Genomic DNA, 64,806 nt, shown 5'->3' on the forward strand with positions numbered 1-64,806 from the left:
GGGGGGGGGCGGGCATCCTCAGCTCACACACCTGCTCCTGGGGGACCTCCGGGAAGTCAGCCCACCTCCCTGAGCCGAGTCCACGTCTGCAAGGTTGGAATCCCACCACAGCCACCTTCGAGGGCTTCCCACTAGGATCTCGGGAGCGAAGTGTGCGAAACGTTTAACACCACGGAGTTCGGCACACGAATAACAAACGCTCGATGTTTTTGTTAAAACGAGAGATCATGCGCCCCGTGCTCTTTTCATGCCTCACCTCCCTGACACTGTCTCCCGGAAGGTCTGACATCCTCAGACATGAGGATACTAGTGGGGACAGAAATCTCTGCGTTCAGACCTCAGCTGCTCTGTCCACACTCCACAACCCCTGGCGTTCATTCTCCTCCAGGCCTCGGCTTTCCCTCCTGTAGAATGGGCGACAGCCTCCGGCTGGCCACCTGGTCAGCTCGGCAGCTGGCTCGCAGGGAGCCTTTGGGTCCTAGGGAGTGTTTCCTTCCTCTCTTCCAAAGAGCCTCCTCTTCGTCCGATGATGCCGCCTCTTCTCCCCCCTCCTCCTCCTCCTCATCCTCCTGGTCCTCCTTTTCCTGGTCCTCTGCCTCAGGCTCCTCCTCCAATATACACGCAAGGCCCCCGGGTCATGCACCCAGGTGAGTACCCCTGTCCCTTCCCCTTTGGTCTTCCTGGGGACCAGCCCTCAAACTGCCCCAACAGCACATCCCCTGGAAGTCCTTCTCCGCTGCCCCCCAGGGCCATGTGACCCCCATGGCTGGACGGTCCCTCCTCCCCTCCAGCATGAAATCGGGTGCAGGGAGCTGGTCCGCAGTGGGCCCTCAGGGCAGGCCTACGGGGCCACCGCCCTCCAACTCCGAAGCCAGAGAAGGGGAAGATGGCCCCGCCCAGGGTAAGGCCTGGGCTTGGGGATCTTTACACACAAGCCTGTCGTCAAGGAGTGGAGAATTCTTGAAAGGTCTCGAAGGGTCAGAGCTGCAGGGCTGTTGGCACATTCCCAGAGGACAGAATGGGAAAGGCCCGTACGGATCCCCATTCTAGCCACACGGTGCTTTTCTCGGCTCTGAGCCAAACCGGGAATTCCGCACCCCGCACTTCGGGGCTCTGAACCCCAGCACCCCTCACCCAGGACGGCAGAGGGCTCAAGGCCAGCGAGGCCCCTGAGCCCCTCCTGGCTGCAGGAGACCAGACCCTGAGCCTTCAGCCAGGGCACTAAAGCCCGAGGGAATTGTTTTGTTCACAACAAACTCAGCCACCACTCCAGCCCCTCCCCCTCCCCCTCCCCCCACACCCGACACTGGACGTGGCTGCACTGGTTAAATGGCCAAGCCACGTTTTCCGGCCCCGCTGCACAAACTACAAGACAAGACGCCGCCTGGTAGGTCTCACTCTGCCGTCTTCACCAGCACGGCAGAGCTTCTAGCCGAGAGCAGGTGTCAGCGACCCTAACAGACACCCCTAAAAGGGGCTGGATGAGCGTGCTATCCTGGGGGGCTCGCTGAACTTAAACCAGCTTAAACCCAGAGATGCTTGCAAATTCCCTGGGTCCCCTGGCCAGGGGGGTCGCAGGGTGTCTTGAAGGAGGTGAGCCCTGCAGGCCAGCAGGGGGTGAGGGGAGCGGGGTGGGGAGGGGGACTGGGGCCCACCCTGGCGGCCTGGGGCGCCCAGGGGGGCACAGAGAGGCGGCGAGTGCCAGCAGGGGGCCAGGGTCTGAGCTGCGCCCACCCCTCCCCACCCCAGCACTACTCACCTTAACGCCTAGTATGGGCTCTGCCGTCCCCATGCGGACCCTGTGTCCCTACTGTGGGCACCACATCATCACAGAGACCACCCCCGTCCCAGGGGGCCTCACCTGGCTGCTGTGCACGAGCCTCTTTGTGTTAGGGTGAGTGGCCTCCACAGGGGCCCTGGGCAGCGGTGGGGGGGGGGCGGGGCCTGCTGGGGGGAGGGGCGCTGGCCCACACCCCGCTGCTCCTGGGGCTGCAGGTGCTTCCTGGGCTGCTGCTTCTTCCCCTTCTGCGTGAGCAGCCTGATGGACGTGAAGCACTCGTGCCCCGTGTGCCGGCAAGAGCTCTTCCGCTATCACCGCCTGTGAACATCCTCCGAATAAACGGCCGCTGGGGGACTTCACCGGCCCACGTCTGTCCTGCGGGGCCCCTCCTGACACTCAGCGCTTGCGGGGGGGGGGGGGGGGGGGGGGGGGGGGGCGGGTGCTGGCGCACAGCAGGTGCTCGGAGCAGCACTGGGCAAACAAACAAATCGTGGAGAGTGGGGTCCCCCTCCACCAGCTTCTCAGGCTCCCTGCCGTTCTGACCCCTTAGGGACAGCAGCACAGTACCTAGTACCTCCCCCCTCCTGGCCCCTTCCCCTCACTCTAAACCGTTGCCACACCTCCAGCTGGGGGCGGGGCGAGGGCCCCTCCCTCCCCACCATCCGCAGCCTCAAGTATCCATGGGAATTTGGCAAACGCGAGGGACATTCAAAGCCCCCAAGCTGGCAAGGAGCAGGATGCCCCCAGGGTTAACATGGGGTCTGCTGGGGAGGAGGAGGTGGGGAGCCCTGCAGGGGGGAGGGCGGGAAACTAAGGGGGTTTTGTTTTTAAGATTTTTAAGTAATCTTCTCCATGGACTCCCTGAGAGATTTTTTATTTTGCAGAATAGTATGAATGTGATTCAACTATCTTTTCAATTAAAATAAATTTCCTACAGAAGGGGGGAAAACCATAGGAGAATTAGAAGACAGAAGAGAAAGGGAACCAGGGGCCTGGGTGGCCCAGTCAGAAGAGTGCACTACTCCTGATCTCAGGGCCATGAGTTCGAGTCCCACGATGGGTGTAGAGATTGCTTAAGTAGACACATAGGCACTAAATTTGCTGTGATGCTCACCATCCCTGGGGAGGGCAGCGGGCCCCCTCTGGCCCCTATCCTATAGATGTGGAAGCCCAGCCAGGGGGCCCCCCACTGCTCCAGGAACTGGAGAGGGGTGTGTGTGTAGCAGTTTAACTGGAGGGTGTGTGTGTGTAGCAGTTTACCAAGCGGCCATAAGCAGGGAGAGGTCCTGGAAACCTCACAAGGTCAGGGGAGAGCCCCTCTGCACCCAGCCCACTGGGACAGATTTCTCTGGACCTGAAGACACTGGGGCAGCCGGTCCTCCACCCGCACCCCAGATGCCCCCCAGAACCAGGAGAGCACCGGCCTCCGACTCTGTGCTGGCTATCTGGCCGAGAGACTCCATTTCAGCACCTCGATGGAACCATCTTTGCAAAGTGCTGAGGGTTAGAAGCTGAAGCGTTCAGGGCGCCCAGGGGCTCAGTCGGGTTAGCGTCCAGCTTTGGCTCAGGTCATGATCTCGTAGTTCATGAGTTCCAGCCCCGCATCAGGCTCTGTGCTGACAGCTAGCTCAGAGCCTGGAGCCTGTCTTCCGATTCTGTTTCCCCTCTCTCTACCCACACCCACTTGTGTTCTGCGTCCTCTCTCTCAAAAATAAATAAAATAATAATAATAATAAAAGGCAGCAGCTGAAACATCTGGCCCACGATAGGCACTGGGCACCCAGGAGCCAGTGTCTTATCTGTGATCTAGCAGGACAGGTGGGGGAGCCAGGGGGGCCCGGGAACACAGAGACCACCTGGGTTGTGCACCCACCTGGGCTCCACACCTGAAGGAGACCGTGCCACCTCAGACACAGCAGGACACTGTCACCGCGAGGCCGGGGCACACCCGCGGGCTGCTGGAACCCAGGGGCGGTCTCCACGGAGAAGGAGCCAGCCTCCAGTTCCGGGGAGCTCAGGCCCTGTGTGGGGGCACCCAGGCCACGTGGGACCATCCCTGGTGCGCCTGGTCTGCTGAGGAAGCCAAGACTGATCTTGAGGCGGAACCAGACGCATCTGGCAAAGTGGCCTTGAGACTCTTGACCTGAGGCCACGCTTACCAGGGCCCTGGCTGTTTCGATGGGGACCCCAGCTGGGTCCCGGCAGGGGCATCCCGCTCAGGAGAGGTACCTCTGGAGGCAGGGATACAGGGTGCGGGGGTGCGGGGCCTCCTCCATCGGCCTGGCTCAGCCCCCACCATACTCGTTTTTAAAGGCGGTGGGTCCCCAGGATGCCCTCGAGCTCCAGCACGGCCCGGCCGGCTCCGACCGTGAGCTCTCGGATCAGGCCCTGGACCTTTCTGACTCAGACTGCCTGCCCGGGGAAAAAAAGGTCATTGTGGACTTAAAAGCTGGCAGACTTGCAATGAAAATCCAGACGTCCCAATTTCTACAAGTTAGGACACTGCTTGGGCAACCCTTGGGCTGAGTGAGTGGGGTCTGTGGCCAAGCCGGGCCTCTCCTGGGGCCCCATGGCCCCAGGACCTCTGCACTCACTGCCTTAACGGGAGCCCTCACGCACACACTGCCCCCAGAGCTCCATGGAGGTCAGGCTGGGCTGTGGGGGCCACGGCCCACGCTCCCAGAGCTCAGAGGGCACCCCGACCCGGGACCCCACAGCCCTGCTCCTCCCACCCAGGATGGCGGCCGGGCGGGCCTAGGAGCAGGGAGTCTGGGTCAGGGGGCCAGCTCTCCAGAGGGTGAGCCCAGAGCCCAGCCAGGGCGCACAACCAGTCCAAGTCCCCTGCTTACTCAGGGTGGCCCAGAGGCAGCAGGGTGCACTGGAAGGTGATGGTCATAAGAACGGCCAACAGTTTGCTTAGCTCCTTTCACCCCCAAGCTTGGCCAGAGCCCAGATGGGGCGAGGCCCATCCGCCGTATCCCCAGACCAGGCGGACCAGGCCGCGGGGGCGTGGGGCAGGCATCGCCCCGGGAAGCAGTGGGCACCCAGGCCAAGCCGCACCGAGTCATGCGTGCAGGGGCGAGGAGGGGCGAGGGGCGGCGGTTGTGTGGAGAGCCCACAGGCCAGGGGCTCAAAGCGGTCTAGAATGCAGCCCCGAGTGCGTCTCCACCGGCAGACTCCGCAAAGTGAGCCTGAAGGGACAGGTTCTTCAGTGCTGCCCCTTGGGGTCTGGGTGTGGCTTTCCCTCTGGACATCTAGTCACATGTGTGAACATAAACCGACTCCTCTGTGCCCGCACACCGCTTCTGGCTCCATCGGTGTGTCCGTCCATAGGCGGGTCCGAGCATCTTGCTGTGACTGCTCTTAACCCCTGTGGCAGGGCTTCAAAGCCTTGAAGACACAGGCGGGAAGAAGAAGGTCTGCACGGGCTCCCTTCCCGGGGCACAAGGCAAAGGCCTCAGGCAGCTTCATCTTTAACTTTGGTCCCGTCCAGGAAGAGGAGGTCAGGAAAACCTGCTAGTGTTTTCCAGGTCGAGGCTCCGGGAGAGCGAGTTACGGTAGAAGACCCTTAACGTGACGAACGTCAGCTTGGAGCGGTTTCCTCCAGCACGGGAGACTTTGGCCACACATGGCAGGTGCGGTGAGAGGTCAAATCCGTGACAAATGCACTTCCTCGGCCGCTGCGGCGCATCACGGTGCGCGTGGCTGAGGCGATCCTCTGGGCCGCGCAGACAGAACCTTCCACCGCGGCTCCGGGGCCACGACAGAAAAGGCCAGGTGGAGGGAAAGGCCGGGGCCCCGCACAGAAGTCGGGGGGCCCGTGGTCGCAGCGAGCAGACGCGTGAAGGCTTGTCCGCGTTCTTGGCGTGTTTTCAGGCAAGGCCTGGCCCCGGTGGTGCTCAGGCAGCCTCTCCCCCGACGGCTCCTTTCCCCTCTGGGGGTCGGTGACTCGTGCCTGGGATGCGGCCGCATCCAGCTGCTCACGCACGATGCGGGGCTGCCTCCAGGCTCTGGCAGCAGAGCCAGCCACCCGGGCGAGCTGTGTTCTCCTCTGGCTGCTGGGATGGTGGCATGACATGCCCCCGTCCCTGTCCCCAACACCGAGCAAACCACGACCGAGTGCCCACGAACAAGCTGAGAGGCGCAGGGAGAGCCCAGAGGAGGACGCACCACGTGCCCAGAGCTCAGGTTGGGGTCACCCACCCCAAGGGACCCCCTGCTGCAGGGTGCCTCATCCCAGCCCTCCGTTGAGCATCCCAGATGCACCTCCCAGCGCTGTGCACACAGTCTGCGTTTTACAGCTATGACCACACGAAGCAGGAGACTGCTTCCTGCTGGAGGCGGTGGTGCCCAAGGTGGCCGGCCACCGGTCCCCCAGTGGGAAGGGGACTCCTGCCTCCGAGGAACTGCCGTTACGGAAAACGGCAGGCCCCGGTTTCTCCCTGCACATGGCTCCCGGGGGGTGACCGTGCCCCTAAGTCATGTTACATTATGGTTCCCAAGGGACTCATCCTTCTGGGGACTCTGATGGTGTCAACAGATGGGCATGTCTTTGGGGCTGAGAGTGAGCTTGGTTCCAGCCCAGGCCCCACGATCAGTGTTAGAGCCAAACCCCATGGCAGGGAGGACAGGGGGAGGTAAACGTGCATGTCCGCAACTTCAGTCTTTGCTACAGTCACTGGATCACTTAAGGGAGCACTGGTCCAGCTACCCGAGGGCCAACCCGCGGCCAACCTGGAAACACAAGGCCAACCCTCAGGCTCATAGTCACACACACAGTGAAAGGTCTTCACTGGCCTGCCCAGACCTACTCTCAGGGCGCGAGGGGACAGGTCTTGAGGGGGGGGGGGCAGGTTGAGGAAGGGGGGGTTGAAAACACGCTTGGGGCTGCGGAAACCTGCAGACAAAGTCATCCTGAGGCAGAGACCTGTCTGGAGTCTGGGAGCGCCACCCGGGGCGGGGGGAGGGGCGGCGCGGCCGGGCCAGCATGGGGATGGCCGCATCTACAACTGGCAGCACTGCCGTATCGTGGCCCTCGGGCTTGTGGCTGGTTTCCTCCAGGGGAAACCTGCTGTCCAGGCTTAACCGTGACCGGGAAGAGGCGGAACCCAACCCCCCCCAAGCCCCCCAACCAGGACTGAGGGCGAGCAAACCCGCCAGCAGGGGGCACACACCTCCAGGGGGCGCACAGGCCTCCCGCGACCTCATGCCACTCACCGACTGCGAGTTTTTATAGAAAATTTTATTCAACATACAACATTTTCCAGCAAAAAGGCAATATACAGGAAGGGGGGGGTGTACACTGCGGCTACAGAAACGAAGGAAATCCCCGGGAGGATGGAAAGGAAGTGTGGTCTGCTGATTCTATTTTACTGCACTCGAAACTAGACACGCAGCCGGCATGAGCTCCGAAACGAAGAAGGAACGAGGCTGGGACCGAAGGAGAACTACACACAACGAGCATCACCATCAGCGAGTCACTCAGATGCACCCGGCCAGAAGCCACCTCCTCCTGCGGCGACTTACACACGGTCACTCGTTAAATATACAATTTCATTTGTGTTTTTTTCTTTTTCCTTTGTTTTTTGTACAGAGTCAACAGCGCGCTGGGCACGCGTGAGCGAGCCCACTCTGCGGGAAGGCCCTCCTCTCCTCGCTCCGACCGTCCGTCCCCGGGGCCATTCTACGGAGAACCTTTCCCGCCTGCTCCTACGGACCGTAGAGACCGTGGGGCCGGCCTGCCGCGACGGGCAGCACACGTGACACCTTAATCGTGTCGAGCGGCGTGTCGGAGCGAGCGGAAGGCGCGGCTGACGGACGGAGACGCGTGTCCCGAGCCCCCGGGCGGGGGCGGGGGCCGAGGAAGGGGCCAGCACACGCAGTGAAGGAAAGAGCTCTATTTATTAGGTTGTGAGTTTCTCGGTCTTGCCTTTACAGATGCACAAAAGGTCATGGAAAGTGGAACTGGGGGGGAACGTCGGACGAGCCTAACCCGAGGCCGGCTGCGGGGCTGCTGCCCACGACCCCCGGCCTCTGCCTACGGACAGGGGCCCCGAGCCGAGCCGCATGGCCCTCGCCTCCGCGCCCCCGGGACACTGACGGGTGCCTTGCGCTGTGGTTACCATAAAATAACTCTCATTGGCATCCAAGCTTTATAAAAACACCTTCATTTTGCTCAAAAAGGGCAGTCAATAGATACAGAGAAGCCAAACGGAACAGCCTCAACAAAATAAAATTAACATCAGCAGCAAATCCTCTTGCTGAAGACTTCGGAGGGTGCGCGGTACCAAAGTTCTCGGCTGTTAAAAAGGGGCGCACGCCCACGCACGGCCCCTCGCCCCGCACGCGCCGGGAGAGAGGTCAGTTGTGGATTTTAATGGCCTTTTCCAGGTAGGTGTAGCGACTCCTCTTCGGGGCTTTGTTGAAGTGGTCGAGCCCGAGCCAAGGCCGAGGGTGAGACATGTTGCCTGGGAGGGGGAGAGGGGCCGCGGCTGAGGCCCTGGAGCGGCGGGTCGCGCACCCCAGCCTCCCTCCCCAGCACGCCCACACGGCAGCCCCGGAGCACGAGCTGGGCCGCAGAGGGAGCTGGAACCCAGGGCCCCGGGGTGGGGTGGGGTGTCTTACCAGGCTGGGGCTCGAAGTCTTTCAAGTTCACCTCGTACTCATCCTCATTGATGTACTGGTGTCGGCCCATCATCACGATGGCAAACTTGAACTGAAAGACAGACGGCAGACAGCCGTCCCCCTGAGCCCTGGGCGCCCGTGAACCCCCACCGCCGGCCCGGGTCTGGCTACCGTGGGAGCCGGGCTTGGGGCGTGCTGCCCCCGCCCCCGCCCCCCGCCGTGCTACCTTCTCAAACTCCTTCTCCTGGATGTCCAGCAGGCTCTGGATCCGCTTCATGACTTCTCGGAAATGCTCGCCCTGCGGACGGGAAAGGACAAGTGTGCACACACACCCCCTGCAGCGCCCCCCACTCCAGGCGCTGCCAACCCAGCCAGTCCCCCGGCCTCACCTGGTGGATCCGCAGCAAGAACGGAATCCCGAAGGTCCCGAACACCTCCTTGTGGAAGTGCGCCACAGTGACGAGCATCTCACTCTCCTTGTCTATGTCCACCTGGTCCAGAGGGATTTCCTGGGGGGGGTGGGGAGAGGTGCTGAGCCCGGCGGCATGGTCTACGCGGACACACACCGTGTCTGCCCAACGCTATGTGCCGGTCTCACTAGAATATTCTAGAGGGGAGCTCAGAACTGGAAGGGATCACACGCCAGAAGGGGACTCGGGGTTTCCAGAGACCCAAGTCTGTGCTACTGTGGTCACTGTGGAGACTCAGGCCGCTCCCCTGGAGGTCACAGCAGCCAGGGCCTATGAGCAGGGCTCCCATCCAGGGGACCCTCCGTGTGCGGGCATCCAGGGCGCAGCCCCCAAGGGGAGGGCAGGCAGGCAGCTAGCCGCACATGAAGGGACAAGGTCTCAGCAGCTGGGCCACCCGGCGGGGCGGCCGCTCAGCGCACCCACAGGCTTCACAAAGCTGAGCCGTACACACCTCCCGTAGGTCACCATGGAAAATGTACATTCCATGTATTTTACCACAGTGCAAGGTGAACTTCTCGACAGCAGGAAGGTCAAGTTAACTGCAGGCCTGGCTCACTTGTTCCGACGCATACAAAACTGCAGCGGCGTCTGCCCACCGCTGTCCCCCCGCCCAGCATACGACCCAGCGGGCCGGTTACCTCTATTCGAAACGTTCTACTCGTGGCTGGAGATAAGCATTCTAACAGCTCGTCTTCTTGGTGCACGCCAATAATCTTGTAGCTTACGATTTCTAGCAGCCTGCACAGAACGGGGTGGGGGGGGGCGGGGTGAGCCACAACACTCCACGGCCAGCAAGGCAGGGCCGATGGGCAGTTTTCCTAGAGGGAAACTTTATGTTTTTTAATTTGTTTTTAAGAGACAGAGAGACAGTACGAGCAGGGGAGGGTCACAGAGAGAGGGAGACACAGAATTCGAAGCAGGCTCCAGGCTCTGAGCTGTCAGCACAAAGCCTGAAACGGGGCTCGAACCCACAAACTGTGAGTTCATGACCTGAGCCAAAGTCAGACACTCAACCGACTAAGCCCCCCAGGTGCCCTAGCTAGAGGGAAACTTTTTACTGTGAAGCTGTCCACATTTGCTTATGGTTTTCCTCGTTAGAGATTAGAAGTGTCCAAAGTAGGTGTCCCCACGGAGCACAGGGGACAGAATGCTGGTCAGTGACCCCCCTGGAGCGTGTGGTTCACAAACAGGCCAAGGGCGCTCCTCCGTAGGGAGATGTGGCTTCATGTGGGCACAGAGAAAGCGGAGAATTAAGTCTCCCAGAACTGGGCACATCTTCCCTGCAATGGCTCCAAACGGGGCTGGGCTTGTGCTGTTTGTCTCTCTTACTCTTGAGAGAATAAAATCTCATTCCTTTATGAATATCCCAGAGCAAACATTCTGGAACCAAGCCCCAAGGGCTGTTTTGTCCTGTGAGGGCCGATCAGGCCCTGTGGAAGGAGCGGTCACCTCTGAGATAAGAACGGCCTGTCAGTTGGGGGCTCCCGTCTCGGGCCTGAGCCCCGCCGTGCCCTGCCTCTGGACGCACGGCCAAGCGTAGCTTCGGCTCAAGTTCTGCCTGTGGCCTCCCTTTCCCGGGCGGCTTTTCTACCGAATCTCACTTTTTTACTGCAGCCCAATAATCATCAGGAGCCAGGGAAGCAAGAAAACGTGGCTCAGTTGTTAATCATCTGACTTTGGCTCAGGTCACGATCTCAGGGTTTGTGAGTGTGAGTCCCACAGAGGCTGAGCACAGTCCCGTGCTCTCTGCCTGTCAGTCACTTGAACTCTCTCTGTTGCTCCCCAAAGAAAAAAGCGGGGGGAGGGGGCAGCTCCATTACGAAGGATTCAGGAACTGCCACGGGAGACGGGCTGCAGCCCCGCGCGAGGGTCCCAGGGTCCCGGGGCGCCCGCGGCCCGCCGGCGGCTTCAGGGGACACTTGCCTGAGTTTCCCTGACGCCTTCTCCCCGAGCTCGACAGCCTTTTTACATTCTTCCAGCAGGTCCCGGACACAGCCGTGCTTGTCGGGGTATAGTGTTATTTCCTAGGGGAGGCCGGGCGAAAGAAGTGCTTTGAAGAAAACGTAAGGGGTCGGCTAGAACACGTCCGTTTTGCTTGAGGAACGAAAAAATGGCAAGAGAGGTTCCGTCGTCTCTGCCCTTCCCCCACATCGCCCATGCCCCACCCAAGGGCCCCAGATGCGTGCATTCTGCCCACCGCCCAAACCTGGGGACCCCTCCCTCCGACCCCAGGACCGGAGAGGACGCTGGTACAGAAAAGTCCCATTGATGGGCCAGCTCCTCAGGAACCCCTCCCCACCAGAAGCCACCCCAGCCGTCCAGACCCCACATGGTGACGAATCCCACACGGTGACAGCCCAGGCACCACCCAGAGGCGGAGATACAAAGGCAAAACACTTGGGGTCCAAGCAGGGCCAGGCTTTCTAGAAGCACCACCTGCAAGTGGGCCGGGCCTGCCTTCTGCGCGGGACCATGCTCGGTAATGGCGGACTCAGGCCCCCGCCCCACCTGAAGAGGCCCAGAGGCAAACAGGGTTCCAGAAAGCTACGGCCTCGGGCCAGGCAGCATGTGCCCCGCCATGAGAGGCTCCAGCCGTGGCAGCAGGAGGGGACTGAGGGCCTCTGACACCTTGCCTTTCCTGTTTGTGTTCAAGGGCTAGGCAGAAACATTAAACAAACGCCAATAAAAGTGCAACTTCACGCCATTAAAAAAACGTACCTCTTCCCTAAATTGGCTGTTCAACCAAATACACTTAAAACTCCGTCTGTTTTCAAAGTCTGTGATCTTCATCTTCAGCTGGTTCGGAAAGAGAGACTGTCAGACGCGTCTCCACAAAACCCAAGCCTTCCCGCACGACCCGGTTACATGGATTTGGACTCATACTTGCTGATAGTAAAGTTTCTTGGGTTGTCTCGGCTTGAAGAACTGGAGGAGATCTCGTAAAGTCCCCTCGTAATTATGTCTAAGAGGGTTCCCCGGGCCGTCCCTGTAGCTGCACAAGAAACAGCATGTCAACAAGCGCCTCTCGGTCGGTTTGCCTGAACCAAGACCCGGGGCTGGGGGAGGGGCCGACGAGGGCTCTGCGGGGGTCTGGCTTCGGAGGGGGCCGCCGGGGACTGGTAAGGTGCGTCTTACCCTTGGGACTTGAAAAACTGGAGCAGCATGGGGTCGGTGTTGAGCCTCTGGGCCACTGTCTTTGCAACCTGGGAGGAGGGACGGGACCCAAGACAGAAAGGAAGTCTCAGTGTGGGGAATGAACTGAGGACTGCTGGCCACTGACACTATTTACCTCACGTTCCTAAATATGCAATCGACAACCTTAAAACTCTGCCCCCACCGGGAACGACCTGTCCCCCCAGGTGCACCCCCGCAGGGCAGACACTGAAGGGCCTTTCACCTTTTTCAAGTTTACATATTGGAGTAAACTCTACACCCGATACGGGGCTCACATGCCCGACCCCGAGACCAAGAACCACTCATTCTTCCAACTGAGCCAGCCGGGCACCCCAGGGCTCCTCACTGTGAAGAGCGAGGTGGACGGGTCGGGTTTGTTTTCCAAGGGCGCGTTGTAATCGAGCCAAAGTTGCTGTTACAACTATTGTCTCCGAAACACACTGCGCTGAGGTGGATGTGGGGCGGGTGTGGGGGGACGGGGAGGGATGGTGTGGGGGTGGGTGTAGGGGGTGTGAATGTGGGGGGACCAGGGAGGGGTGGTGCGGTGGGAGCAGGGCAGGGTGGGCAGCAACTTAAGGACAGGGGCCAATCCCCTCAGTCAGGAACCTCCTCGGGCAGCGGGCTCCCTCCCTCCAGAACCAAGCCCGCTGGCCTCCTCGGCAAGCCCCATGTGGACAAGAACTTGATCTCCCTGCAGCAGGATACGAAGGGAAAGAGCCCTGATCAAATACCTGAAAATAATTCATTCGATTTGATAACGTCACCACAAATCCAGGGTCGTTGGGGATGGTTTTATCACAGAAAATGACATCAACACGGTGGTAGAGGTCTCTGAAATACTCTTTTGCGGTGGGTAACTCACTGTTATCATTTTCGGGGTCATCCCTAGTGGGAGAGGAAAACGCAGGGGGGAGACTGAATCAAAGCCCAGGCCAAAGGTGTTGGTCAAAAATAAAAAAGGCATCATCTCCCAGCCCACAGTGGCATGAACAGGTGCCGCAACCAGGACAGAGGGTGCCCAGCACCTGCTCGCTGCCCCGCATCTCAGGACAGAAGGGAGGGGGGGTCCTCTGATTTCCCCACGAGTCTCAAGGCCTCCTCTCTCACCATAGCGGACAGGCGCCCACTCTCCTGCTCCGGCAGCAGGGCCTAGAATAGTCACTGCCTGGTCCTCCTGAGGCTGCCTTCAGAAAAGGGGCCACAAGAGCAGCCCCGCGGGCTTGAACACACCCCGAACTAAAGGGTCTAAGGGAAGGAAAAGCCGTCCCGCCGTCCCGTCAAGCCAGCTGGCACCTCGCCGAGTTACCGGGCTCAACACGGTCTCCCCGGAAATAAGAGCACTCGCCAGACGAGGAAGAGGCTCGCGGCCCGTCGTCCCGGCCCCACCAATGCCCTCAGAGACCTCCGCAGAATGTAACTCGGGGTCTAGAGACAATCTCGCTTCTGGTTCTAGGCCTTGTGGGAAAACCGCGGCCACGACGCTCATGCAGTGATGAACCGCTTCACAGAGCACGTACCTCTGAAACACTATGATGTCGCCGTCCATTAGTTCATCGAGGGCTTTATCAAGAGACACATCATAGTCCTGAATTCTCTCTGTTAAATTCGGTTTAACTTCCTAGGGGAAAAAGAAGGTTACAATCCCACGTCTGCCTCGCGAGTAACGCGGCCGCTTAGCTCTCCCGGCCCTGCTCTGCCGAGGTGAGAACGCCGCGGGAAATATTCACGTCCACAAAGACGCCATGATCACTGACCCTCAATGACAGGAGCCAGAAATCTGCACGGTGCCCCGCAGCCCCACACCCCCAAGGCCCCCCCGAGACCCCCTGAGCTGCACACTTCGTACAACAGTACACTCGGGCCAGGGGAACAAACAGAGACCCCCACCCCCAACGACAGGGTACGGAAGAAAAAACAAGCCGTCCAAACCTCATAGAGGATAAGACTAGTATCTTGCATAAATCCTGCTCTGTCACACATAACCGGGAGCAAGTCACCTGCGGTGCAAGGAAGACAGAATCCGAAGCTGCCCCGCACCCCGGCGCCCGCAGAACCCACGCCTCGGGCCGGCCCAGGGACTTACGTATTTTACAGGATATCGGCGTGTAGATGTGCCCACAGTAATTCAGGCTCCGAGTTTTGGGGTCATACATCTTCAGAAATAGCATGACATCATCTACGAGGTTAACAAACAGGTTTTTTAAGGATGAAAATGTTAACGGCAAGCTTAGCGGCCACTGGAAAGGACAGCTTCTGGCGCCTAAAAGCAACGCCGTCAGAGGAGGTTCATCACAGGCTGACGGACCCCAGGACGACAGCCCGCGGGACACTGATCCCAGGCAGTGAGGCCGGGACCCAGGGAGCACACTAATACAGCGTCTTCGCCAGAGAAGGGAGCGTGTCTCATAAGGGAGCGTCTGCAAACTCCGAGCCACCGGCCGGCCCTCTGCACACTTTCTACGGCTGCTTGAGGGCAGCCGGCCGCTCAGGACCCAGCCCCTGCCGGGAAGAGCTACGTGTTCCCTCGGCGCCGTCCCAGCCCCCGCCAGGCCCGCGCGGACCTCGAGGACTCAATGCCGCCCTGCCTCCGCGCCACCACCAGGCGGTCGGGCCCACCTGGCATCGCCAGGAAGCACGAACACGGGAGGGGGCCGAGGGCTGTCCGGGGAACCAGATTTCCTCGCAAGGGAAGGACGCCGGACCCCGTGTGTCTAGACGGGGGTCCAAGGGGCCCGCTCTGCGCTCGGGGGGCACTTACGATCTTTGTCAAACTTGGGTAACGTGGCTCCACTGGCAGCCAGCTCGGGATCGACGGTTTCCAGGAATATCGTCCAGGGGTTTTCATTGTCACTGAGCTCAATCATCTATTTCAGAGAGAGAGGCTGCTTTTCGACCTCGGCAGCGGTGTGAGGGCGAAGGACACACCTGCCTCCCACCGAGCGGCCCAGGTGGGCAGGCGGCACCCGAGGCACGCACCGTTTTATTGCCGTCCGCCTCGTTGTCTAGCATCGCCGGCCGCTTGGTTCCGTTGCTCCTTGCCTGCATGGGCCATAGTCGGATTTGATCTTGTGGAAACCCCTGAGGAAGACAAAGGAAACTCAATTAATTAATTAAAACACAATCAGTTCCTATTTTAATTCCATATGGGGGCGCCCGGGTGGCTCAGTCAGTTAAACATCCCAACTCTTGGTTTGGGCTCACGTCAGGACCTCATGGTTCGAGAGTTCGAGCCGCATGTGGGGCTCTGTGCTGACCGTGCAGAAACTGCTTGGGATCCCTCCCCACCCCCGCCCTGTGCCCTCCACCCTCTCATGAATGCACTCTCTAAAAATAAAAACTTAAAAAACGAATGTGAGGATTCTAGGATCAACGTCACAGCGCCCCCTGCAGGCATGGACGAGCACTCCGGGCTCAGGTGCCCGGTCTGGCCCCGTGTGCTGGGAGATCGACCCCCACCCCGAGAACGGTTGCACTCACCATGGTCTGGGAGAGGTTCTGGACAAATTCGGCCAGCGATGAGTTTTTCAATACTTTGAACACAGTGTATTTCACTTTTTCTTCATCGTACATGTCGTTTCCTTGGTGGCCACAGAACTGGTCCTCTGCAACAATCTGAAGACACGAAAGAAACCACATGACAGTTTCCACGTGACACACAGATGCCACGAGACCCAGCCAGCTGAGACGGAGCCCAAACCAGAACATGCTAACAACGGCTAGCCATTGGCCCAAGCAGAAAAGGATCAAAAGGATGACAGACAGATGACATCGGCCATTTCCACACGGCTGCTGCCCACTCCCCGTGAGCCCCAGTGGGAAAGCCATCTGCCGGTGGTCTCCGGACCCCATGCCCCCCAGGACGCGTGAGCAGGCGCCTTCTTCCCAGCGATCAACTCGCCCAAAGGAGCCCCGTTTCCGGGGATCGCTGCCAAACCATCACCCTAAACCACACGGAAAATTCAGCTCTTGGCCCAGCCCGCCTTCCCGTGACTGGAGCTCGCCCGCCTAAGGCCCTTCCCCTGCGTGCTCTCCACCCACCCCCTGCCCCAGCATCTGTGGGTCTGAGACTTCAGACGTGGCCCTGCGGACGGAGCTCGGACGCACCCCCCCACCCCGCCCCCTCCGGGGCAGCAGAGCCCGGGCCAGGCGGCCCCGCGGGCGGAGGCTGACCTGCACTTGCATGTACAGGTGGGCTTCCTGCCGCTCCTTCCGCTTCTGGGCCTCGATCCTCTTCTCCTCCTGCAGTCGCTCCACCAGCTGCTGAGGGATGTCGTGGTCGGTGACGGCCTGCAGCACCTCACCTGCGCGACAGACGCACCCCCGCTGACCTCTGCGCGGGGTCCACGCGCCCCTCCCGAGCACGGCCCAGCTCACCGCCGCCGTCGGTGGGGCGGATGGGGTTCAGGTGAAGCCACTCCGCTCAGCAGCCCGCACCCCTGCCCAGCTTGCCCGTGGGGGTGGGGACGGGGCCGCGCGGGCAGCGCCACTCACTGAGCTTGGACTCCCGGATGTAGACCAGCATGTAGGCGTTGGTGCAGTGCCGCACCGACAGGTCATCGTCGTGGCCGCCGTAGTTGTGCTCGATGGCCTCCTCCTTCGTGCACCTGGACACCACGTCATCGTCGAACTTACACCACTGGCAAGGGGCGCAGCAGAGAGAAGGCGCTTGGGAGGGGCACACGGCATGACACGCGGCATCCCCCTCCCAGTGATGTGGGCCTTGGCCGCCAGGCCCCCGACTAAGGGGACGGCCAGCACCCCAGCGTCCTGGCCCGCATCCCCAGGCCACTGTCAACCTGTCCCTCGGCAACTGTCACACTCAGATGGCCCGTTTCAAATCACGAGGGACAACTCTTTACGGATTTGAGAAAATCACACAGAGCACACCTTACTCTGCTGGAAAACCTGGAATTTTACAGCGTGGTTATAAAATTCAGCAGGATGTGTGAGCCCATTGCATGACATGAGATCACAGCAAGGGAGGGTCTGGCTTTAAAAAAAAAAAAGTCAGCGGAGTCATATACAGTGCTTCTCTTGTGATCTCTTCACTGTGGCCCGAGGCGCTTTAGACGGCACTACCCCTCACAGGGAGAGGTTTCCCTGCGCTCTGGTGACGGCGGGTCCCTCCCCTCCCAAGTGTCCTCAGCCTGAGCGCGGCGGCCTCGGCCTCCACTGTTCCGTGCTGGCCCTGCGGTCCCGGACAGACCCCATGGAGACCCTCACTCCCCGGAGAGGACCAGGAGAGGGAGGGGGCGCCACACTGCACGGACAAGCAGGCATGCAGGACGGCGTGCAGTCCACACGTCCCCCCGCCCAGGCCAGGCCGTGGGTTTCTGAAGCGGAGAGCAAGTGCCTCCCACCGGACAGGACAGAGGTCCCCCGGCCGCTACCACGGCAGAGATGCTTACTATTCACCTCGACAGTATCGGCAATTCACACGTGGAACATGGATAAGTCAGAGCCTGGGCTGGGGCCCCGCTCTAGCCAGGCCAGCGGGCGGGGAGGGAAAAGGCAAGGCTGCGTGCAGGGCCAGCACCCCACACGCCAGGTCGGCCGGCGCGCCCCCGCCAGCACTTACTTTGCCGTCCCCTTTGGGGTTCAGATACACCACATAATGGCCGCCGTGGTTATCCCCGCTGTGAACAAGGACTGCGTGAAGAATGTAATTTGCAGGGTCCTTAGGATCTGTTTTTTGCAAAAATTCATCGAGTGGTAACTGTTCTGGGAATTCAAACCTATTAAAAAAACATTTTTAAAGAAATCCAGGTTTCACTGACATGTAAGGTATTTCATCTGGAGGCTTTGTCACTAGACGTTCTGACCGACCGGCTGGGAGGCCCCACGGATCACCTCCGCGTCCGCCCCGATTCGTGGAGACAGGGACTCCTACAGCAGGAGGAGATCCGAGGCCGGGACGGGGGGGGGGGGGGGGCCTATGACGCGCCCAGGTGCCCGACAGCCTTCTGCACGGACCATGCCGCACACCAGGCCTCCTCTGAGCCGTGATGCCAAGGCCTCCACGAAGGACCCTGTGACCCCCGGGGATACACTGCAGGTGTGAGAAACCTGCAGGAATGGAATCCGAACAGGGGACGCATGTGAGAAAGGATCTGTGCACCCTGGGATTCCTGAGCAACTAGACTCGTCTGCTACTGGACCCATGGGCTTTTAGTAACACGGTCAGTTACTGGGAGGGCCTGGAGAGGCCGGAGGAAGGCAGGCGGCTCGGCAAGGACGCGGAGGAGGGGGTGCAAGGAGTCTAAGGGGGTGGCCGTCTGGGGGCACCATGCCCCCCGGGTTGCCCTCGGCAATTCCGACTGGGCAGCCCAATGTTCTCAATTCCTGGAAGGTGCCAGAAATCTGGGTTGTTACGTGACCTCTCATGATTTTTTTTTTTAAATGTTGGCAACTAATTCCAAGGGAAGCAGAAACAAAAGCGGGGTGGGCACCCAGGGACCCCCACCAGCAGGGGGGGCTCAGTCTGCACGCTGCGAACGCGTGAGGCCTGGAGGAGACGGGTTCTCGCACCCTCCACAGTCACGGGCCATGACGAGCCGGCAAAGACCTGGCTGGTGGCAAATCATCGGTCCACGCTCGTTCACATTTCATGGGCTCCCTGACCAACCTCCCTCTCCTGTGCTCAAATGAACCAGGACAAAAAATTCTGCATCCTAAACCAGAGAAGGGTGCGTGTGCTCCCGGTCCTTCGTATCTGGCACCCTGAAGACACCTGGAGTCGCACACCCACCCGCACCCTCTGCCTGAAAACCCCAGCACACCCCCGACATCGACACGAACAGAGGCGGCACAGAATCGTGCGGGACAGCTACCCCCCCCCGGGACGGGAAGCACCGCTGCCCCTCCGGGCACATCCATCTGAGCACAGACGGGGTCGGGCTCCCGCAGACAGAGCTGAGGAGGGGGAGCCTCTGAAATTATCCCTGTACAATTACAACTCTTGGGAAAGTGAGGCACAAGGAACCTCCTGAGTACATCAGAGACGGAGTGAAATTCTAAAAAGACCAACAAAGCACAGAGCCTGACCGCCCCCCTCCCTGTGACGACTGAATCTTAACTTTACACCCACTACAGATTACCTGTCATTGATCTTGATGTTCTGGTCCGTCTGAGGGTCATACATGAACCTCATGAGCTGTAGGTGTAACACTGGCGGCAAAGTGAGGAACTTCACACCCTTCTCTGCTTCCTGAAGGGTGAGAAAAGAAACCACGTTTAGCCAGGGCCCACGTGGTCCTGGGAGCAGAGGCAGCAAGAGCGGTTGGCGGGGAGGGGTTCCCAGGCATGCACCTGTGGCGCCTTTAAAATGTTGTTTAAGAAACAGGCCCGTGAGCAGACAACAAACGGGTGGTTTTGGGCGGGCAGGGGTGGGGGTGGGGCCAAGCAGGGGAGGGGGACAGAGGGGCGCCGACTCCCAGTTACAAAATAAATAGGTCACAGATTCAAAGTACAATGTTGGGATACCGTCAGCTGGGGACAGATACCCACTAGGCCTGTCATGGGCACCATTTCATAGTGGCTGTCAATACCAACTCTCAACATGACACACCTGGAACTAGTAAAATGTTGCGTGTCAACACATCAACTACATTTCAACTGAAAAATAAAATAGGGCGCCTGGGTGGCTCAGTCAGTTGAGTGGCTGACTTCGGCTCAGGTCATGAATCTTGTAGTTCATGAGTTCAAGCCCTACATCAGCATCTCTGCGGTCAGCACAGACCCCACTGCAGCCCCTCTGTCCCGCGCCCCACATCCTCCCTTCGCTGCTCACATGCTCTCAAAAATAAATACTTAAAAATAAAACAGGGGCGCCTGAGCCGGTTAAGTGTCCGACTTCAGCTCAGGTCATGATCTTGTGGTCGGTGAGTCTGAGCCCCGCCTCGGGCTCTGTGCTGACAGCTCCGAGCCTGGAGCCTGCTTCGGATTCTGTGTCCCCCTCTCTCTCTGCCTCTCCCCACTCACTCTGTGCGTCTCTCTCTCAAAAATAAAAACTAAAAAAACCCTCATCAATATTTTAAGACAAGATGTTCTCTGTAAGACCTGACGAGACCGCTGGGAAACCTGGGACAGCGCGGCAGCAGCTGCGCGTGAGGTTCACGCAGGGCTGCGTTCCCACAGCGAGTGAGGGCTTAATCACGCTGCCGTGTTCCACGGCCGTCAGACGCGACGGGAAACATGGGAACGCACAGAGCGTCGCTGAATGGAAAGGCAGAGGCCTGGGATTGCGCTGCTGCGAGGCTCCAGGCGTCCGCAGAGACGCACGCAACCACGCGTCGGGAGGACTGGGCAAGACCGGCTTCCTTCCCCCTCGACTCCCAGGACCTGCGCGTCAGAGTCACCCTCAGTGTCAGTTCAACCCGCTTCTCAAGACTGTCCTCAGCGCCAGCAACGCGGATCTGTGCTGCAGGCCCGCCCGGCCCTGACCAAGGCCTCCCCCCTCCTCCAGGGGCTGGGGTCCACCTGGAGGAACCGAGCTGGCACAAGCCAGGTTCTTCAATGCTGCATTAGTGTGCTTACAAAGCTTCTGGGCGGGGGGCGGCGGGGGGGGGTCCCGGCAACCTGCTGCCACACACAGACACAGCGGGGTTGTCCTGCACTGCAAAGAATGTTCCTCCACCACAGTCCACGGAGACTGGTTCTAAGATCTCCAGACCCCAAAACACCCCTGTGGACGAGGGGTGAGCTGACCCAAATGCTCCCTGAGCACATCTAGTCGCGTGTTTACAAAGTGACTTTCTGATCCACGAGGTGGCATCCCCGAGTGGCCTGACCATGCAGGAGAAGGGAGGGTCCGTGAGCCCCTGCAGCGTGGGCACATGGGCACCAGGAACTGTCACTGAGCAAGCCTGGCCAACAGGACGTCCGAGAAATCAGCAACTGGCTGAGCCGACGTGTCTGGGTTCGGAGTGCGACACAGACCCTGCACGGCTGCATCGTGGGGGCGCCGTGGGCCCCAGGCCGTGTCTCTCCACCCGACCTCGGACGGACCGGTTACTGGTCCCCAAGACTCTGTTCTGCCAGAAGTTTCGGTCCCTGTGGGACCTTGGGGGAGACGAGCAGGGACAGCACTAGCTCAGAGAACAAGACAGGGGCGCGCTCCTCCTCCTGCGAGTCACGATCCCTTAGAAAGCGAACTCCACCACACACACATCCCAAAGCGGAGTCCGAGCCAGAGTCGCTGCCGCCAGGAGACGCGGAGGAAAAGCTCTGTGCAGGCAGCACAGAGCAGGGGGACGGACGCCATGGGAAACACCGCGCGCTGGGTGACAGGCTACCCGAGACGGGCTGCACCTCTCCCCCCCCCCCCCCCCCCCCCCCCCCCCCCCCCCCCCCCCCCCCCCCCCCCGCCTCACCCCTGCCTCAGCGCGCTCAGCCCCACCAGCCGTGCGACTGGAGCTCCCAAAGTAACGTCGGCACTGAGTTCAGGTCCTCGGGGCTCTGGGCCCGAGCAGCTCGGGCAGAGGCGCCGGTGACCGGCGGCCCCGAAGCGCTGCTCCGCTCCCGCCTTACCTGCAAGCCGTGCTCCCCGGCGTCATATTTGTTGTCGCCGTCTAGCTGCTCCACGGCCACGTAATCCACAAATGATTCAAATACTTGAGAGAGAGACAGCAAGAGAGAAGTCAGCCAACGGTCTCACTAAGGCCTTGGTGACGGCGCAGCCGCCCCACGTGGGCTTCCAGGGAGGACCACCAGGGGAGGCCTCCAGCCCCTGCCCGGCCACCGAGCCCCCGCCCCCGCCCGAGAGCCCAGACCGCTGACAACACCCGCACGGTTTCCTGAGGGTGTTTCAAGCTGTGCCATGGAGTGAAAAAACGTTTTAAAAAGTGTCACTAAACTCAACAGTAAAGTACAAACTCTAGCCCACACGCTTGTAAAACTGAAAGAAAGACCGTGCGGAGACAGCGGGACCGTGGGGGTCGGGAGAGTGCAGACTTCCAGCGTCAGAGGAGAAGGGCGAAGGGCCGAATGCGGAGCAGTGAGAGGGCTCTCGTCGCCCTGTCGTCTAACTGGAGAGTGTGGGGCACGTGCACGCGCACACACACACAGGTGAGGGGACATGACGAACGTGTTCACCCAGACAGAGCTCTCCTCTCACACTACATCCACCACAACCACAATGTACGCTTTCAACATCCTACCACTTCGTCAAAAGAACCAAGACAGAGCTGGGGTGGAGGTGGGGGCAGAACTGGTGGACCAGAACTGAGTCTACACACACACCCACACAAATACGAGCGACTGACCGCTGACAAAGGTGAGAGCAGCGCGGAAGAGGGGGCGGGTCCCCCGCCACCCGCACGCCGCCACCTCGTGTGGACTGGACGCAAACAGAAAAGCTAAACATTAATGGACCAGAGACTATCTTATACCTTCAGGACAGATGTTGTTAGAACACAAGAAGCAAGGAACAATCCGGTGATTTCACTAAAATCCAGCAATTCCATTAAACACGTGGCAACCTTAGAAGAGTGAAGACAGGAGAGGCCGGCGGGAGGGAGCAGCCTGGTGACGCGGCCGGGCCAGGGCCCAGAGCACTCAGAACCGCTCCTGACGGGGCTCCCGGCCCGGCTCCCTCGGGAGGGCCAGGCGCGTGTGCTCTCTTCTGCCCTGAACAGGGACCCTGGACTGTCCCACAAGAGGTCTCGTGCCCAGGAAACGGGTGGTGCAGAACAATAATGGTGAGAGCGCCCTTCAATGTCCCCGCTCACTGTGGGGCAGCCGGCCTCCAGCCAGAGGGCCCAGGAAGAAAGCAGCAGCTCTCCCGGAGCCTCCAGGGCCAGGGGAAGAGCCACCCACAGGCTGTGGCCCCGCCCCCAGGGCCCCCACCAGCCGCAGTGCAAAGCCTCCGGGACATGGCGCTCTGGGCACAATACTGGTACAGTGCCACCCAAGCAATGCTCCCTGCACGGTGCTGTGCTCCCGCCTGACGGGCCGCAGGAATGAGCCTCCCAAGAACCATCCTGCGTCTGAGCAATTTCAGCACACCCCGGACACAGGTGAAGAACGTCCCCACCACCAAGACAGAAATCACGATGGCCACATCCACCAGGATGAGCTGCCGCGTGAAGATGCTGGGGAACAGCCCCGAGGAAGAGCAAAGTGAACCAATAGGGACAGATCCAGAGGTCACAGGTGTCAGAACTGGCCACCACAGACACCAAGTTACTATGAACTCCATCCCAGATGCACAGGAAGAATGCCAAGTGGCCAGGCCGCAGCCGGGAAGGAGACCATCTCGCTGACCTCCGGGGAAATGCCTACGGACGGCGAGCTAGCGCCACTCTCTCCCCAGAACATCCAGACGGTCTGGATGGCGGCCCCGCGGTGGATGCAGAGCGATGGCAACTATCACACGCGGCTGGGGGACTGACAGCGACAGCCTGCTCCGGGAACCTGGCCGGCCTCACCCGCCGAGCACACGCACACTTCCTCGGAGCTGACAATTCCGCTCACCACGCACGCCACTGCGTGCATACCGAGGCCGCGCACTGAAAACCCAAACATCTCTCAAGGCCAAGGATGGGCTCCAAAAGCCTGCGGCACGCTGCTCACATGCAGCGACAAAAACCACCAAGTGTCTGCGACACAGAGAGCGCAAGGATGTGACGATGAGCAAAAGGAAAGAGGCGGAGCCTGCGTGGCCTACACGATCCCATCTCTATAAATGCGCTTAAAACAGGCAATGATAACCTGGGGGGGGAGATGTTACAAGCCAAACAACGGTTCTCCTGTGAGAAGGGGGGGTCGTGGCTGCAAGGACCAACACCTGGGCGGCAGGCGTGGGGGCGGCGAGCCTGCGTCCCCCCTGGGGAGCGGTCTGCCCATCGCTCGGGCACATCTGCCCTAGGTTTCGATCAAACTCACTGGGTCAGTGAAGCATGAAACCAAAACAGAAAACAGCAAAAGGTCGAGACATTGTGTACACAGAACTTACTATTTTTCTTTCCTTTTATACTTAGCTGGATATCATAATAGTCTTCTCTTCTATCGGATCGGTAGTCTACTTCTTTACACTGGATATAGGACTACGGGGAGGAAGGAAGACAAGGGGGCTTCAGTGTCATCGCCAACGCCTCAGCACTCTTACGTCGTTTGAAAAATCATTCTCTAAAACCGGGAGCCACATACCACCATTTTGCCTCTGAATAATTTAGGGATGGTGCCTTCCACACACGTGCCCTTCATCTTATTTTCCACGTTATCAAGCAACTGGAAGAGAAAGTTTGGGCTTTAAGGAAATGCTACGCTTCATTAACAGACAGTAATCTGAAACTTGAGTAGGGAATTTCAATGGTCAAAGAAGTTCTAGACTATGAACATTATGACCTTCAGCATGCAATTATGGAAACATACAAAATCTTCTTCCTCGGTTGGATATTTACAAAAATATCTACATGCAACAGTTGAGATTAACCTCTATACAGCCTTTGGGATGAATTAGTAATCTGTAGTGCCTTTAGAAGCATTTTTTATATTCATTTTACCTCTGTGGAAAAGCATGTAAATTGAGCACTAAACTTAACTCGGATTGGTCCACACCAAGAGATTAATGAGGTTGAGCCTGTCAACAGGATTGACTGGTTTGTCCATGGATATTTAATGAACTGGATTCAACCCAGCTAGTGCTGCAAAACAGAAAACACACCTTGCCCAGCCAATCACCTTGAGTAGCCGTTTCCTGTTGTGTGCGTGCGTGCGCGTGTCTGTGTGTGTGTCTGTGCGTCTCTGGTCACGAATGGAGGGCGGAAACTCACTAGTGACTCAAGACGGTCTGGGGGAGAACCACCCGCACAGAACTTCCGTGCAAAGGACGAGTCTGGAGAGTGACGGCAGGAGCCACTAGTCTACGGAGAGGCCGCGCGGCCGCGCAAGCCGGCCTGGGGCTTCTCTGGTCGGGAGCTAGCCAGCGTGCCAGATGCAAACCACACTGCCTGCTGTACCGAAATCCAAGTGTCCCCTCACGCTGCCCTCTCTCCGGGGACAAGTGTGCTCATTCTCTCTGGCTCGTAAACGAGACAGACGCTGCCCTTCCTTCCTGGCCTGGCTCTGTCCACAGAGACGGGCGCGGGGTCGCGCTGGCGTGGAGCAGGTCTGAGGTTCTGCTCGCTACCCCTTCTGACAGCGCTGCGCGCAGTCCAGGTCCCCGAGCGTGCGGTCACCGCGTGGGACTTACCACTCGACACAGCTCTTGAACGTCGTGCTGCATGAAGCTATCTAACGTTTCCCACCTTGGAAAGAGAAAGGGAACGTCTGTGTTTATTTATGCTCCCAAGTTTCAAATGAGAGTAAATTCAGCAGCTGAGACTTCAAAAGCAAACGGTATGATGGGCCACTATTCGTAAACTCCTCTCTGGGGCCCCCAGATTTAACGATCCCCCCGAACGCTATCAGGACACCAGCGTCTTCGTGCCCCGTGGTGCCTGAGGACGTCATTACGTCATTATGTGGCGAAGGACTTCTTAGGCCAGATTCTAAAACCAAGCCTTTTACGACCAAAAAGGACAAGCCAAATCCAATGATAAACACACCTGGGCGCACTTAAATGCCTACCCTTGGCTCTGGCTTCTTCTAGCACGCTCTCTCATCAGAGCAGAAGGAAGCAGACGGCGAAGGAGGCACAATACGTACCCGAAGGACTTCGTCAGCTTTTTTGTTCCCACAGGCTTGTCGCTGTGCTGCAATTCGTAGAACACTCTTTGTAATGCTAAGGGGACGCTTTTGGATGAATCATCACCCTCGGTTGGCATCATGTACACGGCCTAAAATAATTAAGAAATAAAAATGGAATTTTATGTGAAAGTATCACCTCTAATATCACAATGGCTAAGGGGGGAGGACTTCTAACTATCTCCCCCAAAAATAGTTCTGGAAATTTTAGAAGACCATCAAAGTCTTTAGAGGCAATGTAAAATCCATGAGAAAGTGAAAAAAGAATTCCAAAGGGAATCACTTCTAATTCATACCTCTTAGAACAACACTTTTTAGCTTAACATCGCCTTGTGAACAGGTGTCACAACACCTACGTGCCCACCCCACGGGTCCCCACGCCAGCATCCTGTCCGGGTCACCACAGGGCCCCCCTAACAGGAAAAGCCAGCAGCCCAGCCGGCGCCCCCCCCCCAACCCAGAGTCTGTGTGGCCTGCACCCTCCAGGCTGGTAGAGGACGAGCTGGCCTACACCGGACACGGGGGTGTCTGCGGTCTCTACAATTATCGCGCTCCTGACAATGACCACAGTCAGTGGCTTTGCAATTTAATTTTAATATAAAAAACTTTTCAAATGTTGCTAATGGCTTTCCTTAAAAACAAAACAAATAAAAAAAACCTTTCATTATCTCTAGCCCAACAAAATGAGGTTAGCCAGCAAACTTTTGATCACCTGAGTCAGTCTCCCAAGTGTTGGAACCCTGAAGCATAAAGATCTGCGTACGTGTACCAGAGGGGGCCCTGCCCGGGGACAGCGCCGTGATCCGGGAGGGGGGTGTGGGGACATGGCAGAGACCCCAGACGGGACCTGGCTTGAACAAGGGTGGCCGGAAGGCTGAGGGAGAGAAATGCCGTCCACTTACCTTTCGTAACTGATTTGTGAAAAACAGCGTCTGCAGCAGGCTGTTCATGTAACAAGTCGCTCCCTGATTCTTTAAACCGACGTAGCCCGTGTGCTTCTTCGAATCCCACCTGCGAGATCAGTGCCAGGTTGAGGGGAACCCGCACAGGACACCCCGCTGCTTCTGCCGGTGCCTGCCGCACTGCTGCACGCCCCCACGACCTCCCGCCATCCCGACGTGGGGGCGACGGCCACGCACCCCTCAGCGCCAGGCCCCCCACCGAGGGTGCCAGGGCCCCGAGTGCTGAGCACGGCCAGGGGCCCGGTTCGCCCAAGCGCACGGACCCGGCGCTGGAGACGCAGCTCAACGCCGCCGCAGCACCGCCACCATCTCCCAAGATCCCGGCTCGCGGACACTGGCTAGGTTCTCTGAGCGGCTCCCCACATTCGTACTAAGTCACACGCAGACTCAGCAAGAATGGGAAATAGCTAAAACCCCTCTTTTCTAAAGACTCGCACACAAGTGAAGACGGGCATGTGGACCGGGGATCTTAGCTCAGACCTCTCAACTAGCGCTTTCTTTTCACTCCGCTCCGCTGGTGGTTTTCTTGGAGGAGAAAGTGCAGATCTTGTCAGTTAGTGGTCCCCACTGCACGCCCCCCACCCCCCACCCACAGTGACAGGAAGGGATGCCAGCCACACCACCCCGCCCCGCCCCTCGGTCTGTAATGGGCACGCATGGACACCGATCATGCCCCCTAGACGAGATGTTTGTTGGTGGTGGAGGTCAGGGTCAACAGCAACCTGATGCCAGGCGTAGTCCTTGACCTCGCTGACACAGCCCTGGTTAAACTATGTGTCTGTGGATGTTAAAAATTGGCAAGAAAAGGCAAGAACTCTAAATTAGAGATGGTTATTTAAAAAACTACAATCATAGGGGCGCCTGGGTCGCTCAGTCAGTTAAGCCTTCAACTTCGGCTCAGGTCAGATCTCACGTTCGTGGGTTCGAGCCCCGCGTCAGGCTCTGTGCTGACAGCTAGCTCAGAGCCTGGAGCCTGCTTCTGGTTCTGTGTCTCCTTCTCTCTCTGCCCCTCCCCCTCTCATGCTCTGTCTCTCTCTGTATCAAAAATAAATAAAACATTAATTAAAAAAAACTACCATCATAAAGATTTAGGCGACAGTGCTGACTAGGTTTTGATAAGGAAGACTAAGCCAAGAAATGGATTTTGATCAGTAAGGCTGAAAAACCCAATGCACTGTTTTAGTTGAGAAAAGTTAGTCATAAACAAATACGAAGGTTTTCAAAATGGGAAGGACAAAAAACAGTTTTCTGGGTTTTGCCCTGACTCCTGACACCTGACTGAATACTCAGGCTCTGAAAGGGCCACTCAGGAAAAGCTGGATTTCTCCTGTACGCGCGGGACCCGGGCTAGGTAACAGCTCCGCCCTTGGCTGCCCCACGGTCCCCACCTGGTCCCACCCACACTGCGCTCTCCAGCCTCCACCCCACCCCCGGACCCCGCGGCCCAGCTGACCCCCTCAAGCCCCACACCTTCCGGATGTGCCCCCTGCCCAACCCTTTACCCTCCTTAGGCGGAGCCCAGCCCCACGCTGTCTGCAAGGCCAAGCTCGGCTCACGCACACAGACCCCCCCCACCGCTGAGGGCGCACAGCGCCTGCGGGTCTTCCCGAGCTCAGCTCTGCCTCCCTGACCCTCCGGCCCGCCACCCCTCGTCACCATGCCTGCGGCTCCCAGACGGTCACGCCCCTGCCCTCTTCACACAAAAGGCCCGGCGTTCCGCCCACAGTGCTCTATGAACCGGCAGGAAGGCCCCAAATTGCCGCCCAGAACCGCACTCAGCGCACAGCAGCGCCTGGCATACAGAAAACGCTCAATACTTGTGCCAAGCGAAGGGGTCAACGTGAAGCTGACGGATGTAGCCCGAACACCCCATGTGCGCGCCAGAGGCAAGGGCAGGGAGGGTGCCCGTCGGTTAACATGTGCGTCTGCTAACATGCCAATGCTCCTTTCACTAGAGCACAGAGGCATTTTTAAGGGCACCCGACTAAAGAAAACTTACGCAACTCCATGGGGAGCGTCCGCCTGTACAAAGACTTCAAAAGTCACTTTGTCGTCATCTATAAATCCTTTCTCAGGATCAGTCACTTCCTATAAAACACAAGAACACCCAACTCGCGTAAGAACACAGAACGCTCGCTTCGCTCCGGAGACAATCACCCCAGCGCCGTCTGCTTATTAGAAGAAAATGCGACTTTCTCAAACACCCACATCGTGCTTCTGGTTTTGCAGCATTCTGTATGGTTTTAAATAGTGTCCTCTGAACAAACCCAGCAAAAGCTTGGTTCCTCTCGGAGGCAGCTGTGAGGGCTCGCGCCAGGGCCCAGGCTGGAAGGGACGGGCACCTGCTCCCCAGAGTGGGGCCTCAAGGGCCCCACAGGACGTCCCCGAGAATGCACCCCGGTTTCCACCTCCTGCAAAAAGCAGCCGAGGGGCGCCTGGGCGGCTCAGTTGGTTAAGCGTCCGACTTTGACTCAGGTCAAGACCTCGAGGTTTGTGGGTTCGAGCCCTGCGGTGGGCTCTGTACTGACGGCTTGAAGCCTGCTTCTGATTCTGTGTCTCCCTCTCTCTCTGCCCCTCCCCTGCCTGCTCGCGTGTGCTCTCTCCCTCCTTCAAAAATAAACATTGGGAACCAAAAAAAAAGCACCCAAGGTAAACTAAGTGGAGAATGACGAGGGCCCACAAAACCACGTGTGGCTCAGGGAAGGGCCTCCGTTTAAGGGCGGTTCCGCCTGTCGGGAAAGCTAGGAGGCACCTTGGGGGCTTCTGACACAGAGCTGAGCCCCGGCTCAGTCGGCTGCTTAAAAACCTCAGCCTGCCAGCTGCGGAGAACACATTTTCACAGATGCCCGTCCACTGGATAAAGCAAACATTCTGACTGCGAACGGAAGGGTCTGCAGGGAGGAAGAACCCGGGGGCGAGGGACGCTGCTCGGGTCAGTGGGGCAAACGCACGGTTACTTACGCTCCAGGCCATAAAATTGGAGAATCCCCAGTCATTCTCTTTGTGGAAGAACAAGTGGCTGATGCGTCGACTGAAGGACTTCTCGTCGTCTCTGTAATTTATGATCTTCAGCACGGCCTGTGCGTGGCAGGACCACGACCTGGACAAAGAAAACCTAAGCCTTAGGGGACCCACGTAACGGACACTCACACATCATTCAAAACACAGCACACGAAAATTCCCACCTTCCGCCCACTGTCTTCTATTTGGGGAGGTGGGGAGAAAGAGGCTAAAAGGGGTTGGGGAGCCCCCCGTGCGGTGTGTAACGATGTGACCCACGGGCTGTTGTTGTCTCTTTTAGGTGGGTATCAAGCTCCAGAGCCTGACGCAGGGCTTGAACTCACGAGATCAAGATCCGAGCAGAGATCAAGAGTCAGACACTTAACCGACTGAGCCACCCAGGCGCCCTGACCCGTGGTTTTATTCATTTTAACTTGTAAAGGTATTTTTAAGTCAGTTTTATTTCTTAACTGGTATCAATACAATACAGTTTCTGGACTTTAGATACTGGCCTCTAGAGTCTGTAAGAGACCCCGGTTGTCATGTCTAGGTTGGGTTTTGGGAGAAGAGCACAAAGCAAGAAGACAGTGAGGCCGAGCCCCCTCTAGGACCCCCGGGAGCTCGGGGCAGGGGCGCCCAGCCTCAGCCCCAGCCCCAGCCCCAGCCCCATGGACAGCAAGCCAAGTCGGGGGCGGATATCACAAAAGGGGTTCTGGATCTGTGTGTCAAAACCTGAAAGGGCCGCTGGGGCCAGAGCTGCAGGAGAGCCGCACGGAGCGGCGTCTGTGCAGGGCTCCGACCTCACGGCAGCGCAGGCTCAGTCGGCACCAGCGCCCTGCCTGCCCAGGCTGCCTACGCTGGGCACGGGCGGCTCACCGCGTCCCCCAACTACTGTCGGGCCATGGCCATCTGCTGGGCTAACATGTGGCCCCAATACTCACCAGAAATCACAGCAGAGTGTGAACACAGGAAGGAAAAATCTAACCTACATACGGGCCCAGGCTGCAGCACAGAACTGGCCTGGCACTTCTTAAACATTCAAGTAAAAAAGAAAAAGGTAACAGATTGTGTTCCCTGGAGCTCGGACAGGACAGCCAAGGCCAGTGCCTGCCGGCCCCCTGGGGGCCGGCTTTCCCAGACAGGTCTAAGGGGCCACAGCCTGGGGGTGGCAGGGAGCCTGGACAGACATGGGCCGACGAGGCTGCCTTCTCACGGACTCGTCATCATGGGAGAAGGACACGGTGACCAAGCGATCCGGGACCCTTTCAAACAATGTCAACTAAGCTTCTGATATATGCTCAAGAGTGAGAGTTTTTAAATTAAGGGCAAAATCAAACTTTTAGGATGAATCATTGGAACATGTAAAGTCTCTCGTCTTTGGTTTCATCTGAATAACGGGACCATAAAAGACTTTTCCTAACTTGAAGACATTTTACTATGTTTCTTCTTAAAATTTTTAAGAACGAAACAGTTTCTCTCCAATAAGCTGGAGAGGCCCCTGTGGTATAACCCTCAAGGAATGTTTTAATTCAAACTCTGAATAACACACAGGAGCCGGTGAAGAACACAACAATGCCGAAGCCTCGGGACCGAGGAATGTTCCTTAACTACCGTCTGCCACCCAGGCACGAGCTGGTAGGCTGAGTAAACTCGGCAATGCGGTCGTCGGCTGGTCCGGAGGGGCCCTGATTCCGTGTTCCCTGGGCTGGGAGATTCTAACATGTGACATCAGGTTCTTATTGGCAAGAAAAACACACACCTTTCTTTTCTAGCTTGGAGAGAATACCTACCAGTGAGTTTTAAAGAGAGAAATGTACTTCATCTAATGTCAAATTAGAGGGCTATGTAGAGGCAGCAAGGAAATTCAAAAATTTTAAGTTCAAAGAGGCCGACCAGGCCGGGCCTCCAATCACGGAGCATAACTATTTGTGGGTTCGTAATCGCATCATTTAAACTGTCTTACGTGGAATCAGATTCAGCATTGCACTGGAGAAAGAATCCTACGCTTTTTTGGTGTGGTCTGTCTGGATAAAAGCGTGGCATCACCATAATCTTCCATGGCAGATTTCGCACAAAACACGGAGGGCTAAGGACCGACTCACTCAGTCTGCTGAAGCGCTCGACAGTGAACTGAAAGGTTGCCTCGGAGCGCCAACTCGTGTCTGCAAGAGAAGGCCGTGTCAGTCACAGGGCTCGGGCGCTGGCGGGGAGGCCACACCGACGGCCCACAGTCGCGGGGCCCGCGACGGACACCCGACCGCGTGGGGGAGCCGTCCGCACACCCACGACCTAACTGCTGCGCCTATGTCCTGGGAAAGTGAGGGCATGGCACCTAGAATCGGGCGAGTGGACCCCAGTCCCAGAGGGCCACCGCCACGCACCTGCCCGCCCTCCAGGATTCCAGGCCTACTCTCGACATTCCCACATCCTCCCTGCTGAGTGGACAGGCTCTGCAGGGAAGGCCCAGGGCAGCCGTGGGACACCTGCTCAAGGTCAGGGCGCCTGGAGGAAGAGAGGAGGGCGGCCTCGGGCGGCCTGGTCTGGAGAAAGGAAGGGGCGGGGGCGTTGCACCTGCAAACTCACGAGGCCCCGAAAAGCCCCTCCCACTGTTTTAGAGACAGGACTGCTAAGTTAGCCCCAAAATAAACGTTAATGTCATCAGCTCACAAACTTTTGTGAAATACTGTCCTGTACGCCCTAAGGAGAATAATTTATAGAGGAAGACACTGGTGTTCTCAACATGAAGGGTAAAAATTATTCAATTTACTCAAGACCTGAAGGCCTATGTAAGAAACTAAGGTTTCCTCCACTAGAAAGCAATGTATCGGTAGAGTGCCTCTTGGCAGACTTTTCGCTATTAAGTCACCCTTTAGAATTCCACCTTTTGCCAAGGGTGACCGATTACAAGGGACTCAGGCTGCTGACGAGCTCTGACCTCCCTCCCTCCCAGCCTGGTGTCCATATCGTGCTTCTCAAACTCCTGGGAAGTAGCAGCCCCCAAGGCTGCCCGCCACCTTACTGACTGGCACGTTCATGGACCCTCAGAGAGCTGTCACCGCAAGGCCAAACTGCCGTACGAGCTTCTAACTGCTTTCTCTCCATTTCGGTGCCTATTTGGCTGCAGACAGGGTGCAGTTCACAGACTGGCAGGGGACCCGGGGCCACGCTCTGAAGAGCCACCGCTGGTCTACGGAAGAATCAAAGCCGTGTGGAAGGCTTTGTCTGGCTTGGCATCAGGGGCCGCTCTGCTGTGTCTGCACAGGAGGAGACTCTGAGGCCCGGGGAAGGGGCTGTCGGGGAGGGCGCCACGCCGCCTTCCTTCATCCTTCTCCAGACTCGGGGACAACCAAGCGCTCAGGGGCACAGAGATGGCTTGCGTTTGTGACTGTCTGATGTGTGCTTAAGAAAACATGTCCATCAATCCTCATGAGAGGGTAGTATTCTTCACCCAAGAAATAAGAACCAAGAGCAAATGCGACACTCAGCCCTGGCACCGACTTGTGACACTCTTCATGCCCACCTGCTCTGCGGTCCAGAGGCCCCTCCGGGAGGAGGGGGTGGGGGGAGGCTCCCCTTTCCTCCGGCTTCTTCTGGCAGCAGGTATGACTTTCATCCCACCCCTCTGAGGGAGGGAAGTACCAAGAAGCCAGGAACATGCTCTGATGTCTCAGCAAGGCTTGGGGAACCAACGGGCGCTAGTTCAGAGACTCGATCACAGGTGAGCCGCATTTCAATCCTGACAGGCGCAATCAGGCGTTCTAGAAATCCCATCTCAGAGGACGACAAGGCCCGCTGAGGTTATGTGGTTTGTTCAACAAAACAACCACAGTGGGTTTCAGTACCCATGAGCTGCACGCCCTAAATGGTGACCTTGCCTCTGGCTTGTAAAATGCCACATCCTGAAGTGTGACATTCCCCCCAAGGCAGAGCCCAACAGAACTGGCCGCTTTATGGGGAACAAAGAACCCCAATCAACCAAAAAGTCACCGCAGGGCACATACTCAGGCGACCTAAGGAGTCAACATCACAAAGTCCTGCCTCTCTTCTCATTTGTCAGAAACAATCCAACTCATCTTAAGATGAGGAGTCGATTTTTAGACAGACAAAATTGAAACATATCACAAATGCTTCTTCTGTCCCAAACTTTAGCCAAATTCCGAAATTGATCATAAACAGGAAACAGAACCAACCGGAACTCCTCATGGCAGTGAGACGGCAAGATGACAAGCCCTTCCTTCAGCAGCAGCACAGCCAGGGGCCCAGGCTGCTGCACAGAGCGCGGCTCACACGTGGGCTTACACACCGGGGCGAGGTCCCGCCTCGCAGTCAAGGCACACCCTCAGGACAGACTAGCGTCTGACACACACCAGCAGATTTCACGAGAATAAAAATGTTGTTCTCTGCTTCTCAACCCTTCAAAAACCACTTGAATAACTGAACAATTACAGTAAATACCTAAAGGTCAAGGCAGGAGGGTCTACAAAGAAGCAGAACAGACTTGAAACCCATCTCTGGCAGGAAGGCCTGGCCGGACGACAGTCCCACGAGGAATCACAGGAGCCGAATAGGTCCTCGCAGAGAAGACAGGGGACAAGTGCTCGGGGACCTACTTTCCTAACTCCCCAGTGTCTACACTGCTGCACAATGAAAAACACGTGCCAAGCAGCAGACCTGGGAACCCGGAGGGCGCCCCACATCCTGCAGACTCAGAGTTTCCCCGGGGGACTCCGGGGTCTGCCTCAGGGCTGCCCCCAGCGCTCGACTCCACGCCAGTTTGAGGTTTGCTGGCAAGGACAGGATAAGCTCCTGCTCCCTGCTGTCACCACACCTCCTCCGCCCGGACACTGGGAAGCCATCACCCCCACCCGAGCCTCGCCGAGCGGCACCAGCTGGCACCAAAGCTGCCGCCACGCCTATTCGCGCCCCAACCTATCTTCCCAGGCAGAGGCCTGGGGTGCAGCTTCATGAAAAAGGGAGAGGAAGGCACAGCACTTTGTTCTGTTCTGTTTAAACCAGAAGCCTGGCCTGCGGAGTCCCCGAGGGGCGCCTTTGCGGTCATTTTCTCAAACCTCAAGTTTTCATTCTTTGCCAAGTCCCAGTGAATACCCAGAAATCACTTTTGTTTCACTGGTACCAGCAATCTCTACTGGCAGAGGCTGCATGTGCTCTCAAACGTCTCGTGGTCCTCTAAGGAAAAACGGAGTAAGAAACTAAAATCAAAGTAGAGTAAGTAGGGGCAACCAGAAAATGATTCTCATTCTTGTCTGCAATTCCACGTTAACAGGCTTTTTTAAAAGACTAATTTTTGAAGTAATCTCTACAGCCAACATGGGGCTCGAACCCACAAGCCCCAGATTGAGGACCGCCGGACATTCTTCTGAGCCAGCCAGGCGCCCCTAACAGGGTCTTCAAATGCTCTTTGTCTCAACCAAACACCTGTCCGTCCGGGCCGCCAGCCAGCGAACTTCGTGTAGAGCAAACCCCCTTCCTGAAGGGGGCCCCTCTGCCCAGGACACTCTGTGCCCCACTTTATGGTGTTAGGAGATTCAGGAGAGCGGGGTTCTGAAGCTCGGACCTGGGGAATCATTGACAACTCTTCTGAAGATGTCAGGGTGCCGACAGTCCGGAAGGGCTCTGCGACGCGGACCCGGGCTGGGCCCAGCACCCCTCAAACTCCCTGGACTCAGGACCTGTCGCCACATGCCATGACTGGGGAGACGCTGCCCTAAAACCACGGCCCTCCTCCGAGAACGAGGGCCGGGACCATCTCCCTCCCACCCTCTACCATGAGAGATACCATCTTTTCACGCTCTTATCCTGGACCTTTCAACAGCCACCGCAAGTCCCCGGCGGGGAACACAGCGCCACTGAAGACCACGGTTTCCCCCTGCCGTGTTCGCGCTTGCTAACTCCCCACAGGAGTGTTTCCATTTCTAGGTTCCATGGTTTGGGACCACTGCTTTTACTACTATCTTAGTTAAAGTTTGCCTCAAAAGGAAAGGGGGTTTTATGTGCATTATGATCCCCGAACAATGGTTCTCCAACGAGGCAATCTAGACCCCCGGAGACATCCGGCAAACGCAGAGACATCTCGGGTTGGGGGGCCTACGGGGAGCGAGGATGAAGGCTGGCACAGCACCGGCATCCTGTCACACAGAGGCTCGCCCCCACAACTAAGAATGATCTGCCCACAAAGGCACCGGTGCCAAGGCTGAGGAACCCTGCCCTTTCTCTACCTCTGTGCCTCCTCCCAAACGCTCCCCCCAAAACACACGCACGGAAATACTCATGTGGAATTGCCCTGTGGAACTAGTCGGGGAGCTCTCTGCCTGGGGTGGGCCAGTTAGCATCTGCGAGGGGCCGGAACCCGCCTCTCGCTCACACCTGGCATCCTGGGCCTGGCCACACCTTCCCAACGGTGCTCACAGAAGCACTTTTGGCATCTCAAGTGTCTGAAGTTAAACCAAGTGCCCAGCAACGGAAGAGACCGCACCCACACACCGCTGCCCTCGATCTGGGTGGAAAGCGCACTCCGCAGGTAACAAAGCAGCTGGGCGCACACCCCGCCTCTTTACCTTCCTCAGATATTGCCTCAGCCAGCTGCCAGGGGTAAACCGCACTGTGAGAGAACTCTCAACTACGGCTGCAGTTTCGCATGGAGGCTGAACTTTTGGCAGGAGGTCTGAACAGCAGTCCTTCTGGCGGTGCAGCCCGTGACTGACGGTTTCTTTCAACTGCCCCGTTACTCCCCTGGGAAGGACACAACCCTCATGAGGATCGATGGACATGCTTTTGACAGAACATGGTTTCATATTACACTGCAAGATTCCGGGCCTGAATAAAGTGACTACTGGCTGCTACCAACTCAGGATTTTGGACTTTGCAAGTAAATGCATAGGTCACACAGCTGATCAATTATAAAGAAGAAATAAATAGCCTCGAAAGAAATGGATTTCCTGGGCACAGAACGCGTCCATGCAAACACTTATGCGCACACTTTTTGCATAGAAGATATAGACCAAAAGTTAGTGTGGGAGAATGAAGCCCAAAGCTCGATTCTGATTCTGATTTCACACCTACTGGGAGCAGTGAGGGATTATCAGCTACAGACAACTGATACACACGCTACAGTGAGAATGCGATGGAAAGCCAAGTTCCAATGTCTAGAAGTATCTTGCTGCAAACAACAAGGAAAGGAAAATAAGGTAGCCTAGGATACACTTGTTCTGAACACTGACAGTGGCGGGGAAATGGCAGGCTTGAGAAAACACCCATCTATTAACAGACTTCTGTATTTCAACCTTCTCGCCCAGGCTGAGGAGAACCAACTTACCCTGAAATGTGCGGGTGATCTTACAGTTCAAAACCACAACAGCCTCCTCAATTTTCCTCAGATACAAGCCTCCTGAGCACTAGCTACTCCTAGGACACTCACAAGCACTCAAGAAGAACTCCACAGCTTGTCCCCGTGTGGGCGGGGCCGCTTGCTGCCCGCCGCAGGCACACGAGCTGCACGCACTCACCGTCCTCCATGTCCGCCTCTGTGTTGTTGTGTCCATCGCTCATGGCGACATTCCCGTTGATAACAGGGTTCTGCGTGATTCTTGGTGGATCGTCTGTATCTCCAGCTTTAAAGAGAACAAAGAAATTCCGTGGATTCACCCTCAAATCTTGGATTAAATAAAAACATACTGCACATAATTTGCCAGTCACCAGTATGCTGCAAATCTGTCATACTAAACATACTCTAACCCAAAAGGTTATTTACTAGTATGTCTACTAAATAAATATGAACTTTCGTTGCTTTCAAAATGCTACATGGGATGCGATCACTATCCCACTTTGTTCCATTTGCAATATTTTGAAATAGGCTTCCTTCTCATTAAAACTCAACCCCAGAGAAAACACCGCTGGGCTTACTAAATATACACACAGCAGTGTGTGTTGGAATGTTCTACCACGTCTATGCTTTGAAACATCCAACTGTGTTCTCAAAGTGTCACTGGCCGGCGACTGTAATCAACTACAAATCCATGCAAAACCCACAACTGGAGGCACTGGAAGTTGGGGGTGCGGGGAGGAGGAGGCAGTGTCAAAGGGGGTCCCTAGAAGCACTGGCATTTATAAAGAATCTGAGAAGGACTGAGAAACACATGAAGAGATTGTGTCATTCTAAATGCTTGCTGAAATCTGGCTTGACAAACATTTACACATCATCTAAGGCATGGATGCAAAACTCTGAAGCAAGGAGTGGCAAATACAAGGTGTGAGGGCCAAATGTAACATTCTCACCACTACTTAGGTAAGAATAATCTTCTTACTATGACATAGGTCCTTAACTTAAGAGGAAAAAACGCTATGTCAAGACATGTGGCCAAAAGGGTCACACTTGGCATGTAAGCCCCCTCTCCTTTCCCACGTCAGAACAGCTCACTGCAACTAACACGGGCCCCCATACCTTGCCTGCACACATTCTGATTGAACCTAGCAGTTGTAGCTGCAAACAGGAGATGTGGTTTTGAAAAGAGCTCCCTCAGGGTGTCCCAGGCCTGCGACACGTCTCCCCAGTCCGAATCAGCGGTCAGGCTGCTTCAGCACCACGGACAGCGCCCTCGCCGGCCCCTCCCTAGACACTCTCCCAAACCCCAAGTATCCGAGATCATCTCTCAAACAACCCTTGAATATAAATGACGCTTCCTCTGACACATCACAAAACACTTTCAGAGTCCCTGAAGGCCAAGAAACACATGTTACCACCTAAATCTGTATCACTTCAATCCTGATGTTCTTTTATTAACTATTAATAGATATACTTAACTAGCAATTGTGTTAAAGGTATTTTTTTAAAACATATACACATTTTTAAACTGGTCTTGACCACCACACCCTGACAAAAACCTGGGGCAGGTGGGGGAGAAGGACAAATTCTTCTTGCTCTCAAAGTCTAATAAACTCTTAAAACCTATGTGCTTCAAAAGCAACATGAAAATCCAGGTACTTTGAAATGTCTTTCATCCACATTTATCCTCCTAAGGTAACATCAAACCATCATTAAAAATATTTTTTGAGGGAAAACCCCTATGAAGGCCTATGAAATAAATTTTAGCACATTCCACCGATAGCATATTATGCAGTTTTCTTTTAAAGGTTCTCAACGTACCTAAATGGAAAGTTCTCTAAGCTATGTTAAAAAAAAAAAAAATCAAAGATACCAATCAGTAGGTATCATCACACACAGCCTGTTATAAACAAGGCGGGTTGCTGGAGCAAGAAAGGATAAATTCTCATTTTCCATCCATGACAAACACTGGAAGGACACACAAACCAGAGGTCCCGCTGGAGCAGCGGCAGTGGGCTACACACACACACACACACACACACACACACACACCGCACAAACGCACTGTCAATCCTACAATAATTTGCTGCACATATGCCTGCTATTTTAATTTAGTTTCTCATTTCAAATCTGTCCCACTACGATTAACTTGTGATATGGGTTTTTTAAAAAATGTTTCCTTATTTTTGAGTGAGAGAGAGAAAGTGTCAGACAGACAGACAGACACAGCACAAGTGGAATGGGCAGGGAGAGAGGAAGACAGAATGTGAAGCAGGCTCCGGGCTCTGAGCTGTCAGTACAGAGCCTGACATGGGGCTTCATCTCATAAACTGAGATCATGACCTGAGCCAAAGTCAGACTTCACCAACTGAGCCACACAGACACCCCTAAAATACGATTTTTAATGCACGGAAGCAAAAACAAATCATCTCTGTATACAAAACCAGAACATCACGCCTAAAAACTAGGATGTATGTAAATGTAAACAGTCTGCACTACTAGAGCTCACAGAATTTGACAACTGATTCCTGATCCCAAAGATTCCGAGATCCAAGCGAATTCAGATTATAGCTGAAACAAGGTATCTTTACGGGTTTGGGTGACGTGAAATAGAATACTTTCTCAGCAGAAGTTTTGGTAATAATGAAAATCAAGATCAAATCAAATGATCTATGGCTTGGGGCGCCCGGGGGGCTCAGTCGGTTAAGCACCGACTTCGGCTCAGGTCATGATCTCACAGTTTGTGAGTCCGAGCCCTGCATCAAGTTCTGTGCTGACAGCTCAGAGCCTGGAGCCTGCTTCAGATTCTGGGTCTCCCTCTCTCTGCCCCTCCCCCACTCACACTGTCTCTCCCGCTCTCAAAAATAAAAAAGCATTCCAAAAAAAAACCTCGAAAAACAAGAGATCGATGGCTCACCTCCACAGCACTTTATGGAGGGTGACAGCTCTGCAGGAGAAGGATTAACTACATGTGACAAATGGCGAAAGACAAATAATCTGTAAGTGAGGGGTCCTAGTGTTACTAAACCGGGCTCTCCTGAGCAGCACTTCACCTTTTTTCACACCAAGTTACACACGTGTGCTGGGCTGACCCATTGGCTCTTTTCCGCCCTCCGTAGGCACGGAGATGCTGGTCCCAGCCGGGGGCTCGCCCCCAGCCGGTCCACCATGTACATGAGAAACTCGACCAACAACAGGTCCATGAAGCTCCCAACCAACTGCCACGGGGCCTTGGTAGAAAGAGTTGGCAACTCAACTCTAGCTCCTAAGGGACTGAATATCCAGTTAAAAAAAGCTCCTCATAAACGAGTGAGTTCGGCAAGAGGATTAAAATTTTAATTAAGACGCAGTAAATCCCTGGACCCGAATTCAACAATGAAAGCACCTCGAGCCCACAAAAGCTCTGTATTAGGCTTCCAGAAATATCTTAAATAGTCTGCTTTCATTATCATCAAAGAAGTTGAAGACTGGGGTGTGTATCTATGTATCGCTACATATAAAGTGATCCTGTTCCAGAATTTTATGTCCTATTGTGTTGGCATTTTCCCATATGTGGCAACTCTCATTTGGCCAAACGTGAACAACACTAGTTTTTGGACACGCAAGGGCATGATGACAACATGCAATGCGTCAAATCGAAAGAGAAGAGGTCCCAAATGTGCCAAATATCTGCGGGGAGGAGTTATCGTTCCAAAATGTATTTAAGAGACTCAAATACAATCGAAGATCCTTTCCATTACTTGTGACTGGCTAACTTTGTGAGGCCAAACCCTCTGGTAAGCACCCAAGGCACGGTGGTGCTGGTGTTTTTTTAATATACTTACACACACACACACACACACACACACACACACACACACACACACGAAGGGGCACAAAATGCCTTTTCTAAAGACTAGAAACACACAAGAGGCTCGCCTGGCTGGTTACAAAGCCTGGGTATCTCCCCCTACTGAGGAGGCCATGCTTGTACTTGGCTTCCCTTCCCACAGGCTCCTGCTTGTGACGTCATAACACAAAGAACACTGGCCAATTGCTATGGAAATGATGCAGTGCTAACTCAGCCCCTGAATCTCACTCCCAGATTTAACAACAAAGCAGAATCTTAGTTTGTTTTCTTTGACATTTTCTGTAACTTAACAAAAATTACTCAAACCTCTCCCAAAAAGCCAAGAGTTTAGGGGAGGGGGGGAACACCACGCTAAGACCTCATGGCCTTCCAACTAAGAGGTGAATACTGCCCCTGGGAGGGGGAAGGGGGGTGTAGGCCACAAAGATGGAGCCACACCTCAGATCCAGGCTCCACTCAGGCCCCCTCTAACCTTCCCCCTAGTGATAGAACCCAGGGAACAAAATCACAGGGCAGTTAAAGGCCAGAATCTAAGGAGTGCCAACGCACAGCACACAGTCTCAATTCCCGACTCCATGGTGTCACCTGAAATTCCATGTCAAAAGCCATCTGGCTTCTGCTTGGTCCATGTCCCCCCTCACCACCTCTCCTGACACTGAGCCCATTTTAAAGAATACTAGATGAAGCGGAGGTTATCATGGTAAGCTAGAACACTGGTATCTTTCTCCATCCTCGTTTCTTTTTCTTTTAAAATATTTTTAGTGTTTTATTTTTATTTTTGAGAGAGAGAGAGAGAGAGAGAGAGAGAGAGAGAGAGAGAGATAGTGTGAGCAGAGGACGGTCAGAGAGAGAGGAAGACAGGCTCCAGGCTCTGAGCTACCTGTCAGCACAGACGTGGGGTTTGGACACAGAAACCGTGAGATCATGACTTGAACTGAAGCCGGACGCTTCACCGACTGAGCCACCCAGGCGCCCCTACACTGTGATTTCTTAATTAGCCACCCCAAATGTATTTCAGGACAGTTCAGAAACGCTGGTCCTAGTTCTAGAACTCCATCTGCCTCTCAAGACACCCATCTGAGCTTCTGAGTCACCTTCTAGTCCGAGCTTGTGGTTCCCCGCCATGTTCGCATGGCCCAGTGGCAGAGTCCGCTGGGCCGGCGCGGGGAGGGCTCTCCCGTCCACATTAGAGTGACTGCATAGAATCTCTAGGAACTCCACCACAACATTCTTTTTTTCAAAGCCCCTCCCCCGCTACTCTTGGGTTTAGGGCAAGGAACATATTCAAGGAACCTCATCAATTTAGATCATCACTTCCAAAAGATGATGAGGTCCAGAAACAGAAAGAAGGTGTTAATGGGGGAAAAGGAAGTCTGGGGTTTGGTTACTAGTTGCTTTTAGGTGCTGATGTAACTTGTTAACAGAGGGGGGAGACTGGCTGAGGGGAACATGGGCACACAGGACACAAGCCACATCTTTCCTCTAAATCTAAAATCAATCCCAAAGTAGTTTACTTGGAAACAGACAAAACAGAAGACCCTTAAGCCTAAGAAGCAAGGGATGTAACTGATAGCAGACGTCTATGTGGGAAATTTCAGCATGAAGCACTCACACCAGCAGGCCTGCCATCCTCACACAATAGAGATAGAAGAAGACAGCCGTCTCACGATTTATTTAACTATTCCGCCGACAAGGACTGCCTCCAGTCTGCTTGTGTTTTTTGCCACTTAAATGACACGACAGTCTGTACTTTGATTTTTGTTGGGCTGCAATTTATCACCAGGTCTTCTTTCTCAAACTTGTCAGACCCCACCCCCCAAGCCATGAATGAGCCAAGAGCTTCCCAGTGGCACTTAGCAGCGTGTTAATCCCAGTCCTGCTCGCTTGCAGGTGTGGGTCTATGTGTCCACCAGACACACGGACGCGCCAAGACCTGCACGCTGCCAAGTAACGCCCAGCAATACAGCAGAAGACCCGGGGCCTGCACGACGCTCACGCGCTGCTCCGGAGAACTCTCCCAACTCTCAGATGCGGCCCCTTCGCTCCCGCTTCGCAGAATTCAACCACAACTGATACCGAAATGTCCTGGTCCACAGTATGAATCCTCATGCACAGAACTTAGCTCTAAGCTCACCCGGAGGAGCAAAATGACAGCTGATAACCCAACAGTGAGACAAAGAGGATGCAGCGGCTGAGGCTGGCTATGCAGGGGGCCAGTCCAGGAGACGCAGTCGCCGACCGATCTGCGGGACCCGGCAGGTGGGGGTGGGGTGGGCAGTCCCAACCAGTCCCCTGTGTAGGGACTGCGGAGGCGGGCGCTCCAAGGACATCCCTGGAATCAAGGACTCACAGGTGGTGATGGCTGCTCCCCCAGAAACCAGACCCCCTGAGAGCTGGGAAAGGGTCCTGGCAAACACGCAACACGGCGGGACACCTCAGGCCGCCACTGTGGCGTCAAGGTCAGGCCCCATGGAGGATTCTTCTAAGGCAAGGCTGGGCCTCAGGCAGGACCATGGACCATCGCTAGGCCTGGAGGCCACCAGGGGGTAATGATCTCCCAAGAAGACAATGAGGTGAGGGTGGTGGTCCTGATAACTCTGCAGCCGCACCTGGCCTCCTCTCTTCCAGGACTTGGAGCCAGAGGACACGAAACGGGTACTGACCACAAACACCGCCGGTTTTCTGTGCTCACACCCTCAGTTACGAAGACCACACGCCTGGGGCTGTGAAGAAGCAGAGAGGCTTTCCGGACTCTCTCTGCCTGGGGAGGGAAGGGAAGCCTCTCAGAAGCAGTTTCTGGGGCGCCTGGGGGGTTCGATCAATTAAGCATCTGACTTCAGGCCACGATCTCAAGGTTCATGGGTTTGAGCCCCACGGCGGGCTGTGGGCTGACAGCTCAGAGCCTGGAGCCTGCTTTGGATTCTGTGTCTCTCTCTCTCTCTCTGCCCCTCCCCTTGTGCTGTCTCAAAAATAAATAACCATCAAAAGAAAAAATTTTAAAGCAATTTCTGAACGTGGTCCTAGATGAGAAATTTCAACTGTGCTTCAAAAAGATCCTTTCTTTCTTTCTTTCTTTCTTTCTTTCTTTCTTTCTCTTTTTAATGTTTGTGTTTGAGAGGGGGGGGGAGAGGGAGAGAACACGTGAGAGCAGAGAGGGGCAGAGAGGATGAGGGAGGGAAACGCAGAATCCGAAGCAGGCCCCAGGCTCTGAGCTGTCAGCACAGAGCCCGATGCGGGGCTCGAGCCCACAAACTGTGAGGTCACGACCTGAGCTTGAGGGACTAAGCCACCCAGGTGCCCCCAAAAAGATCCTTTCTAATCCATTATCATGACATTACCCAGGATTCAACATCTCCCCCCAGAACTCGGGCAGGCCCTGTATGCCTCCAATTACAGTAACTACTAACTAAGAACAAGTTTTAATTACTTCTTTGCTGGGAAGAGCTGGGGAGGTAAAGGCATGCATTTCCGGCAAGGCTGGGTGGAACCAGCACCCACTGAGCCAACCTGTTTATCAAGTGTCTCAGATGCTCAACGCTGGGCCGAGGGCTCCAGGAGGGGACACAGAGATAAGCGCGCGCGCACGCACGCACACGCACACACACACACACACACACACACACACACACACACACACCCCCCCCCCCCCAGGTCTCCTGGTGCTCGCTTTCTTGAGGGAACAGACAAGAGGGGAGAATTCCAACATGGGGCGGGGGGAGGAACTGAGTACACTGACGGAGCTGCAGGACCATCCGCCTTGAAGGAAGGGGCGACGTGGGGGTTGAGACCACAGAGCGAAAAGGAGCCGGGCTGTCAGACCTCCTAGAGGAGCACATCCTGGATAGAGTGCACAGGGACAAAGGCAGTGAGCAAGGCAGGAGGGGGGCAGGGCCAAGGCCCTGGAAGGCCCTGAAGGCTCTGATAAGGATCTCCTTCTCAAACCTCCTTCTCAAACGCTCTCCCCTTGGCAGGCCTCTGGGACAGACCCAGTGGGTTCCTGCCACTCAGCCCAGGGCTGCTGCCTCGGGGTCGAGCCTGTGGGTCCCCCTGCAGGCAGGCGGCTTCTGTCAAAAGTCCTCCACACGCCGCTGAGGACTCAGACGAGGTGGTACGGTTTTAGGAGCCTGCTCCTCGGGCTGGCCTGCCAGGCGGGCAGTACTGCCAACAATGAAACCGTGACTTCATCAATGCCCGACTCCAAAGTGCTCTGCTTTCATCACTTCTCTGATTTTATGCACAGTGTGGCCATACCCATCCCCCACGAGGCTGGCTGGGAGCCCACTTCCAGATGGCAGTCCTGGCCCACTAACCAGCGCCTTCTCTGGTCCTCTGCCGTTGGCGAGCCACTGCCAGGGCCCGAGGCCAGTGCCCGCAAAGCTTCTAGGTCACCGAGCCTGAAGGTTCAGAGTGGACCCACTGTGCTGGGACCTGACCGTTAGCTCCACGCTCTGAAACCATCCTGATTTAAATGAGGTGTAGGAAAATAAACGCCCCAGAGAGGCCACATATAAATGTGTGTGCCTTAAATAGGAATATTTGTGTGGGACCTCCAGGTTAGTTTGATTATGTAAAAACAGTCCGTTCCCTAGAGGATGGCCCTAACGGTCAATCCGGTCCCACACTCTGCCAACTGGAGTGAGTGCTGCCTGGCACTGAGGGGCCTGTGACGGGCACTGCCCAAGAACTCAGAAGTACATCTGTGTTGCTGTTACACGCACCGTCCTGTCCACAGAGAGCGGGGAACGGCCTTGGCCGCCCCCGGGAAGAGCACAGACCGCGCTGCCCAGAGGCCACGGGACAGAGGCAGGAGGTATCTGCCTCACACGGCAGCCAAACGAGTAATATCCAGAACACACAGTTCCTAAAAATCGAGAAGAAACAATCCAACTACCACACAGAGGAGAAATTCACAAAAAAATACAAGTAGCTGATAAACACGTTCAACTTCTCCCACTAACCTGATTCCTTTTTCCACCTACCAGCCTGACAGTGAAAAACACCGGAACTGCCCCTCGATGCTGTGGGTCTCACAGAATGGGTGTCAAATGGACAGCTGACTATCCAAACCAGAGGCTGTGTTTATTAAATGCAAAACGCCAAATACCCTTCAACTCAAATGTCATTCCTAGGAATCTATTCCAAAGAAAACCTGCATCCACGCCCACAGCTCTCCTAGCGATGGTTTTACACCCAAGCACCATTTTCTACTGGGAAGTTAAAAGCGACAGAAATGCTTGTTACTGCTAAGGACCACGCAGCGTGAGGCTCTGTTTCTATCAAGTGTCCAGAAAGGGGAATGTACAGAACGCTGATCAGCGCTTGCCTGGAGCTGGGGGATGGGAAGGTTGGAGGGGTCACAACTCAGGAGCAAAGGGGCTTCTTTGGGGCATAAGAATCTTCCAAAACTGACGGTGGTGACGGTGCACAACTGTAAATATACCACACTGCACACTCTAAATAAGTGACTAGCAAGGCGAATCAGAGCTCAATAAAGCTGATGTAAAAAGACAGGAGACCAGAAAGAACAGAAATGGGCCATTCTGCATGGGAACAAAACAGTCCCACAAATCACAACCGTCTTGGCGGCTCTGTGCAGTCAACGGTGTGCACGCTGAACAACCGAGTCACATCACCTGGCCAAGAGCTGTTCCACTTTCTGCAGGATCCCTCTCAGAAGAACATTCAGCATTCTGATGTTTTAAATGTTCAGTGATCCACAAAACTGACTGATGAGTGAGGTCCACTCTATATTCATGGAGTTTTTTAATTTTTTGGTTTATTATTTTTGAGACAGAGAGAGACAGAGCACGAGCAGGGGAGGGGCAGAGAGAGGGAGACACCGAATCCGAAGCAGGCTCCAGGCTCTGAGCTGTCAGCACAGAGCCCGATGTGGGGCTCGAACCCATGGACGGCAAGATTATGACCTGAGCTGAATTCAGACGCTTAACCGACTGAGCCCCCCAGGGGGCCCTACATTCATGTAGTTTTAAAGAAAGTAAAACGGTCCTGAGGGGGATGCCCACCCAGAGAGGAATCACTGAGCGAGTCACCAGACGTCCTTATGGAAGGGGTTACGACTGCGTGTGCTCCCTGGGATGAAAGACCCACCGTACGCGTTTCCTTCCCAGGAGCGGAGCCCTGTCTCCTTGCCTTCCTGCTTCCGTGTCATCCGAATGGTCCCAAGAGTAAGCGCTACCTTACCACAAAAGTAAAAACACAAGAAGGCGCGCACACAGCCAAGCAGACCGCGGTGCAAAAGGTCCAACCCAAATACTTCCCAAGGCGGGACACCGGTCCAAGAGTCCTTGGAAGATGCACCAGAGAAGGAAAAAGAGGACACCCCAGTCGCATGTGTGGAGTCAGGAGCGAGTGGAGTCCAGGAAGCTGTTTGCACCTTGGCCAACGGCAGGGTCTTCTTACAAGTCTGGGTTTTCCTTAAGAACTGATTTAAAAAAAGAAGGCAGTCTAGGGACTGGGGGGGAGTTCAGACACAGGGGAGAGACTTTAAGCAAACTCTTGATTGTGCTAATTAAAACTTTTAAAAAGCAGTCAAACACAACCAATTCCAAATAGGTTCGAGTATTTGAATACAACCACAAACAGCAACTTAGAAGGGCACCTGGCTGGCTCGCCTGGTTGAGCATGTGACTCTTGATCTTGGGGTCATTAGTTTAAGACCCATGTTGAATGTAGAGAGAACTTAAAAAAAATAATAAGTTAATAAACAACAACACAGAACAGAAGACTAACTTGTTTGGTTTCTTTTACATGTTGGTGCAGGCAGACCACCACTCATCACACCTCCTTCTCATCTTCCTTTTGAGGAGACCCACCAGGGCTATCAAGGAATAGCCATATTCAAGACCCTTTTAAAACAACTAGTGGCCACAGAAATTGTTTAACTTCTGTGGGAGGGGGGCACCTGGATGGCTCAGTTGGGTAAGCATCTATCTGACTCTTAACTTCGGCTCAGGTCATGATCTCACAGTTCATCAGCTGGAGCCTGGAGCGGGCCTGCTTAGGATTCTCTGTCGCCCTCACTCTCTGCCCCTCCCCCAGCTCTCTCTCTCAAAACTAAATAAACAAGTTTCTGGGAGGAAGACTAGTTTCTCAGAGAATAACAAAGGAAATCTGGTTTTCTTTAAAAGGGCAGAAGACACTTCAAACCAGTAGAGACCTTGACCATTTGCTATGCAACAGCAACATCCCCTGTGAAAACTGGAGGTATACCATGTTCATGGACTGAAAGACTCCTCCTCAAGACGTCAGTTCTCCACAAACCCATCTTTATGTCTGAACACAATTCCAATCAAAATCCCAAAAGGATTTTTTAAAATACTTACAGACAAGTGGATTCTAAAATTTTTATGGACAGATGAAAGAAATCCAGAAAATAAAACCATTTTGGAAAGAACAGTCTGAGTAATTTACACCACCTGATCTGACTCCCTCTAAAGCTTCAGCAATTGACATGACAACCAACGTAATCATGCAGAGTGTTGTATTAGCAAAGAGATGAGCACACAGATGGATGGAACTGGAGAGTCCAGAAACAGCCCCCCACACAAATGTCACTGTTTTTGAGAAAGGTGTCCATGGAAGAGGAATAGTCTTTTACAACGCATGGCAAAGCACCAAATGGACGACCGTAGGCTAAAACAAGGAAACTCAACCCCACACCTTACACAAAACTTTGCTCAGAATGGATCTTTAATATTATAAAGGTTAACACTGTTAGACTCTGAGAAGAAAACACATAGCATGGGGCAAGGAATTCATAAAAGAACATTTTGACAAATAAGACTTCACTACAACTAAAAGGTTTTGCTCCAGAAAGGTACCATTAAAGACAGCTACAGATTAGGAGGAAATGTGTGCGCAAGCTGCCTCTCTGACAAAGGACTTGTGTCCCAAACACATAAAGAGCTCTCAACATGTGACAGTGGTGAAACAACCAGTACTTGAACACACTTCCAACAGGATGCAGGCATGGGGAGTCAACGCAAGGAAAGTCATCTGCCCATCAGCTCGTAGGTGTGTGCAAATTAAAGCGACAGTGAGATACTATTGCCCCTCCTAGGATGATTGAAACTTAAAACACAAACAACATCAAGTGCCAGCAAGGATGTGGGTGAGCCGGCTCGCTTGTACACTGGCCTAGGATGCAGGACACACAGCGGTCTGGGTAAGAGCTTCCTGCAAAGTTACACACTCTGGGTGACATGGCCACGCAAGTCTGCGTCTTACTCAAGAAAGGAAAACCCATGTCCACACGAAACCTGCCACTAGCATTTAGAGTGGCTTCGTTCGTAACTGCCTAGCACTGGGGCCCCCAGGTGTCTTGCAGGGGGATAAACAGCGGTGCGTCTGCACACGGAGAAACTGCTCCTCGGCAAAAAGACATGAAAGGCTGACACACCCGACCGGGCTGCTACACTGGAGAAAAGAAACCGTGGCAAAGGCTGCATGCGGTGTGATCCCACTTACATAACATCTGCAAAACGACACGCCAGTATGGGACCAAGGACACCACAATGGTCACCAGGGGTCCCATCAGGCGGAAGATGTGAGTACACAGGAAAACCCCGAGGGGGTCATGGAGCAAGGGACTACTCTGCATGCCGGCTGTGGCAGAAGTGACACAGATCTGTACGGTGCTCGGTTCGCAGAACACCCCTGCTCCACAAAGTCAAGTTTACTTAACAGTAATTTAAAAAAAACAAAAGGGAAAACAATCACCTGTAGGACAGAGAGAAGAAATAATTTACTGATCTTTGAATACTCCCTTGATAAATGGTTTCAGATCTTATAACTCTTAGGGAAGAGAGAACTAAAAGACTTTACAGAAAGGATGGAGGGTCTGAATCTTGGTTGCCCGAAGCCTTCAGACGGTCTTGTACACCGCAGTGCACAAATACCTGCATCGAAACTGTTCGGGGGGCGGGGGGGTGCGCTGCAGATGGGAAGGAGTCAGGGGAGAGAGAGGTCAGAACGGGGCTGGAAGTACCGACTGAAACACTGGGTTAGTTACCCGCACAGCGCACCAATAAATTACAGCACATGAACTAGGTATGCCGTTGCACAGCGATGTTTAAATCTAGACTGATTTCCCAGAGAGTTCCCAGTGTTCCACACAAGCTACTGGAAAACGTAAAACAATAAATATTAACACGTGGAATGGTGGCCGTTATGATTAGGAAGGAAAATAACCAAAATCACAAGTTATTTTTGGCTTGAGGGCTCCCTCCTTAAACTCCCCCGTATCAGTTGTGTATCTTAAGAGGATCATCCGAATACACCTCTAGGGGGGTGAATGCAGTTCTGGGGTCCTCTGTGCAGACCTGGTGCTTCCCCATCACAGGGCTGACCTCCCCCCCCACACACACACACAGCTCCTGCCCCATGGCATCAGCTCAAGACAGGAGGCAGCCATGCCACTGTCCTGGCTACACCCGGCCTTCTCTTCCCACCCTGGGCCGACCCCGCCACGAAGTATTACATACACAACACAACACAACACAACACAAGTCACTGCCTTCTTGGTCTGGATGAGCTTTCTAGAACTGTAAGGACAGCTCTGCTCCCAATGTGGTGACGGCACAGCACAAGGGCATAAAACGCGAAAGTGACGCTTTATGCGTTTACACTCAATGTTTTTTTTTTATGTTTATTTTTAAGAGATAGAGAGACATAGAAAGAGAGATACAGAGAGACGGAGAGAGGGGGAGACACAGAACCCGAAGCAGGCTCCAACCCACGAACCATGAGATCATGACCTGAGCAGAAGCTGGACGCTTAACCGACTGAGCCCCCCAGGCGCCCCCTGCACTCAATATTTTAAAATGAAGCTGCACAATGAAATGTAACATTTGGGAGATCTGGACAGCTCAGTGATACAGCATCTTCCAAGGAGCACGAACGGTGTAAAACAGGTCCATTCAAAGTACTAGACAGACAGACGAGTGAATTTTAATGTCACAGAAAAGTGATGTGTAGGGTTTCAAACGGGACGTTGCGATCAACTTCCAGAAGCCACCAAATTTGGGTGGCATGTCAGAGAACTGCCGTGAGTATCTCAACAGGCTGTTGGCCCACCGTCCCCTGGATTCACCAGAGCCCCTGCGAGCCGGGCTTCTGTTTCCGCCACGATACGCTGCACGTGACAGAAAGCAGACAGGGAGAGCAGAGAGAACACAGAACCCAGCTGTCTTCTATTAAGCCAGACAATGAGGACATTTGTAAAAATGTAAAACTAACGCCATTCCTCATTAAGTTTTTTTGTTCGGGAAAATATTATTTCCTGTAAAACACACGTATGCGTGTTACCACGTACTGGTTTATTATTCTTCAATGAGTATGAAGACAGGTCATCGGTTTCGTCTCTAATATGGCAAATAATGTCGGACACAACCCGTCGACTCAAGCTCTTGGGGGTGCTCGTCAATTTTAACAGTGTCACGGGATCCTGCCAGCCTAAGAGTCTGACGGACCACAGAGCAGACCGAGGGATGGATCCATGCGGGGATGCGGCGGCCACACTGGAACCGCAGGCCCTACTGTGTGCACAGCTCCTACCCGGGAGCCGCTGCGCCCCACGCTTGGAGGGTGGCAGTCAGGGAGCCACATTCCTTTCTGCCTGGGGCTTTCTCCACCTTTGAGCCCTTCTGGCGCCTGGACTGGGTAAGAGGCCCCCGGGGGTGCGGTTCCAGCTCGGCCCCGCTCACCCATCCAACCTCCCTTGCAGACTAGACTCCGCACCCGACAGGCTCCAGCGCCAGATCCACTGTTGCCACACTGGCAGCAGCGCCCACAGCCGCCACTGGTAAAACGCAATCCACCCCGCAGTGCCACAGCTGCTCCGACAGCACCCTCAATGACACGGGCACCCCCACCCTGCACCGCCCAGCTTGCTCAGTTTAGTGGTGAAGCCCAAGGCTCCAAGGCCTTTAAAACAGACTAAGGGGCACCCGGGGGCTTCAGTCGGTTAAGCGTCAGTTTGCCTCAGATCATGATCTCACAGTCTAGGCATTCGAGCCCTCCGTGAGACTCTGTGCCGACAGCACGGAGCCTAGAGTCTGCTTCAGAGTCTGTGTCTCCCTCCCTCTCTCTGCCCCTCTCCTACTCATGCTGTCTCTCTCTCACTCACTTACAAATAAACACTAGGGGCGCCTGGGTGGCTCAGTCGGTTAAGCCTCCAACTTCGGCTCAGGTCAGATCTCACGTTTGTGGGTTCGAGTCCCGCATCAGGCTCTGTGCTGACAGCTAGCTCAGAGCCTGGAGCCTGCTTCGGATTCTGTCTCCCTCTCTCTGACCCTCCCCCTCTCGTGCTCTGTCTCTCTCTGTATCAAAAATAAATAAAATATTTAAAAAAATAATAAAAATAAAAATAAACACTAAAAGAAAAAAAGTTTTTAAACATGTCAAGTAAAACCGACTGCAGATGACAGGATCACAGGAGCCCGCACACCCTCCTGACCCAACAGAAATCGCGGGGAGGTCCATCGACGGAGCACAGATCACCTTGACAATGAGATCCTCGGTGCAGACACTGCACACGGAAGTCTACACACGCTGTAGGATTCCATTTATACGAAATGCCCAGAAGAAGCAAATCCGAAAACGGAGGAGCTGGGCGGCTGCCTAGGGCAGGAAGACGAGGAGTGTCCCCGCCAGTTGGGTGTCCAACTTTGGCTCAGGTCATGTTCTCAAGGTTCTTAAGTTCGAGCCCCCTCATCGGGCTCTGTGCTGACAGTGCAGAGCCTGCTTGGGATTCTGTTTCTCTCTCTGCCCCTCCCCCGGTTGCTGTATCTCTCTCCCAAATTTAAACAAACTTGGGGCGCCTGGGTGGCTCAGTTGGTTGAGCGTCCTGCTTTGGCTCGGGTCATGATCTCACGGTTCGTGGGTTCGAGCCCCGCATCAGACTCTGTGCTGACAGCTAGCTCAGAGCCTGGAGCCTGTCTTTGGATTCCGTGTCTCCCTCTCTCTCTCTGACCCTTCCCTGCTTACGGTGTCTTTCTCTCTCAAAGAAATAAAAACATTAAGAAATTTAAAAAAATTAAATAAATTTCAAATTTGATTGTGTTGAGGGTTATGAAACTGAGAAAACACTAACACCCACTGAACTGTACACCTTAAATGGGTGAATTGTGCTGTTTGTGGATTGTCTCACCATATGCTGCTGTTTTAAAAAAAAATCATGGTGACTAGGGGCGCCTGGGTGGCTCAGTTGGTCAAGCCTCTGACTTGGCCTCAGGTCATGATCTCACAGTTCGTGAGTTCGAGCCCCGTATCGGGCTCTGTGCTGACAGCTCAGAGCCTGGAGCTGCTTCAGGTTCTGTGTCTCCCTCCCTCTGGCCCCCGCTGCTAGTACTGTCTCTGTCTCTCTCAAAAATAAACAATGAAATTTTTTCTGAATCATGGTGACTAACACATTTAATCAAAAAGACTTACAAAAGGGCAGATGCAAATCTAACCCTTTATAACTGTTACCCAAAGCAGTACGCATTAGCATTAAATATTGTGCCGTGTTCCCATCTGACTGAAACTAAAATAAAAAACCACGGTGCACCTGATTGTCTGTACTAGGTGGGAGAGAAACTGCGGGTGGAGGCGTAAAAAATGACCGGGGCTCTTCCCTGCTCCTCTGACCTCAGACTCCGATGGGCAGAAAAGCAAAGAAACACCCCGAGGTGGGTTAATTACACCACAAAGAACACAGCTGGGAGGTACAAAGGTGCCTCTATTTTCATCAACCTGAGCGCTGCAGTCTGGCTCTCTCACCTTAAATCCCCTGGAACTCAAATCCTAACCACCCACCCCGCAGCCCACTCTCCGCACCCCTGCAGCAGACCACCCCGCCTCCCACATGACGTAATCTTCCCCTTCTCCACCTCCAGAGCCCTATCTCCTCACCTCTTGTGACATTCTTCACTTTCTACCCTGCGTGGATTCTGGGCTCCGGGCGAAGACATCTTATCACCTCCCCATCTCTGAGAAACCACCCCCACCCACGGTGCCTGAGCCGCGACTGCAAGAGCACCAGCAAGCATGCACCATGCCGAGCCGGTTTGGGGAACCTTCCTCCCAGGTCCTCGCGGAAGACATGCTCCTGTTCGAGGCAGGGCGCACTCGAGAGGCAGAGCTACAATCCGGTCCGCGGGCCGGGTCCAGAGCACGCGCCCAAGAGGACTTTCCCTGCTGGCTGAGGTGCTCCAGAGGGCTGGGCTGCCCCATGCCAAAGCCACGACCCACGCGCAGTGGCTACGAAGCCCTTGAAAGACAGCTGGGGATAACTTCACTTAATTTTTAAGTTTAACAATTTATTTATTTTTGATTCAGAGAGAGAGAGTGCAAACAAGGGAGGAGCAGAAAGAGGGGGAGACACAGAATCCGAAGCAGGCTCCAGGTTCTGAACTGGCAGCACAGAGCCCGACGTGGGGCTCGAACCCACAGACCGTGAGATCATGACCTGAGCCGAAGCCGGACGCTTAAGTGACTGAGCCCCCCAGGCGCCCCAGTCACGATCTCGCAGTCTGTGGTTGGAGCCCCACGTCGGGCTCTGTGCTGACAGTTCAGAGCCTGGATCCTGCCTGGATTCTGTTTTGGATTCTGTGTGTTAGGCTCTCCTCTGCCCCTCTCTTGCTCGTGCACTGTCTCTCTCTCAAAAATAAACAAACATTAAAAAAAACAATTTTAAAAAATAACTGGACCTAACTTCATCCAAATAGGAATGAGATTCTAAATCACAGCCTCAGATTTCCACAGCGACGCTGGCCCTAGCGCGCTGTGGTCTGCAGTACCAGTGCTCATCCCCTAGCCGCTCCCAGGTGACCGACCAACCGACCAGATAGCCCTGAAGACTTCAGGCGGCAGGGGCCACCTTTCCACGTCAGCCCACTCCGAACTGGAGCCCAGCTCGCCCGCAAGATGACCACCCGCGGGTGGGGAGCACACACCGCTGGCCCGAGATACAGAAGCTGTGGGGCTGGGACCACACACCCCGTGACGCTGAACTGTCACCTCAAGGATCATTCACATCCCGAGGCCAGAACTTGGGTCTCTGTCTTCCTACTTCTTCCCTGCAGAAGAAACTCAAGTGCACACGACAACCAAGAAATACACTAAATCCACTATCTGTACAACGAATAAAATCATCGCATCTGATGGGAGGTCCACAAATGCTGTGAAGAAATTACAGGAATAAAAGACCCTGTGCTCACACGCTTCAACACTCAATACTGCACCGCGAGCCAATGTGAGCTCTCCTTGACCAGTTACTTACCCGGCGAGGGCCAGCATCAAGCCACATACAGGGTTTCTATAGTTGTTGCCTGTTGCCATCACTTTCCAAACTAAACATGTTCCCCAAAGCTGCCTACAAATATAAATATAAACACACACACACACACACACACACGTATTTTTTAAATTCCCTGTCAGGGGAAGAGGCCCAAAAGGAAAATATTCAAAATACGCAATAAATACAATGCCCCACAACTGGGCTAGCTGGCGGCTAATGAGGCAAGGAGGGTGGCCTCCTAGGTCACCTCATTTCTTTCAGCCCCCGCCTGGTTAAGGAATCTGGGGCTCTGGGGACCCAGCTGGGTGAGTGTCCGACATCGGCTCAGGTCCCATTCTCACGCTTTCTGAGTTCGAGCCCCACATAGGGCTCACTGCTGTCAGCAGAATTCCCTTCAGATCCTCTGTCTCCCTGTCTCTCTGCCCCTCCCGCCTCTCTGTTGGCACCTGGGTGGCTCAGTCAGTTAAGCATCTGACTTCGGCTCAGGTCATGATCTCACAGTTTGTGGGTTTGAGCCCCGCGTTGGGCTCTGTGCTGACAGCCTGGAGCGGCTTCGGATTCTGTGTCTCCCTCTCTCTCTGCCCCTCCCCTGCCTGTGTCTCTCTGTCTCTCTCTCAATAGTAAATTTAAAAACTAAAAAAATTTACTAAAGGAAAAGGAAAGGGAATCTGGGGCCCCAGGACCCAGCTCCACAGAACTGGAGACTGAAATGCAGTATGCATGCGTCCTGAGCCCCTACCTCTCAGCTTTTCATCGCTCCGTACACCCAGAGTTGCAGAAGGTTTGCTGTAGGGATGATTCATTTCTTTTTTTTTTTTAATTTTTTTTAATGTTTTATTTACTTTTGATACAGAGAGAGACAGAGCATGAGAGGGGGAGGGGCAGAGAGAGGAGACACAGAACTGGAAGCAGGCTCCAGGCTCTGAGCTAGCTGTCAGCACAGAGCCTGATGCGGGGCTCGAACCCACGAACGTGAGATCTGACCTGAGCCGAAGCCGGAGGCTTAACCAACTGAGCCACCCAGGCGGCCCTAGGGATGATTCATTTCGGCTAGGTTTTCCTTATTCTCGCAAAGAGAGGGGCATCTGCCCTTCAAAGCACGTACTGCTCTGCTCTGTGTCCTCTGGGCCACACAGCCACTTGCTGAACTGTACGTGTGACCCTGCCGACTTTCTATATTCAAAGAGTGTGGTGAACCACACAGAGACGTTCGGCCAGGAAGACCAACTGCAGCGCGCGCACCGCTTAGGGGGGCGGGCAGGACACGTGGGAGAAGGCAGCGAGGGGCTTCGCCGGAGGAAGCAGCAGCCACATCCTCTGTGACCAACGGGGTTGACTGGCTCTGACGAATCGCAACCAGCTGTGAGGCATGACTGCTCGGGTTCAAATCCCATCACAGACCCTGAGCACCTCGCTGCCCTGCTCTGCTTTGCTACGAAGCAAGGGTGTCGATAAATCCATCTCGGAGAGCCCTCACGTCACGTGGCCCAGCAGAGCGAGGGGTCCTCAGGGTGGGCAGCCCCACACCCACCAAGCTCTCCAAGCCCCTAAACACCGGGCACACAGCTGCTCCGCACCCACTTTCCCAGACCCGCCATGACTCTCTGCAGCGGCTGTGACAGATCACTACAAACTCAGTGACTTGAACAACACACACTTATTCTCTGACTGTTCTGCACCTTACAAGTCTGAAAACGAGGCTCCTTGGGCTAAAACCAAGGAGTCAGCAGGGCTGTGTACCTTCTGTAGGCTCCAAGGGAGAAATCTTTCTTTTCAAAGGTTTATTCATTTTTCAGAGACAGATCGTGAGGGGGTGAGAGGAGCAGAGGGAGAGAAGACAGACTTGGAAGCAGCTCCAGGCTCTGAGCCATCAGCACAGAGCCCGATGTGGGGCTCAGACTCACGGATCGCAAGATCATGACCTGAGCTGAAATCGGAGGCTTCACTGACTGAGCCACCCAGGCACCCTGAGAAATCTATTTTCTTGACTCTTCCAGCTTCTAGAGACCTCCCCCATTCCTTGGTTCCCCTTACGGTCCTCAGAGCCAGCAATTTCCACCCCACACTGCCTGCTCGGCCACCTCAGGACCCCTGTGTTACACTGGGCCCAGCTGGGGAGCACTCCACACCGTCCCCACCAGGGACCCTTACTCACTTTTACCATGTAAGGTGATAGTCGCTGGCTGCAGGGTTTAGGACATGGACGTCTCTGGGGGCCACTCTTCCATCTGACACAGAGCCCAGACTTCTCAAACCCGGCCATGTGCCCCTCGGGAAAGCCTCGGCTGAGCCACCCTTCGGAGGGGAGCCAGCCCCGCCCCCTACGATGCAGCGTGGCCACCTCCTGCCCACTGCTGCCTCAGAACCCTTCACGGAGGCCCCCTGGTCGTGGACATCAGGCACCTGCACTCGGGCCGTCGGGCCCTCCGCAAATGTGCGGGGGCTCAGCTGCCACATAGGCGCGAGCCTTGACCCCGGGTCCCTGTGGCAGCCACGCAAGAAGGCAAAGAGGACAGGGTGGCAAACAGGAAGCCCTGAGCAGAGCCAGCCCACAGGTGCCCTCTCTGCAGACCTAACCACAATGAAGGATCAACACAGGAACTTCCTGGAGATCTGACTTCCCCACAATATGCCAGCAGGGGCCAGTCCTGCTGCCGTCAAGGTGGTGTGGCCTGTCAAACGGGACCATGTCACACCCTGGACAGCAGACGCTGTCCACAGATAAATTCTAGAAAATCTCCTTAAAAATCTCCCCCATTCTTGGGGTGCCTGGGGGGCTCAGTCGGTTAAGCGTCCCACTTCAGCTCAGGTCCTGATCTCATGGTTTGTGAGTTCGAGCCCCGCGGCAGGCTATGGGCCGACAGCTCAGAGCCTGGAGCCTGCTTCGGATTCTGTGACTCCCTCTCTCTGTCCCTCCCCTTCTCATGCTCTCTCAAAAATAAACATTAAAAAAAATCTCCCCCATTCTCAGTTGCACTGGACTCACAGGAGTATTGGCAAAACTGAGACCCAGTTGGGACAAAAGTCAGCCCCTGTGAGCAGCAGAAGCGACACGGTTCGTGACTGTAAGAATAACCTGTGTGTGCTGCACTCCTTCAAAGTGCGCACAGAGGCTTTCGACGTGGGGAACGCGGTTTCACACACAACTGTGTTTGGCCACCACAGCGGAACGGCAGAGTTCAAGTGCAACAGGGCTTCTTTACACTAACTGTCTATACACACGCTTCCAATGAACATCAACAGTGTCTCTAGTTTTCTTTTTTCCTGTGTATGTGTTTTCATACCTGATTTCAACAGTTAACCATACATTTGTTGAATTTAGTAATAAACTCGGGCTTGTAGGTTGTAGGTTTACCATATTTCACTTAAGCAGTTTGCACTGTATTTCTACAATATGCAGTTCAGAAACTGTCCACAACGGACTAGAAATTAAAGGAAAAAAACCTGGTTCTTCACCACAAGTAACTGGAGGCGCTGGCTCTACAGGGTTTGCCCAAGACAGATTTTAGTCATTTTCACTGAGCTTTTCCAGGTCACACTGCAGAACAATGTCTCCCCCAAGGTGATCTAAACGAGGGGCTTCACAGTTACCTACCCCACAATAAGAGAAGCCAGGCTGCGTAACCGCCCGGTTAGGAAGTGCTATACGTACTAGTTTTAAGACAGCCGTTGCACAGGGTCAATTAAGAGCCTTGAAATAGAACGTATTCCCCTAAGTCGCATTGATGAAATATACTTGCAACTCCAGCTACGTGTCCCATAAGCCCTTTGCTAAGGGACCCTGCCGCGACGGGTTTGCTCAGCCGGCCCAGGAGAGCCACGGCACACGGCTTCCCTTGGAAAAGCCCCCAAACTCCTTGTGAAAGTACTTCGAATCGGGTGGCGGGGGCAGGAAAACTTACAGTTCCGCCCAGACACCTGCGGTGACACCCTGGGGCGTATCACGCTCTGCAATACAGGTCACCCTCATAAACCCGTACAGCCGATTTCCAAACCAGAGGCCAGTTTGGCAACTTATTATGAGAGTGAGACCTTCCCCAGGTGGGTATGTGCGGAGGACTGACACCCGGACAGGAGACACCGCCCTGCCAGTATCGGGACCGTCAGGGAAGCCAAGTTGGTCACAGGCACGGAACCAGAACCGGAGAACCGAGGCTCTGAACGTTCCAGGGCAGGCTGGAGAATCCCACAGAACCGTTGTGGTCACACAAGGGACCAGCTTCAAACGCTGGGGGGCTAAAGCTCCCTCAGTCACGCAACCTGGCCTCTTCTAAGGGTCATGGGCACCTGTCCCTGTCGGCAGTGGTGACCTCAGCAGTGTCCACGCCTCCAGGCTGGCCTAAGAACGGAGCTGGCTACAAGGGCGGAGCCCAGTGCGCCCTTGTCACCCCCGAGAGGTCTTCCATCCCCAGTTCTTGTCACCCCAACGTGCTTGCGGTGACACCACTTCTCAGGGCGCCGCCCTCGGGCCCTCCCTCCTCCATCTCCTACTCAACTCCCACTTAGGCCTGTCGTCCCCATGTTCTGCAAGCATTCAGCTGCCGCCTGGGTCCGCGTATTTCCTGAGGGTCGCATTACCTCCATCCCCAACTTCCAAGTTCTAATCCACCAGCCCTCAGGAGGAGGCCTGCTTCTCTTCAAGAGAATTTCAACACATCTGACCTCTCCTTAGCCAAGGCATGTGTTAACTTACTAGAAAAATGGCATAACCGACTTGCGTGCCTGCGCGTGACGCCAAAGCCCTGCTTCCTCCAACTTTCCTAAGTCCAAATTAGTTCAGGACCCGTTCACGTAGCAGGTGACACTGAACAGCCAACTCTGTCACAGTACGTGTCATGAAATAACCCGCTTACAACTCTTGGCCTCCAGAGGAAGGTCCCTCTGCCTCGGACATCACACAGAAACACGCAGGCTACATGCTACTCATCTGAAAACCCAGAAAGAGTAACAAAACCGCATTCTAAAACCCTCAGAAGAAACCGTCCGTCACTGATGAAGGTCCATCCACGCCCTGGCTCTGGGGAACAGAAACAGCTCCCCCTTCCAAAAGATCAAAAATGCCGTTTGAAGCAACTTACGTTAAAAGCAATAAAAGTGAATTAGCAGCCTTCAAAGCACCGTCGGTTTATGGCATTGGCTCTCTCTTTCACACACCAGCTTGCCGCCCGCCAGCCACCTCCCAGTCGGCTGCGGAGCCCAAGGATTTCGGTCTCCTGAACGAGCAGCGCATTAACAACAACACGTAAAAACAACACGTAAAAGAAAGAGGGTCACCCAGCACGGCGGGAAAGGGGCGCGCGAGGCGTGACCAGCATCCGCAGGCCTCCAGGGCGAGGCAGACAGTCCCCCCAGACAGGTTTAGGGAAAAGGGGGCGTGGGAACAGGTGTTGAGCCACCATCCTGGGGCATCTGTCCTGCGTGCGCTCCAGAAGGAGAAGCCATTGCTGGTGAGGCACGGCCCCAAAGACGGGGCTGCACACCCCAGGAAGCGCCTGCCTGTGTGCATTCGGACCCCAAAGCACTAAGGAGGCCAAGGTTAATCCTGAGACCGGATGGTGCAGCGACTTCCCAGATGCAGGGAAGGCAGCACACCTGCGCCCCCAAAGCAGGGCGGCGACAGGGCCCAGCAGTCCTGCATGAGCCGTGTGACGCTCGGGAAGGGCGGCAGCGGGGAGCTGCAAGAAGGCTATTGCAAAGCCAGCGTGAGGCAACAGGGGCCCCACTCAGGGTGGTGGCTGGGCGACCAGCAGGGCTTGGCAACAGGATGTGGGGGTCCAGAGAGAAGAATTCAAGGCCGACTCCCCAAGTCTGGGCACTCAGTGACCAGACGGTCAACCTCGAATCCATCATTAGGAGCTCTAAAACCTTTCCCAGAACCAGAAGAAGCCTCGTATCAGTGGGCTCCTGAGCTGAGTGCACTTCAGGGCCCGTGTCTCAGCGCCCCGAGTCCACTCATGTCCCCCATTATCCACTTACTGTTTCTTAAGATATTAGACCATTAACCTCAAGTACCTTTTTAGCCCAGGAGTCCATAATGCTGCTTAGACCGAGGCTGGTCATGTTTTCTAGCCCACATCAGGACTCGACTATCGAGGGAAATTTCAGCACGCTACCGAAAACGACACCCTGCCCCACCTGCCTGTGCCACGCTCGGTCCTAAGTCGACCCTTCCTTCCTGTGCAAGGAACCCTACGGCCTGAGCGTCCAAGCTCCCAGTTCCCTGTGCCCCACTTTACAAGTGCTCTGTGCCTCCGCCTTCACGATTACCTGGCAGGACAGGACCGGCCTCCTTTCCCAGGGTGTAGGAAAGCTGAGGCTTAAGCAATGTGCCTGAGGTCACACGACAATTAAATGGCAAAGTCCACACTCAAACTCAGGCCTGGCCGGATGCCTGGGCTCAGGCCACCAGAACCCCCTCTCTCCTTCTAGCCCAAGCAGGTTGAAAAAAAAAAAAAAAAAAAAAAGATAAAAACCGAGGAAAGGACTCACTTTCTTCCCACATTTACTGTTATCATTTATTTGTTCCCAAGATCATCAAAATCAGCAGCCTGAGAAAACCAGGGGGGCAGATGCCTGTCTGAGGAGTTACTTCCAATCCTATCAAAACCTGCCCGGCTCAGAGGCAGACATTTCAGGTTTGGCCTAATTTTTTTCTTTATTTCTTCTGGGTCCTCTAAGTGGATGTTCATGTTGTAGCTTCGCAGTTCTTTTTACCAAACAAGGCTAACGAGCGAGAAAAACACTGATTGCCACGATTTTTGTCTTGGTACAGGGCTATCTGAAAAGGCCACTTGCGGTGCAGACAGAATAAAATGTGCACATTTGGTGTACCTGGGTGCGTGTGTGCAAGGAAACTCCCTTTCCACTCCCAAACCTGCCTGAGCACAAAGGTAACTCGAAACTCCACCTCCCCACGCAAGTTTGAAAGAAGAAATCCACCAGGGCTGCCCCCACCCAAACCCAAAAACACAGGAGTCAATGATCAATTCGTGGCAGAAACTGCAGACGACTCATTGATCCGTTCCCAGCTTGGGGCCCCGATGGCAGTGGTCTGAGTTTTGTACAAAAGTCAAACAAAACGAACTGTCCCCGTGCGTCTCCGAGATCACACTCTGCCCACAGAGACTGCTCAGAGGCTCCGAAGAACCGGGAACAAACACCAGGGTATTTACACCTGTGCTGGCCCCTCTACGCAGCAGAAGCAAGGGCCTTGGGAGAGCTTCCTGTTGACCGGAGGGGGCGTAACACAGACCAGATTATCACCTCTCCCAGCGCACAAGTCACTTGTTCAGCCCCTCGGCAGCCACCACCTCTGAGTTAGACAATGAATAAACTGCTAAGCAAATTCCTTCCTGGCCAGACCTAGTAACGCCACGGCCCCCAGCCACTGTAGGCGTCTCCCCGCTTGAAACTTGTGATCAACTGCTTCGGGCCTTCCAGGAGGCATGTGGAGCGGCCCCAGCCAACTGCTGGCAGGTCCCCCCCACCTCTTCCCTCTCTGCCCTTCACCCTTCCTAACTTTGCCAACGGCTCAGGGCAAGCCATTTTTAAAATAACGAATCCTGAGCATTGTTACCCTCCGGCGGATACGCAAGGCCCTCGCGGAGTTCAGGCAGAAGCTAATGCAATCCCAATAAGGTGGAGCGAGGAGAGCAAACTAACACCGACCCATTGCTAGGGAAGAACAACCAACCAAACCAGTCCCCCAGGCTCCTCGGAAACCTCCCAACGCAGGAAGGGCGGGTAGGATGCTCCTACTGACCAGAACCCTGACAGCTCCCAAATGCTCCTTCTACCAAACTCAGGGCAAACACACTAAGCAGGTTCAAGGCTCTCTCACAACCCGGCATATGAAGCCAAGCGAAGTTGATCGTCACTAAATCCCACCCTGCTGGCTTTTTAGAAGGAAGCATCCTTCCACTTTTGCTGATCCTAAACACTATCCAAACCCAGCATCCCATTTTACGGAGTGGGATGGCCAATAAAGGCGGAGATAGACTGCCTTCAAAACCACACACCTGTGGGTGTTCCCGGGGCGCTGACAATCCCAAGTCCTACAGACAGAAGGTACCTTCTGGATGATGAATCAGGGACAGAAGCCCCCTCAAAAGAGACAAGTCTCTGAAGTTTTAAGGAATCGGCCTTTAATGACCACAACCATCGCCATCCAATTTTGAGATTCCACTGAATTCGCAGACTAATGATTTCAGGGGTGACCTTTCCAAGGCACACTCTGATATGAAAATAAAACTCGGTGAGAAAAGGAAGTAGTCTGAGAAGCACACATGGACTTCTGAAAATTCTCCCACCGATCTCCAATCTTACAGCAAAGTCCCTGGAACTCAGGGCATGACCATTTCCCCCAAAGACACACTTCTGTCCCATAAATAGGGTCTTTTGGTGACGTTCAGAACGTTACTGCTTCTCACTGGCGAATGCGGACATCAGTCTGCTAGCACTGTTGGGATTTTTGTCTTCATGAAGCACTATTCAAAAAACAAAAAAAGGGAGAGGGACCGAAAAACAACCTTTTTTGTTATGTGGCATGAAAGGAATACCCAGAATTGTCTCAGCAACACATTCCTGCAACTGGGTTAATTACACAAGCCAAAAGCTTCGTGAAGCTACCGCCCTGCTGAGGCCAAAGGAAACGCGTAGCCGGGTCCTTGGCGTGGACGGCGCTCTCCTGTCCCCCATGACTGCCCATTGTTAAGCACCCCTGGGAAGGGCTTTCTCCAGGCATTTCCACCACTTTGCCTTTTGCAATCTGGCAAACCAATTTTTTTTTTCAGTGAACATCCAATTACTAGCAGTGTTATTCACAGGGGACGACCAGTGACGGGTGAGGTGTTCCCACCAACCAGGATGGCACGCAGTGCCCCACACGTGTAGTCATCCCACAGGACAATGTGGTGCTTTGCCTCAGCTTCTTAAGCAGGTTCCATTCATTTACCCAACCCGAGATAACCGGCTAAAAGCAAAATAAGAACGTTCCGGCCCCCATTCATTCAGGTACCCCCTTTTTGTCTCCTGCCGCTCTGACCCTCAAAGCAGATTAAAAAGCTGTCTTTTCGGACTACTCTGACTTTGCCCTTTTAAGTACTCGAAACCACGAGAAGTTCAAGATGCCTTCCAATGGCCAACTCGGCCCGAGCTCTGGAAGCCAAAAGCTCTTGACATCAAACCTCTACAACCAAGTCCCCGTATCACGAAGTACCTGGGGGAAACTGCTGCCAGAAGGGCGGAAAATTAAGTTACTTCTGGAGTCAGGTTTGCTTCGGCGGGAGGGAGCCATGTGCGGCGGGGCCCGCGCGCCGTTGCAAACACACACCTGGCCGGATGCTGACCGCCCCGCACACAGTCAGGTAACCAAACTCTGCCCCCCGCCACCCCCCCGCCGAAACAGCTAGGTAGAAACGAAGAGCGCCCGGCTCAGAACTCGGGGCCTGTCCAAAGGCGGGGACCATGTGCCTTCCTTGCAGGTGTCGCAAAATGAGAGCCCGGCGCTAGAAAGTGGCGTCTTAGAGCGAGCGGGGGAAAAGCCTCGCAGCCCGGGTGGGCGCTCCGGGGCAGCGCCCGCGAGCAGGTGCGGGCGAGCCTCACGCCCGCGGAGGCCGAGGGC

At 55.0% G+C, this 64,806-nt stretch overlaps 2 protein-coding genes across 2 annotated transcripts in view; one reads left to right on the plus strand and one right to left on the minus strand.

The window, feature by feature from the left end:
* Positions 1-2,139, plus strand: part of LITAFD (LITAF domain containing) — a 3,731-nt gene extending 1,592 nt beyond the window's left edge. The window contains exons 2-4 of the mRNA XM_029948580.1: positions 510-647; positions 1,750-1,894; positions 1,996-2,139. Of these exons, the coding sequence (XP_029804440.1) occupies positions 510-647; positions 1,750-1,894; positions 1,996-2,104 (392 nt within the window). The 3' untranslated portion in view covers positions 2,105-2,139. The remainder of the gene's footprint in view (positions 1-509; positions 648-1,749; positions 1,895-1,995) is intronic.
* Positions 2,140-7,004: 4,865 nt separating this feature from the next.
* USP7 (ubiquitin specific peptidase 7) lies at positions 7,005-42,025 on the minus strand. The gene is made up of 31 exons (XM_029946370.1): positions 41,980-42,025; positions 37,220-37,324; positions 31,660-31,858; positions 29,658-29,796; positions 28,696-28,784; positions 26,637-26,745; positions 25,696-25,826; positions 25,241-25,295; positions 24,196-24,276; positions 24,002-24,092; positions 21,577-21,659; positions 19,146-19,255; positions 17,627-17,783; positions 16,540-16,684; positions 16,219-16,349; positions 15,526-15,660; positions 15,025-15,126; positions 14,807-14,912; positions 14,132-14,224; positions 13,978-14,045; positions 13,566-13,666; positions 12,780-12,933; positions 12,010-12,077; positions 11,758-11,866; positions 11,593-11,670; positions 10,798-10,898; positions 9,513-9,612; positions 8,794-8,913; positions 8,631-8,702; positions 8,405-8,495; positions 7,005-8,247 (listed from the first exon to the last, which is right to left on the minus strand). Exons 1-31 carry the CDS (start codon positions 42,008-42,010, stop codon positions 8,141-8,143), a joined length of 3,261 nt encoding a protein of 1,086 aa, XP_029802230.1. The 5' UTR covers positions 42,011-42,025; the 3' UTR covers positions 7,005-8,140.
* Between the last annotated feature and the right edge of the window lie 22,781 nt (positions 42,026-64,806).

The sequence above is a fragment of the Suricata suricatta genome, chromosome 8 (assembly GCF_006229205.1).
Source record: "Suricata suricatta isolate VVHF042 chromosome 8, meerkat_22Aug2017_6uvM2_HiC, whole genome shotgun sequence".
Classification (NCBI taxonomy): domain Eukaryota; kingdom Metazoa; phylum Chordata; class Mammalia; order Carnivora; family Herpestidae; genus Suricata; species Suricata suricatta.

Coding starts and splice junctions, on each gene's coding strand:
- USP7 (XM_029946370.1), bottom strand. CDS start 42,010: ATGGCGGGGAACCACAAGCTCGGACTAGAAG. Junction 28,785..29,657: donor CCAATTTTATGGCCTGGAGC/GTAAGTAACCGT, acceptor TGTGTTTTATAG/GAAGTGACTGATCCTGAGAA. Junction 16,685..17,626: donor ACCCCAAAGGGGACGGCAAA/GTAAGTGCTGGC, acceptor GCCCCTTGCCAG/TGGTGTAAGTTCGACGATGA.